Below are 72,089 nucleotides of genomic sequence, written 5' to 3'. Positions count from 1 at the left end.
CTTCGGTCTACTGGGGATGCGAGTTGGAGATTTTCAGGGTGTCCTTCCTGATAGACTTGATTCCTATCCCCATGGGGGATGTATGCATGATTGTAGGGATGGATTGGCTCAGCCGTTTTGGTGCCATGATCGACTGTGAGGGACAACGGGTGGTGGTTCGAACACCAAGTGGGGGAGAACTTGTAGTATATGGTGAGGGCACTAGGTTGGGATCAGGGTTTTGTTCGGCAGCCAGGGCTCAGCAGTATATTCAGCACGGATGTGCCAGTTATTTGGCGTATGTTGTAGATACACGGGTTAGAGAGAAGCTCTCAATTTCGGAGGTCCCGGTGGTGAGGGAGTTTGCTAATGTGTTTCCGGAGGAGTTACCCGGAGTGCCTTCGAAGAGGCAGGTTGAGTTCAGGATTGACCTAGTGCCACATGTGGCCCCTATCGCTAAGGCGTCGTACCGACTGGCACCGCCAGAGATGCAGGATTTGTCATCTCAGTTGCAGGAACTGTTGGGTAAGCAGTTTATTCGTCCGAGTAGTTCACCCTGGGGAGCACCGATCCTTTTTGTCAAGAAGAAGGACGGTTCGAAAAGGATGTGCATTGACTATAGGGAGTTGAACATGTTAACAGTGAAGAACCGTTATCCACTCTCGAGGATAGATGATCCTTTTGATCAGCTGCAGGGTGCATCTTGGTTTTCCAAGATTGATTTGAGATCAGGATATCACCAGGTCATGGTGAGGGAGGAGGACATGGAGAAGACCGCGTTTCGGACTCATTATGGTCATTACGAGTTCGTGGTGATGCCGTTTGGGCTCACCAACGCGCCAACAGTGTTCATGGATCTGATGAACTGATTCTGCAGACCGATGCTCGATCTCTCGGTCATTGTATTCATAAATGATATCTTGGTGTATTCCACGACTAGAGAGCAACATGAGGAGCATCTTAGGGAGCTGTTGGAGGTTCTGAGGCGAGAACATCTGTATGCCAAGTTCTTGAAATGCGAGTTTTGGTTACGAGAGGTCTAGTTCCTCAGACATCTCATTAACCAGGAGGGGATTTTGGTCGATCCGGCCAAGGTGGAGGCGGTAATGCAGTAGGAGACTCCGAAATCTCCCTCAGACATCAGGAGTTTCTTGGGTTTAGCAGGGTATTATCAGAGATTCATTAGTGATTTCTCCAAGATTGTTGTACCCCTCACTCATCTAACGAGGAAGGGGGTGGATTTCCGGTGGGGCCCTGAGTAGCAGAGGGCATTTGAGACCATTCGGCGATGTTTATGCGAGGCGCCGGTGTTGACACTCCCCGCAGGAGTTGAGGATTTTGTGGTATTTTGTGATGCGTCCATCATAGGCTTGGGGGCAGTCCTCATGCAAAAGGGACGAGTGATAGCCTACGCATTGCAGCATCTAAAGCCGCATGAGACGAGATACCCTACACACGATCTTGAGTTGGGAACGGTGGTTTTTGCTCTCAAGATTTGGAGGCACTATCTATACGTGGTCTGTTGTACTATATACACGGATCACAAGAGTTTGAGACATATCATGGATCAGCCGAACTTGAACATGAGGCAGCGCAGGTAGCTGGATGTGGTCAAGGACTATGATTGTGAGATCCTTTACCATCCTGGTAAAGCAAACATGGTTGCGGATGCTCTGAGCCAAAAGTCAGCTGGGTCCTCGACCCCATCCAGGTGTATGAGGATACGGTGGATTCCCCGCTGGTGGGTTTGGTCAGGGATGCTCAGATTGAGGGCATGAGACCGGAGAACTGGAATTTGGAAAGGATTAAGGGCGAAAGCCCCCAATTTGTTCAGGATAGTCGCGGGTTGTTGACCCATTACGATCGGGTTTGGGTTCCGATGTCCGGAGGGGTCTGGCAGATAGTGATGGAGGAGGCTCATAAGTCTCATTTTTCAATTCACCCGGGAGCCACCAAGATGTACCGTGATCTGAGTTTGAGTTATTGGTGGCCTGGCATTAAGCGAGATATCGATTGGTTTGTTGAGAGGTACTTGACCTATAGGATGGTCAAGGCCGAGCATCAGAGACTGCATGGTATGCTACATCCTCTCGAGATTCCCATGTGGAAATAGGAACAGATCGCGATGGATTTCATCATGAAGTTGCCAAAAACAACAAGGGGTTCGATGCTATATGGGTCATCGTGGATCGATAGACCAAGAGTGCCCATTTTCTAGCCATACGGGAGAGTTCGTCGGCAGAGAAGTTGGTCGACCTGTATGTCAGAGAGATTATCTCTCGCCATGGGGTTCCAATTTCTATCATTTCCGATCGAGATGTTAGGTTTACTTCCCGTTTTTGGCAGAAGTTCCACGAGGAACTGGGTATGAGACTGCATTTTAGCATAACGTTCCATCCACAGACTGATGGACAGAGTGAGCGGACCATTCAGACCCTCTAGGATATGTTGAGGGCGTGTCTCATTGATTTTGGTGGGAGTTAGGATTCCTACCTACCACTTGCAAAATTCGCCTACAACAACAACTATCATTCCAGTATTGGCTCCCCGCCTTTCGAGCTATTGTATGGGTGGAAGTGCAGGACCCCGGTCTGCTGGGGTGAGGTTGGGCACAGGGAGATGGGTCGGACTGAGGTAGTTCTGCAAACTACCAAGATAATACAGCAGATTAGACAGCGACTGCAGACCGCTCAGAGCCGGCAGAAAAGTTATGCCGACCGACGCCGATCTGAGCTGGAATTTCAGGTGGGTGACATGGTTCTTCTAAAGGTCTCGCCCTGGAAGGGTCTGATCCGCTTCAGGAAGAGGGGAAAATTGGGTCCGCATTACATTGTGCCATTCAGGATTGTTGCCAGGGTTGGCAGGGTGGCTTATAGGCTAGAGCTTCCCGAGGAGCTTAGCCGAATCCACAACACATTTCATGTTTTGCAATTGAGAAAATGCATTATGGACTAGGAGGCAGTGATATCGTTGGATGACATTTAGGTCAATGAGCACCTAAACTATGTGGGGAGGCCTGTGGCTATTTTGGAAAGGAAGAAGAAGATTATGTGGAACAAGGAAATACCTTTAGTAAAGGTAAAGTGGGAGCATCGAAAGGGATCCGAGTAGACATGGGATCCGAAGGCAGAGATACACAAGCATTACCCGACATTGTTTATTCCAGCGGACTTCAAGGACGAAGTCTAGTCCATGTGGGGGAGAGTTGTAATGCACCGATTCTCAGGTATTACTTAAATAAAAATTATTGGGTTAAGTTCTACTCGACGATTTGGTTGACCTACTCGTCAAGTAACAGATGGATGAGATCGCATTTTAAGTTACCTACTCGACGAGTCCATGTTGGGACTCGGCGAGTAGGAGCTGGCAGTGGAAACCCTAAATCCTAGGGTTTGCACATCTATTTAAAGGAGGCTTAGCCTCCTTTGGCATCTTTACAATCTTTGAGAGCCCCTTAAAACCCTAATTCACGTGTGTGTGCCTTGGTGTGGTGTTTGAAGCTTGGAAAGAGAATCTTGGAGGAAGAAAGGTAAGAGTGCAAAGGAAATTGAAGCAAGCAAGGAGTGGGAAGAAGGATTTACCTCAGCTAGCATCCTTTAGAGGTATCAAAGTGCCATCCTTACTTCCTTTTTTCCTTTTTGTTGAGTTTCTAGGGCTTTTTATGGATTTTCAAGTTACTATGATGAGCTATGGGCTAGATATGAAGTTGTAACTTCAGATCTGGACCCTCCTTGCATTCTAGAAGCATAAGGTCATAGTCTTGGTTGTGATTAAGGTCCCTCTTGAGCATGAAGTTCCATTAAGAACTTAAAATAGGCATTTAGAGCCTTTATAGCTATGCATGCACGTAAAGTTTGCAACTTTACGTGATAAGCATGCCCTAGAAGCTTGGATCTATGAGTTGGAACCGTTGCATAACTCAAAACAAGTCTGTATGGAAAAAGGACTGAATGGACTCGACGAGTTGCAAGGTTGACTCGGTGAATCACATGAAGATGGCCGTGAACTCGACGAGTTGATGAACAACTCGGCGAGTCCGATGAAGATCGTCATAAGACTCGATGAGTTGAAGAACAACTCGGCGAGTCTGATGAGTTTTCTCTTGGATATATATGAGTGTGTATCCATCGAGTTTCAAGGAGGGAAATCTACGGGTGGCCTTAAATTTTGATCGAGAATCAAAGGAACTCGACGAGTCACTCCGATGACTCGGCGAGTTGGAATGTACGTCAGGGAACTCGGTGGGTAGCCAAGGGTACTCGGTGAGTTAAGGTCAACATGGACTGTTGACCTTGACTGAGGACTTTGACTTTGACCAGGGGTTGACTAGTGGGTTATCGAGTACCTTATAAGGTTAAGGACTTATGAGTATGATGTACTATGATGATAGGTGGTGGAACCTGTGTCAAGTGATCCGAGAGTTGGAGTTTACCTTTCGTGTCGGCATCTGCGAGGTGAGTTATCCTCACTATATCGATAGGGTCTACGGCACCAAGGCTGACCCTTTAATTGTTATTGTTATGGTATGCTACATGTGGTTATGATCTGTTAGATCGTAATTGGGGTAGACAGTATGTTATGCTCTTATGATCCGTATGAATTGGTATGTTAGTGACCTACTAGGTCAGTACTCTAGTTACAGGAGAATTCTATGATTGATGATCAGTGTGATAGATATGCTTGATGTTTGTATATGCTTGTATATGATAGTATGCACACATGGTTATTTGCTTGTGGTTGGGTTGTGGCGGTCCTGCTTTGTGATGAAGGCCAATATACCCTATGAGCGGTCCGGGGAGACTGTAGGCCTGCGTGGCGGACCAGTCATGCCGAAGGCTCTGGATAGATTCAGACAGACTGTAGGCCCGGTAGGGCGGTCCAGTCAGGCTGATGGCCCAGTATTCATGTTGATTGATTGATTATTATTGATATGGTATTGTTAGTGTGGTATTGGTAATTTAGGAGTAACTCACTAAGCCTCGGGCTTATAGCTTTCAGTTTATTGTTTCTGGTAATTCAGGAGATCATGGAAATGCGAAGGCTTGACCGTACTGCTCCTCATCCTTATGTTATGATTTTTGGTACACTCTAATGGAAAATGATTTGAAAACATTTTGTAGACAATGCTATTTGGTTTTATTTATGATTGAAAAAGTTTAAATTAAGCGTAAAATTTATGGATATTATAGAAACACTTGAAACTAAGTGTTAGAATCACACGTGATTGAAGATGGGGATTTTGCGGCCGTAATCAGGAGTGTACGGTCATGGGTTTGCGGCCCAACAGGGTTTACAACCCATGAGTTTACGACCCAAGTGTTTGCGGTCCATGGGTTTACATCCTATGAGTTTATGGTCGTAAATACTTGGTGAAAGGTGTGATTTTCGGTGTTTCAAGGTCCTTTCTAGCCTCTTGGAAGTGCTCTAAGCCTTGTGCCCAACTCAAGGAAGAGTTTAAGGCCAATAACCGACCAAAAATGGAGTTTACGGCCATTGAAGGGTGTACGGCCGTACACACGGGTTTACGGCCGTAAACCCCTTTTGTGTTCTTGATTTGGGTTGATTTTTAGGTGAAAAATCAATGGTTTCTAGTAGATATCAAGCATAAATGGTAGCAACTTACTGTAAGAGGCTTGGAATGAGGTTTTTTTAGCCACCAAGAACTAGTGTGTGTTCTTGGTGAGAGAGAAAATCTAGAGAAAGATGAAATTTATGAGATGAAACTGTTGGATTAATGTCTAAGTCCATAACTATAATTGGTAAGACTTGACCCGACCCGGCATGGTCCATTTGGGTTGCATACCATCATGCACTTGGATAGACTATAATGAGAGAAATAAGACACTTATGGTTATTAATATATTATAAGTTCTAGTATATTAATAATAAGAATAATAAGATTCTTTAATTAGTATTGATCAAGAATTAATCTAGGATTAATTAAGTGATCAAAAGAAGACTAATTAAATATATGGGTTGATTGTGTAAATCATCCATACTTATATAGTGGGCTAATACTCCATGGATAATCAAGTTGGGCTAAAACCCATAGGATGGTCCATGGATGCTCCATGGTGTATTTGAACCCATGGATCCAAGGAAATGGAAAGCCATGACAATTAAGGATTTACCCTAATTGTAACACTATATAAAGATCTTATTCTTGACAAAATCAGCCACTAGAATCACATTAGAAAGTGAAGAAGAGGGCTAGCCGATTTCATGAAGTGTAGAACTCTCTCAAGTTATTCTAAGTGTTTTGATGATTGTGATTCCATTTGAGGCTTCCACACTATTGGGGCTAGGCACTCAAGCTTCATGAAGACTTTCTACATCAAAGAGGTATGTATTCTATCTTGTTACACTCATTGTTTTGTATGCTAGATTAGGATAATACCTTGGATGTTCTTATTTGCATGTATAATAGAGAAAACATAGATCCAAGGTATTTAGGGTTGCATGTACACTTAGGAGTGTTAGAATGCTCAAAACCCAACAGTGGTATCAGAGCCAGGTTTTTTTCTTGTTATACCTGCAATAGATGCTTAAAAAATCGAAAGTGTTGCTGTTTGATCATCAGACTCGGCGAGTCCATCAAGGGACTCGGCGAGTCCATGCCTAAAAATTGATCAATTCGATCCAACTCGCCGAGTTGGTTCATGCACTCGACGAGTTGGACCCCAAGACAGCATATTTTCGAGGTTTTTGGCTAGAAATGGACTAGGAACATTACCCTAAGTTGTTTTTGAACTTATAAACTTGTTTTTTAATGTGGTAATGTTCATGCTAATCCATTTTCAAAGATAATTGTCAATAGATTCATGTTTTGTATTAGTTTAAGGTTTAGACTAATTACATGAAGAAGTTTGATATGAATTATCTTGTTCTTATGAGTTGCTTAGATTAATAGAAAAGTTAATTGAAATAGTGGTTTTCAATCCATTTTAATCTAATAGTTGAGTATAAAATGTGTTTGTGTAACTTGTCCTCAAGTTACATGAAGAGTCACATTAAAGACTCATGAAACTCATAAAAGTTGGTAATGGTTACAAAATGAAGAGTCTTGTTTCATTGAATTTTTTTTTATGACTCCATAACTTGTCCTCAAGTTATGGAAGTTTAAGAGTCACTTCATTAATAAATAAATAAATAAATAAAGTGTAACCTTAATTAATTCCATAAGTTATAAAAATAAAGAAAAGTTAATTCTCTTATTAGTTTAAAGTCTTCCATAAGTTATGGAACTTGAAGAGTTTTTGTACTAAAGCTACTTTAAACACATAAGTTATGGAATTAATTAGTTTTGAATAGTTTCAAAACTTGCCCTCGAGTTTTGGAATTTGAAAAGTTTTCACTTATGAATACTTTAATTCCAAGTTAGCCCTTAGAATTCTAAAGAGTTTAAATTCAACACTTATACTATTTATAACATTAATGGTTATATATATATATATATATATATATATATATATATATATATATATATATATATATATATATATGTATAAGAACAAGTCGTTTTACCGTTAGTAGGCCTCATTCACGAAGCCGGTCTATAAGGTGGGTATAAGGTTGTTGCCTATAAAATGGCGACTTAATGGGTGTCCACTCTCACCCATCGCTTGCTTGACTGGTGGAGGGTCGTTAGCCGAACGGGTAGGACAATGACTTTAAATTCTCCCTTCATTAAAAGTATTAATGATAAATACTAAGTAACTAAAATCTTAATAATTCCCAATCTTAGTTACTTTAGGAAAAATGTGAATTTGGTGCTAGCCCATGGAATTCACACTTTGTACCTTACCAAGTCGTTGGTGGAGCGTGAGTGGTTAACCGGCACACTAACTTGGACTAGTAAGGACCATGAAGGGTGACTTAATGTTTGTCATAGATCAATGGAGCGTGTGTGGTTAACCGGCACATTGATTAGGTGATAATATTAAGGGTACCAAGTGAATTGGTATGGTTATTCACACCTTGTTTTGTGATCCTCGGCATCCCAGTCACAAAATTTGAGAGGGCACACTCGAGATTGAAACATGCCATTGAAAAGTTCAATGAATCTCAAAAGATCTAGGAATTTCAAATCCAATTAAAACCTAATAAATTATTTCGTTTTTCATGGTGGAAATTGGTGAATCGTCATTCGCCTACCTTCAAATATTTTATAGCTTGGATTACGGCATACCTCTTCTAAGTTATAAAATAGTTTGTTGGGTCCTAGCCTTAATATTTCATATTGGGTGTCATATTAAGGACTTTAAATCAACTATCTTGAATATCTCCCAAAACATGTCTGGTTAGACATTTATGATCTTCACAAATCTCTTGAAACTAGCTTTCCTAAATGAAGATGATGTTCCAATGGAAATCATACTTCTTTCACCTCCTCCAATTATTCTCCCTACCCCACAAGTTCTTGAAAAGTTTAAGGTCACTCGAGCCCTATTGGCAAGTAAAGGTCTTGGTGTGGTCACATCTTGGAGATGTAGTCACATATTGACAAGCCGGGAGAGTTGGGTGTCAAAGTCTTGAGAAAGTTGGTGGTTCAATCACTTTCTAAGTCACATAAGGAGTTCTTTTGGAACACCTATGAAAAAGAGTATGACAAGACCTTTAATGATTTTATCTATTTGTTAAGATCAACTTCCTAAAAACTTGATGGACATTGACAATAGTGACACAGGAAATCCAGAAAAGCATTTCTCTTCCCAATGGAAAGGGATCGGCCATAGTCAACTCGGTTGACCAAATGGTAAAGAGAAAAACTAAGTCTGTGATAGTCCCGTGTACCATTATCAAAGGGTCCATATGTTTATATTGCCAAAGAAAGGGGCATTGGTTGCGAAACTGCCATAATTTACCTAAGGATGTTAAAGTCGATAAGTTTGACTCTACTTCAGGTAAAGTCCGTTATCTAACTCTGCTAAGTTTCTATTCTGAGATTCTTGATACATGATGTGACTGGGTCACATGGTGATGTTTTAAGAATCAAAGAAAAGGTAAAGAAACTTAAAGAAAGAATATGTTGAATCTGATCGCGTAGATGGAGTTCTATCGCGTAGTTTGAAGATCGGATTCTTGAGCTACTTCTTAGGAGTTATAATATATTGCTTGTGAATAGATAACAACAAGGTTTTCATGTGGATTGTAAGGATAAGTTTTTCCGCAAAGTTTTAAAATAAAAGAAAAAAAAGGGTTTTAATTTTATTTATTTAAAAAAAATATCCTTACAATGGCATCTGTGCAAAATTGTTGCTTATATGTTTCCAGTAATAGCAATATTGGAAAGTGGATTTGATTCTTTCATTTGTGGTAGTGTCTGAATTTACCAAATGAAGAAAGTTTTCATCACCCAAGTTTCAATTGGACAGAAACTTGGAATCATACAAGTTGTATTGTATGATGAATGAGAATTTTCATCTTTGAAAATTAAGACTAATTCTTTGATCACATGTATATGTGAGTCAATTGAAGGACTAAGGAATCAGGTACACTGGGTGTGCACCGGTCAAGGTCCACCACAAAGATTGATTTGTCATGATTTACTAAAGATTAGTAAATATGATTATACTTATAAGGTTAAGTATAATTCTGTAACATTGGAAAGGTTCCAATGTATGGCAGAGCGAATAAGAAGAATCAAATTAGGCAGAAGGATAAAAGTTTCTCAAATCTGAAAAGATGGGAGAGTACTTTAGTATCAGTTTTATGATCATCTTAATGATTTAGAAACCATATCACAAATTCATACTCTAAGGACGTCTTAGTGCATTGTTATAGCTAAGAAGAGAGGTCATGAATTGTTGGATTGGTTAAGATCAAGGAGATGAGTCATACTTCGTTCCAAAACAATTCTTAGAGTCATACTGCAAGATTGTAACATTGAGTGACATAAAGTAAGGTTTAAAACACTTATCAAATGTAGTGTGAAATGTTTCTACTCTTGTACATTTGAGATTGGTAAGTTGTGATGTCTTGGATGAGACAAAGACCAACTAAGACCAATTATGTGAAGTGTTAGTCTTGATAAGAATCCGCACTATCCCTTGAATATTTGTTTTGTCAAGGAATGGTTCTTGACTAGGAAAACTTATATGTCAAGGGGACAGTGGGAGCCTTAAAGATCCTGAAAGAGTTTCAAGATTTAATCAAGAGTGAAACCTATAATTTATCACTAGCACACGACTTAAGGTTTGCAACCTATCGTGTTGACATAATTCTTATTTCTGTACCTACTTCAAATAAGTTGAATTTGCATGTGAGTTATCAGAGTTCAACTTGGAAGCATTGGCGGGCCTTGTGCTACCAAGGTGACAAGAAACTAAAATTGAACAAGTTTAATCCATGTAAGGCTGAATTTGTCACTAAGCTTATCTTGTGATTATGGTTTTGACAAATTCACATGGATAGGAACTCATACACTTTAAAATCTAAGTGTCATAAGGTTTCTCTTCGATTCATGAAAATGATGGTGAGGAAACACTTTCACTAAGTAGATTTTACGTATATATCAATTGTGTTATTTGCATTATCAAAAGTCGTTAGTGGAGCACGTGTGGTTAACCGGCACACTAACATGGACTTGTGAGAAATGGCAAATGCCTAAGCAATTGAGACTATGATTACGGCATCCCTTTTCATAGTTCTGAAAATTGTTTAGACACACATGTGAGCTATCTAAGAAATGGTGTATGAATCTAAATTTCAGAAGTCCAGCAGGTTTCTGGAAATATGTCAGAGCTAGTGGGAGCATAAGTGTTATGCTGATAATCATCATGTTAGTGGGAGCATGATTATTATTATGATTAGTATTGCAAGCTAGCAATGTTAATTATAGGAAACAAAGTTTCAATTCGTGAAGTTGCAGGGGTTGAAAAGTTGTTTTGCTATAATTAAGGGAGAGGAAATTATACTTCATTTCAATTCTAAAGCATAGATTGAGATTTTAATCATTTTTAGTCAAGAATATATATAAGAATTTTATGTCTGAATGGTTCGACTTAAGAAAATTCTATATATATTGTGTTCTCAAAATTCAATTATGACTACGGCATCCCTCTTCATAGTTAAATTTTGAAAACATGGCAAATAAAAAATATTGTAGCAAAAGACTAGTCTAGTATCATGTCTTTATGTCAAACATCATGAATCGTGTCCCATATGCTTTGGATATAGGATCGATTTCACATGCTATAATATTCATCCTTTCTAAATTTTCCAAATGCTTAAGGCATTTAGAAGGGAAAAGTCTAGAACTGGATATGACTAAAGTGATTAAGCAATTGTCGAGGACAATCTAAGGTTTGCCAAAGATTGGTTGCTCAGGGACATTTGGAAGTATAGTGTTAATTTTGGCAGGACCGTATTGACATATTCTGAAAAAAAAAGTAACTCTTGTTCAGAAGTGATAGTCAAAATGGGACTATGGAAATGTCTCCATAGGTGGAAGTTATTCAATCTATGTAAGATTAGAAAACCTTAATGCAAGAAGGATGTTCAAAGCAATGTACTTTAAATATGAGACTTCCGTTCCATAGAAGTTGAGCTTCTTTGGAATACTCTGTAATGACTAGTGACAAGGTTTCGGTGACTTTGTGAATAATCATTACAAGAGGAACATTGCATAAAAGTTTAAATTCTAACAGTTTTTTTTAGTAAATGACATGAATTTGGAATTCTTGCATTTACAATAAAGATTTGGGATTGTGAAATGAGTATCAATGGAATCATGTTCAATTGATCTACATCACAATGTAAGGATCATAGACAAACATAGTGTGCATACTTGGGGTATGGCATAACTATTGTTTAGCAAAACAAAGTGTACATGCTAGGAGCATGGGACGACTGTTGTTTTTATTCAAGTCTTAAGTTGATTATTTGAAACATTGAATAATGTGTAATCAATATGGTGATAAATAAAAAGTGGTTTTATTTATATTCAAAAGGGTTCTGAGACCATATTAGATTCGATTATTATTGTGTTTCACTTTGCATGTTTTGACTTCCAAAATAGCCAGGTTATTCTTTATGAATGACTAAGTTATTTGAACACTCCACAGTCGTTCATATGTTGGAAGTAGGTATGAATCAAGACTGTCATGAATCGGGTTTGTAGATGGCTAAATGGGTTTAGTCATGGCAATGGTTGCTACAACATTCATGAGTGCTCATAAGTTATGAGTATTGGAATAAACCCACGCTCACTTGTATCACTTCATGGAATTTATCTCGAGTGATCGTGAGACGGTAATATCATATAAATTTTCAAACCTAGAGATATGAGTTGTTACCTATGAGTTGGTTGTGCATTGATTGCATGTAAACGCATCAGTAACTTAATGTTATAAAACGTGCCTTTGTGTACAATTCAACAAGTAGTAGAACAAGTATATGAGTTGAAGTTTATCTGTTCCTTCTAGAAATAGAAGCGATATCTGGGCCCCTCGATGATTTTGTTGTGACCTATGTACTGGCCGGTCAGAATTGAATTGATGTGTTCGATTAAGTTCTTTGTCAAACAAATCGAAAATCGGGAAACAAACTGCTGGACAATAAGTACGACGTTGTTCCATGTATTTGTCCGGCTGATATCATGAGAACAGAGGATTATATGATCCCTTATCTAATGGATAAGTCATTGACAAGATCAGAGTTCATCTACAAGGTCAGAGTTCGACAGAAGCTTTTGAGAGCTACAATTGCCAGTTGGTTCCTGAAGTCATACGCAATAATAGTTTTAGACTTATCAAAGTGGGAGACTGTTGGATTAATGTCTAAGTCCATAACTATAATTGGTAAGACTTGACCCGACCCGGCATGGTCCATTTGGGTTGCATACCATCATGCACTTGGATAGACTATAATGAGAGAAATAAGACACTTATGGTTATTAATATATTATAAGTTCTAGTATATTAATAATAAGAATAATAAGATTATTTAATTAGTATTGACCAAGAATTAATCTAGGATTAATTAAGTGATCAAAAGAAGACTAATTAAATATATGGGTTGATTGTGTAAATCATCCATACTTATATAGTGGGCTAATGTTCCATGGATAATCAAGTTGGGCTAAAACCCATAGGATGGTCCATGGATGCTCCATGGTGTATTTGAACCCATGGATCCTACGAAATGGAAAGCCATGACAATTAAGGATTTACCCTAATTGTAACATTATATAAAGATCTTATTCTTGACAAAATCGGCCACTAGAATCACATTAGAAAGTGAAGAAGAGGGCTAGCCGATTTCATGAAGTGTAGAACTCTCTCAAGTTATTCTAAGTGTTTTGATGATTGTGATTCCATTTGAGGCTTCCACACTATTGGGGCTAGGCACTCAAGCTTCATGAAGACTTTCTACATCAAAGAGGTATGTATTCTATCTTGTTACACTCATTGTTTTGTATGCTAGATTAGGATAATACCTTGGATGTTCTTATTTGCATGTATAATAGAGAAAACATAGATCCAAGGTATTTAGGGTTGCATGTACACTTAGGAGTGTTAGAATGCTCAAAACCCAACAGAAGCATGGATTCATCACTAGAAAAGGGATTGAAACACAATCAAAGTGAAGAATGACTTACATTTTTGAGGATCCTTGAGCAAACTCTAACAATTGTAGAGAGAGAGTAGCGAGAGAAAGTCTTTGGAGTGTTTAAAGTTTGAAATGAAGGCCACTCATCCCTTATATAGGGGTGAGTTTTTGGCCAAGGGGTGGGGTGGGGGGTGTACGACCGTAAACTTAAGTTTGTGGTCATATACTCCTCTCGAAGGGGTGTTTGGCCCAGATTCTATGCTTTGACTTGGTAAAGTTCATTCTTGGACCCAAACCTTCATTGTCCTGAGTTCAAAATATTTAATTAGACCCAAGATAATACTGACAAGAGCAGAAATAAATTTCGAATTAATTTATTTCTAACGGTATTAACGGAAGAAATTTCGGGTTATCACATCATCCCCTGTTAGAGGGAATTTCATCCCAAAATTCTAACATAGAATACAAATCACGGATTTGGAAAGAGATGCAGATACTTCTGCTTCATCTGATCTTCGTGCTCCCAAGTGAATTCGGGTCCCCGCTTGGCATTCCAGCGAACCTTCACTAGTGGGATGTGACTTTGTTCCGTTCGTTTGATCTCTCTATACATGATTTCGATTAGTTCTTCCACGAAGCTCAGGTTCTTGTTGATTTCAATCTCATTGAGAGGGACCACAAGGGTTTCGTCGGATAATCATTTCTTAAGATTCGAAACGTGGAAGAAAGGATGAATGTTGTTAAGTTCTCGGGGTAGACGAGGTTTGTAGGCTACGGGACCGATCCTAGCAAGGATCTCGAAGGTCCTATGTATCTTGGATTTAGCTTTCCATGCTTTCCAAAGCTTATCATGCCTTTCCTGGGTGAGACCTTCAACAGAATACGGTCTCCAACCTGGAACTCCAAGGGTTTTCGTCGTTTATCGGTAGAGCTCTTTTGTCGGTCTCGTGAGGCTTTCAGTCGTTCCCGGATTTGTATGATCTTTTCTGTAGTTTCTCGAATGATCTCTGGGCCTATGAGAGTGCTATCAGGGACTTGTACCTTGGCCAACTGCGTGTCGCCTACTTTAGCCCAGCACAGGGCGGATTTGCATTTACGACCATAGAGGGCTTTGAAAGGCGCAACCTTAATATTGGTGTGGTAGCTGTTGTTGTAGGAGAACTCAACCAAGGGTAAATGGATGTCCCATGACTTACTGAAGTCGATGACACATGCTCTCAACATGTCTTCCAAAGTTTGGATGGTTCACTCACTCTTCCCGTCTGTCTAAGGATGGTAAGTTGTACTCATGTCCAGCTTAGTTCCAAGAGTTTGCTATAGTGACTGCCAGAACTTCAAAGTGAATCTGCTAACTCGATTAAAGATAATAGATATGTCGATTCATGTAAGTCTTTCCATCTTGAAAGTTTCTTTGATTGGCAGGAAGTGAGCGGATTTTGTCGATCGGTCGACTATTACCCAGATGGTATCGCACCCACTCCGAGATTTGGGTAATTTGGTGATAAAATCCATGGTAATCCTCTTCCACTTCCGCTCAGGTATCTCTAGCTGCTGGAGTAGACCTGAGGGCTTCTGATATTCGACCTTCACTTTGGCGCAAGTCAGGCACTTACCCACGAAGGTAGCGATCTCTGCTTTCATGTTTGGCCACCAATACAGTTTCTTGAGATCAAGGTACATCTTGTCCAAACTTGGGTGAACGGAGTATCTAGTTTTGTGAGCTTCATTCATGACAACCTCTCTGTAACCACCGAAATTTGGGGTCCAGATCCGGTTCATGAAATGATAGACTCTATCTCCCTTGATCTCTAAATTTTTTCCATTCCCCTCAAGGCTTCACCCGGCACGTTTTCTGGTTTTAAGGATTCCTGTTGAGCCTCTCTGATTTGTGCAGATAAGTGGGAATGGATGGTCATTGTCAGTGCCTTCACCCTACAACCTAAGCATTCCTTTCGGCTAAGGGCATCTGCCACCACATTGGCCTTTCCGGAATGGTAGCGTATTTCGCACTCATAATCGCTGAGTAGCTCTACCATCACGTTGTCTCATGTTCAACTCCTTCTAGTCGAAGATGTGCTGCAGGCTTTTATGGTCAGTGAAGATCGTGCACTTGGTTCCGTAGATATAATGTCTCCATATCTTCAATGCAAAGACCACTACTCCCAGCTCTAAGTCGTGAGTTGTGTAGTTGACTTCGTGTGCTTTCAGCTATCTCGAGGCATAAACAATGACTTTTCCTCGCTGCATGAGCACACAGCCTAGGCCCTGATTGGATGCATCACAGTAGACAACCAAGTCCTCCGTCCCTTCGGGTAGAGACACGATAGGTGCGATGCATAGGGACTGCTTCAATGTTTGGAACGCAGTGTCTTGTTTTTCACTCCAACAAAAGGGTACACCTTTCTGAGTCAGATTGGTTAAAGGCTTGGCAATTCTGGAGAAGTTTTGGATAAATCTATGATAATAGCGAGCCGCCAGTGAGACCCAAGAATTGACGGATTTCTGTGGGCTTCTTCGGTGCTGACCAGTTCTCTATCACTTTGATTTTGGAGAGGTCCACATGTATGCCTTCCTCACTTACCACGTGACCTAGGAAAGTTATTTTTCGAATCCATAATTCGTACTTGGAGAATTTCGTGTATAGCTTCTCCGTCCTTAGAGTTTCCAACACCAATCTCAAGTGTTGTCTGTGATCTCCCTCGCTCTTGGAATAGACAAGTATATCGTCGATGAAAACAATAACAAACTTGTCCTGGAAAGGATGGTACACTGATTCATCAGGTCCATGAATACTAACGGTGCGTTGGTTAGACCGAAGGGGTACTACAAACTCGTAGTGACCATATCGAGTCTGAAATGTTGTTTTAGGGACATCTCCTTCCTTGTAGCTGATGGTACCTTGACCTAAGGTATATTTTGGAGAGGTAACTGGCTCCTTGAAGTTGGTCGAAAAGGTCGTCGATTCGAGGAAGAGGATATTGGTTCTTGATTGTGAGCTTGTTTAGTTCCCGGTAGTCAATGCACATCCGAAAAGATCCATCCTTCTATTTCACAAATAGAATCGGGGATCCCCATGGTGAGGAACTCAGTTTGATGAATCCTTTGTTAAGTAGCTCATTGAGCTGGTTAGATAGCTCTTGAATTTCTGCTGGCGCTAGGTGGTAAGGGGATTTGGCTACGGGGGTAGCTCCGGGGATTAAGTGGATGCGAAACTCGACTTGGCATTCTGGAGGAATTCTCGGAAGCTCTTCGGGAAATATATCAGGAAAGTTGCAGACATCGGGGATGCTCTCGAGGTCTTTAACTTCCTGCTTCTCGTTTATGACATGGGCTAAGAATGCATGACACTCCTTTCACAAGAATTTCTGAGCTTTGATGCACGAAATGATACGGAGGTTTGAACTGAGTTTATCACCATAAATCATGAGGGTTTTGCCAAAGGGAAGGTTGAGAAATATAGCTTTTTCGTAACAACGGATATCTGCACAGTTGGGGCTCAACCAATCCATGCCGATGATGACATCAAAGCTTTTTATGGAAACTAGCATAAGGTCGATGGGAAAGGAATGATCGTCTAAGGTAAGGGTACAACCTACAAATATGTTGTTAGTGCTCTCTTTCTCACCGTTAGCCATCTCGATGGTAAACGTTTCGGTTAAGGTTTGAGGTTTATGTTTGAGAAGATGTTTGAATGCATGACTAACAATACTTCTCTCCACACCAGAATCAAAAAGAATGCATGCATAAGAGTTGTCGAGGAGGAACATACCCGTAACAACGGTAGGGTCAGCAACTGCCTCCTCTTACCCCATCGCTAGTACTCTCCCTGTGTTGCCAGTTGTGGTTGCCTTGGGGCAGTTTCTTTTATAGTGCTCGACCTCACCACAACCAAAACAAGCTTGACCAACACCTGCTCTAGATGCCTGATTGGTTGGTAGGGCTGGTGCCTTACACGCTCGAGCTGTGTGCCCCTTTTTGCCACAACTGGTGCAAAGCATTTCACGGCATGGGTCGGGATTATGATGGTAATTGCACTTGTCGCACCGAGGAAGGGAACCAACATATCTACTAGTGGGTGCTTGAGGTTCAACAGCAGCAGCAAGAGTAATAGCAGCATAAACTACCACCATATGTTGTTTCTTGGAAGGCTCCTGCGAAGACTGGCCCTTTCGTTGCTTCCAGAAATTTCTTTTCTCACCACTCCCTTTAGCTGGTTCGGGAGCGGTTGTCACTTTATCAAGATTAACTTTGTGATCTATGAGAGTCTGTGCTAGGCACTTGGCGCTGTCAAAAGTTAACGGTCTGACAGCCAAGACATTTCCTTAAGTTAAGGGCGTCAATCCCCAAATATATCTCTCAATCTTTTTGCTTTTCGGGGTGACCATCCTCGGGCAAAGAAGTGCTAGATCTTCAAATCTAGAAGTGTAGGAAGCAATGTTGGAACCTTTCATCTTCAAGTTCCATAGCTCATGCTCCAGTTTCTACACCTCGCCCCTTGGACAATACTCAGCAAGCATGAGCTATTTCAAGCCCTCCCAACCCATAGCATTCGCTATCGGTAGGGTTAGGGTTTTGACCTGACTATTCCACCAGGTCAATGCTCTGTTTGTGAAAGTGCAAGCAGTGAATTTCACCTTGTTGACTTCAGAACATGAACAAAATTCAAAAATGGTCTCGATCTTCTCGAACCATTGAGTCAAGGAAATAGCACCTCCATTCCCGTCGAAAGATGTGGGTTTTGCATTCATGAAGTCTTTATAAGAACACTCTTCTGGTGTCCCTGATTCCCTTCATTATTCTGGGAATGAATACCACCCCCCAGTCCACCTGAGCCACTAGGGTTTATCTGTAACATCACGGCAGCCACAATGGCAGTAACAACTGCCTAAAACGTAGTGGGATCAAATTGAGGAGGTGGTGGTGATTTTGGATTCATCAAGGAATTGTTGCTCTTTTTACTGGGTCTTTTCTTTGGAGGCATCTCATTCTAAAAATAATCAGGAAGGAGAGGATGGTGTGACAACCCGAAATTTTCATTCGGTCAAACCCTAAAGTCAATCACTTCAAGTTATAAGTCAAGTTCATTTTTATTTATTTTTAGCAAATTTAAAGTTCGTTTGATTATTATAATTATTATTCTTTAAACGAACGGGTGAAAGAAAGTTCTGTCTCGAGTCTTGAAATTCCAAAACCGCAAGTACCACGTAGTTAAGGAATTCACGGCCAAAATTTTATGTTTGGGCCGTAAATTCTTCCAAAAACCGTATACTCATGCCTTAAGCATGAGTTTACTCCCCAAAATACCTCATTCCTTACTTGCAAACTCCAAACACTCTCAACTACCATCCCGTCTTTCACACGATTTCCCGAAAACATAAGTACTTCTTGGCTTGATTTGTTGTTCTATCATAACAACTAGTGATTATATATCTTTTAATCCATCAATTTTTGTGTTTTGATTAGATTTCCAAAACACCAAGAACACCAATAACACACACTAGTGTTCTTGGACTTTTAGCTCCTTTTCAAGCTTCTAACTAGTAAGTGCTTCTACCCTAGTGTATTGTAAAGCTTATTACCTTGCCAAACATCAAGAAAACACCCCAAGAACACCAAGAGTAAGGTGTTCATGGCCCAAGAAGTTCTTGGACCGTGAACCCCAATCAAAAGTGCCAAAGTGTGCTTTAACTCTTCATAAGCCTTGGAACCTAACCTAGAATCATTCCTTGTTATGTTTAGGACTAGCAAACATCAAATTACCATAATCCTTAAGGGTTTACGGTAGTAAACCCAAAAGAAAATGGTCTTAGGGTCGTGAACTCTCCAAAGGGGGGAATTAGTGCCCTAATCTCTTCCAAAGGCTTAACCATCAAGTAGAAATGCTTCTAAGGGTCTTGTAAAGCCTCAAAACATCAAGTGGTCAAGGGGATATGAGCTTACGGCCATAAACTCATGCATTTACGACTGTAAACTCATTTATTGAGGACCTTAGAACCGTAAACTCCCTTAGGGAGTTTTCCTTGAACCCTACAATCACTAGCTATGCCCTACAACACTTGGTTGCAACCCTTGTGATCTTTAACACTTGAAACAAAGTGTTCCCATGTTCTAGAGTGTCTTAACTTAATTTATTAGAGATAAAGTTCCTAATTATATATATATATATATATATATATATATATATATATATATATATTGATTATATGATAACTAGGCTCGTCGTGTGTGTACAAGTCTCCACTTGTCACCTAGCATCGTATTCGATACTTCAATCGAATCCACTCACTACAGGTGAGTTCATAACCCTTAATCAATGGTTTTAAATGCTTTTATGGGAGGGGGGAATACAAGTAAAGTTACTATAGTTATTATCTTAATCACATGTGATTAATAACTATCAACAAGTGAATCTCTTACTTTCAAACTGTTTTACTTCAAATTGTCTTAAAAACTCTTTTACATATCAAATGATTTTACCAAACTTCTTTTATACTTTTATATTGTCAATTACATGCGTAGATATGTATAGTTATATAACTAATGTTTGAAGGACTTAGGAAGGCTAACCCACTTTATTTCCTTTTCCCCGTTGGGATGTGGTCTGGTAGCGTATCGGCTATTCGTTTGACGGTCGTTCAACTATTAGTTATATATCATGTGTAGATAGATAGTCATAAAGGTTGTTTCAGTCAATTCAATACCCTGGGTAGCAAGGGTATACTTCCATGTTCATACGTGCAAGTTATATTACTAGTAAACTACAATAGGCGTAGTTTAGGGTTTTACTAATACTAATACTAGAACAATGAATCATACAAAGAGTCACTTCATACATGAGTCATAACTTATAGTGATGAGAAACAAACACAATACATAATGATGAGAAACAAACATAGTATATAGTGATGAGAAACAAACATAATCCACAGTGATGAGAAACAAACATAGTACATAATGATGAGAAACAAACATAATACATAGTGATGAGAAACAAACATAATACATAGTGATGAGAAACAAACATACAGGCTAGACAGAGGGAGAACATACAATACAACTAGCATACATTACATATACATTACATTAAGTTATGTGAGCCATTAAACGGGTCATGGCACTACCTGCGATGACCGTTTTTGTATCCAGAATCTCCTTAATTGGGGAGCGTATGCGTTTGCGTATAGATCTATACTGGATTGACTATCCTACACCTTGTTGCTCGCTACATTGGGACTTGCAAGTCTACGGGTGCCAAATGTCATTTCTTACGGCGTCTTACATCATTGTTTTACTATTGATTCGGTAGCATAGTATAGGCCGATCACATGGAACTTTAAATAACAATTGGTTTAAGGTAGTTAGTACAGCAGTAGTTACTTAATGCAATACTACAGTACTATAATATTTTTCCCATTACATTCACTTCGTGAACATTTACACGATGCACGGTAATGTAAAAACTATATTTTTGGTTAATAATAGTCGGATTTGGGAAAATACACACTCTTTCAAGAGACACACACACACAGTTACTAGATACCTTGGTAGAAGGCTACTCTTAGTAGGAAACATAGGATTTTCTAGGATAGTTCAAACAAATACAAACTTTACAAAACGTATACATTACATCTTACAAACATCTTATAAATGCTTTCATACAAACTCACACACTAATATACTTATGATCTCACCAGCTTTAAAGCTGATACTCGCTTTCAAAATAACTTGTATTCTTAGATCACCAGTAGACAGGTACCGGTGCTAGGTTTTTGAGAAGATGGAGCTTGTTCAAGACTCCTATTTTATTTTGATGTACTTTTTGGTGTCTATTTAACTTGACAGAACACACTTGTATGAAATTATATTATTAATGCAATAGATGATGTTGTTGCTTGTTTACTACTTTGCATTGTTGTGATACTATACATGACGTCCTCCACCCCCGAACGATTCCGCCGTTCAGGTTTTGGGGTGTGATAGATGGTAAGTCCTTTGGAATTGAATCAAGAGATATGAAGCAAGATATATCTCAATATGATAACTAGAGTGTTCTACTAAGCGATAAACAAGGAAAAGCTACTAATGCAAGTAAACTATCGCTAAAAAGAACGAGTAGCAACACTTGGAAATGAATATCCGCAAAGAATTTGACTCTATTAAAATACTCCTATAGTATTTTGTGTTTTGTTGTACTGATATCTTGTTGTATGGTCACTTGGTAAGTTTTAGGCCTATTGCAACACCACAGTCACCCCCAAGCACATGTTGGTCATATCTCGAATGAATATAGTTGATCAGGCTATATTGACCCTATACATGATTACATAACTACCCAGGTTTAACCGTAATGTCCAACATCCAAATACTTTTGTTTTGTTCTACTCGTGATTATTGTTTCTGGTGTGTAGGTATACTTGTATACTTCTTGTAAATTACTTGTAACATCCCAAGTCAAAAACAAGAGTTCAGGGGGTAAAGTGTAAGTTTGGAAAAGAGGAACTCTGCCAGTGGGAGCTGCAACTCGTCAAGTCTAAGCGTGTGTCGGGCACATGTTAAGTGACCGGACTCGCCGAGTCGGAGGCTGGACTCGACAAGTCCGTGCTGGAATGAGAAACCCTAATTTATAGGGTTTGCACCCTATTTAAAGAATAATATGCCTTCATTTCAGCCTCTATCTTCCCTGAGTGTTCCATAGAAACCCTAAATCATGAGAGACTCCATTTTTGAGAAGATTGAAGCTTGGAAGAAGAAATTGGTGAGAGAAGTTGGGAGGAATTTGAGGATAGCATCAAGAGAGCTTGTGGATCTGCAGTCTACATCAGTTTAGAACCATCTCTAAGGTAAGAGGACCTTACCTCAATCTATTTCCTTGTTACTCCATCCATGGTGTGTGATTTGGGGTTCTTTAGCATGGTTGGCATATATTTCGGGTATAGAGACTAGATCTGAGGTTGCAACTTCCGATCTAGGTTGGTTTGGAGCTATGATATCAGAAAGTGATAGCTTTGGAGAGTGATTGAGAGTGTCCTTGCCTTAAACCTTCATTTTTATCTTGTTGGAGCTTGTTGAGCCTTGCATGAACGTAAAGTTGGAAACTTTATGTGTGAATTTGACCCTAGGAGTCCGGATCTATGTATTGGAAGCAATGGAATGGCCTGAAATCGTCTGAATGAAGATGTCACATTTGGACTCGGCGAGTTGGAAGAACAAATCGGTGAGTGTGTTGAAGATTGACTTGGACTCGACGAGTCTGTTCTTGGACTTGCAAGTCTGGTCGTGAAGTACTAACCTTTTCTGGTTGAGCTGTGAATCGGTGAGTCGAGGGATGACTCGGTGAGTTGAGCAGGAAGGGATTCAGAGCTTGTTGAACTCGACGAGTTAAGTCGTGGCTTGGGGAGTTTTGAGCATAGGAACTCAACGAGTCAACGGGTTGACTCGGCGAGTAGGGTCAACCAGGAAGGTTGACTTTGACTGAGGACTTTGATGTTGACCAAGGGTTGACCAATTGTCTTCCAGGGGTATTTTTGTAATTAATGGTATTTATTGGATTGGTTATTTGGTAATGTTTAGTGGTGGAGTTCGTGTCAGTGGTCGGAGCAGTGTAATCTTATTCTTCAGTCGGCAATTGCAGGTGAGTTATCGTCACTATATCGATAGGGTCTAAGGCACCAAGGCTAACCCTTTATCGGATGGGAATCCGGGTAGTTGTGTGTTATGTTATTGCTTTGCTATGTCTACATCCTGGTAGTTAGGATGGTATATGTTAGAGACCTGGTTAAGGTCAGCATCCTGGTATATAGGATGATGCTATGTTAGAGACCTGGTTAAGGTCAGTATCTTGGTATATAGGATGATGCTATGTTAGAGACCTGGTTAAGGTCGGTATCCTGGTATATAGGATGATGCTATGTTAGAGACCTAGTTAAGGTCAGTATCCTGGTATATAGTATGATGCTATGTTAGAGACCTGGTTAAGGTTGGTATCATGGTTAGGATGTTGCTATGTTATGTGATCTTCTAGATTGGTTGATTAGTTGTGAATTGCTATATGATTATATGTTTATGTGCACATGGTTGTTGGACCGGGGTTGGGTTGAGGCTGGTCCTGCTTTGTGCTGTAGGCCAACATACCCAGGGCGGACCGGTTACACCGAAGGCCCGGCGAGCGGTCCGGAAAAGCTGAAGGCCCCAAGAGGGCGGACCAGATGTGTCGAGGCTCGGAGAGTGGACCAGACAGACTGAAGGCTCGGTGCGGGCAGACCAGTCATACTGTAGACTCGGAGAGAGAGTGGATCGGGTGGACTGAAAGCCTGGTGCAGGCGGACCAGTCACACTGTAGACTCGATATGCATGGTTGTTTTGTTTATGATATGATATGTTATGTGTATGTTATTGTATTTGGTATTTTGGGGGTAACTCACTAAGCTTTCAGGCTTATAGTTTCAGTGTATTGTTTTAGGTACTTCAAGAGACCGTGGCAAGGCGAATGCGTGATCATACCGCTCCTCATGTTTTATGACTTTTGTGATATGGTTCTGGGAAATGCTCTGATGTTTAAACTATTTTGAAAACAAATGTATGAACTTAATGGTTTTGAATGAAATAAAATGTTTAAAATTGGCTCAAATTTTTGGTCGTTACATTACTTAAATTTAAAGTATACTTTATTTTAGAGCACTTCGGCCCCTTAGTGTTTATAGTTGTATACCATGTAAGGTTCGGTATACTTAGTTCACAATAAACAATAACTCTGATACCAATCTATCACACCCCCGAACCATCATAAAAAACGACGGAAACGTCCAGGGGCGGGTGACATCATACGTAGTATCACAAAAGTTGTATCATAGCAAGCAAAGTAAACACAACCATTACATTAAAATATGATTATTTACATCTGTTTGAAAACATAGTTTGTACATAACAATATATAACAAAAGTAAAAGACATGACTCCAAATGCTCCGTTTTCTCCAAAAGTTGGTACGAGTACCAGTATATTGTTGCCCTAAGAATACAAGGAGTTTGAAAGAGTATCAGCATAAATCTGGTGAGTTCATAAGTATTTAGTTTTGGTGAAAAATGTTTGTTTGATCCTTTGAAAAGTGTTACCCAATAAAATCCTATATTTTCTTATAGAAAGTGTGTTTGAACATCCATTAGTTACTTGTTGAATAATTTGTTTATAAGAAATAGAGTTATCACGGGAAAATCCCATATTTTCCCTTAAAAGTTGATGATTGGTTATCTGTTCTAGTCGGAGGCATACAAGTACCTACTATACTTATATCATTAGACGTAGTTTTCTTGAAAAACCCTATTAGCTCTCTGTGAGGTGTATCAGCCTTATTACATAAATAAAACTAACAAATACATGGTGAACTAAATCCTAAGGGTATTATTAATACCCTCTAGTAATCAAATTGGTTGTTACTTTGAGGTTAGTTCACTTGTTTCATTATCACAAAAGTAAATTACTGTTATCTAGGTTGTGAGTGTCATAACTGTACTTAGACTTGATATGGAACGTAACGGGGCCAGTATCTTTTTATGACTTTGTCACCCCTAGAGTTGATGGTCCAACTATAGCTAGCAGTAAGGTGCGGGATAGTTGGTCCCGTATAGATCTATACACAACAATCACGTTCTCCTTCCAAGAGATTCTGGTTATAAGTGCTAATCCTACACCCTGATTCTGTGGGGGTGTTACCAAGGACGTGTCTCCAACTTTAGACTAACAATTAACAAGTAATAATACTGAATATCCTATTTATGATCTGTATGAATCCTCTATAAAATAACACATTTTACGATATAATTCACGATTTCATTGCTTTAGTTTTGAAAACTGTTTCTAGAAGTTGATTTCTTAATCGCTTGGTAAAATTGTTTTCTATGTTAAAAACATTCTGAACATAAAATAATATACTTTTGAGCACAAGTTTCCTTGTACTTTTGCTTATATTCCCCCTGAAAATATGGAAAACTCGTAAAAAACATATGGGTATGAACTTACAGTTTAACATAGGATTCGAGTGTACAATCGGGATGAGTGTTGAGTGTCAATTGATGTTCCGTACTCAAGTGGACCTTGTTAACATATGGTAACACATACATGTATTAGATGAGGACATAACACTATTTGTTATGGAAGGAAACCACCTTAGGGACTAGGAAACACTTGAAACTAAGTGTTAGAAACACACATGATTGAAGATGGGAAGTTTGCGGGCGTAATCAGGAGTGTATGGTCATGGGTTTGCGGCCTAACAGGGTTTACAACCCAATTGTTTTAGGTCCATGGGTTTATGGCCCAAGAGTTTACAGACGTAAACACTTGGTGAAAGGTGCGATTTTTGGTGTTTCAAGGTCCTTTCTAGCCTCTTGGAAGTGTTCTAAGCCTTGTGCCTAGCTTAAGGAAGAGTTTAAGGCCAATAATTGACTAAAAATGGAGTTTACGACCATTGAAGGGTGTACGGCCATACACACGGGTTTACGGTCGTAAATCCCTTTTGTTTTCTTGATTTGGGTCGATTTTTAGGTGAAAAATCAATGGTTTCTAGTAGATATCAAGCATAAATGGTAGTGAGTTACTATAAGAGCATTATCATTTTCTTAAATGCTTTGGATCTATGTTTTCTCTTATTATAATAGCATTATCATTTTTCCAAAGCATTGTCCTAACTAGCATACAAATTGTCAAATGAACAATACAACTAGTTACATGACTTACCTCTTTGAAGGACTTGTAGTTCTTGACCTTTGAAAGCTCGGGTAACTCGGTAATCTCGAATTCGGTAAAATCTGGTCTAGCCTCCGCCTAATCACATGGAATAAGCACTCTAATCAATACAATCCTCAAGGCTAGACTAGATCCCTCTCTTAGCACTCTCAGAAGGGTAAAAGTTCATTTTACCCCTCTCAAGGCTCAAAGACCCTAACATTGACCAAACCCTAAAAGTCAACCAAAAGTCAACTCTTCGGGTTATGCTGCGCGTACCAAACCTGTACACTGGGCGTACCCGGCCACCTCACAGAAACGAGGAACACGACCCCCTACGTTGCGCGTACTGGGATTACGCCCCGCGTAACTCCCAGTTTCAGACTCCTTAGCTTTTGGGGTCTTAAACGGTTAAGACCCACGACCAACTTTCAGATCTGACCACCCCTAAGCCTCTTAATCCATAAAGTTGATGGCTTTAAGCCTTTGCATGGTTGTGAGAGTCACCAACACCCAAATCTCTCCACTTTCAACACTCTAAAGCTCATAACTCAAGCATGACTCCATAACAATGACCAAGATGGGATTGGATCTACATCACTCATAACACTGAAATGGGACAAATCCAGGTCCATGGAGCCCTTCTTGCTCATAAAGTCTCCACCTTTGGGACTTAAACCCTAGAAATGGACCATAAAACACCAAACCAAAATAAAGAGGAAAGTTCTGAGCTTTTTACCTCAAAGTGAAGCTCCTTCCTCTTGAAAACTCATATCCAAGCTTGAACTTCAAACTCTAGCCTCCACAAGCTACTCTCCTCCTTCTTCACTAACACACAAAGACACCTTTAGCTCAAAATACTCACACACAAGATTGAGGATGAAGGAAATGCTTTCTTAGGGTGTCACTCTCTGGAATGGTGGTTGAGGATAAGGCCTTAGCATTCCTTTTATAGTGCACAAGCCTTAAATTAGGGTTTGCATCAGGGCCCGCTACGCCCAACGTAACTCTGGGTGTGCTTAGCGTACCAAGGCAAGTCCGCGTCCAACTTAAGCGCATGAGTACGCGCAACGTACTCTCCAGTACACCCAACATACTCATTCGCAACACTTTCTCACTTAAGGGCTTATCTTGACAACTTGACAAAGAAGAAGGGTTAAATATCTATACCTGCATTTCGGGATGTTACAATTCTCTCCCACTAGAACCAGACTTCAACCTCGAAGTCTCATGCTGAAAACAACTTCGGATGCTGCTCCCGCATCTCCGACTCTGGCTCCCAAGTCAGCTCGGACCCCCTCCGATGCTGCCACTGGACCTGAACCACGGGCACCTCCTTGTTTCTATGAACCTTGATCTTCCGATGCAAGATTGTGATCGGTTTTTCAACATAATTCAGACCCACATCCACGTGAATATCCTCTAGCGGTAGTACCGCCGACTCGTCGGGTATACACTTCCTCAGTTGAGACACGTGGAAGGTATCATGTATCTGACTTAATTCTGCGGGTAGCTCCAACTGATATGCTACCCTACCCACCCTCGCGGTTACCCTGAATGAACCAATATACTGGGGCCTTAGCTTGACCCTCTTCTTGAATCGAATCACTCCTTTCCAAGGAGACACCTTTAGGAGTATGAAGTCCCTGACCTGAAACTCGATCTCGGATTATCGCCTATTCGCGTAACTCTTCTAGCGATTCTGAGCTGTCAACAACCTCTGCCTGACCAACTGTATCTGCTCTGTTGTCTGAAACACTAACTCAGTGTTGCCTATCACTCGCTGCCCTACCTCTCCACAACAGATCGGAGTCTGACACCTCCTCCCATACAACAACTCGAAGGGAGGCATACCAATGCTCGAATGGTGACTGTTGTTATAGGAAAACTCAGCCAACGGCAAATACGTGTCCCAACTCCCTCCGAAGTCCAACACACATGCTCGAAGCATGTTCTCAAGCATCTGAATAGCACGCACATTCTGTCCATCCGTCTGAGGGTGGTAAGCAGTACTGAAATGTAGGCTCGTGCCCAGCTCCTCATGGAACTTCTTCCGGAACCTGGAAGTGAAACGTACATCCCGGTCTGATACAATTGAGATTGGCACTCCATGTCGCGATACCACCTCCCACATATACAACTCTGCCAACCTCTCAGCAGGAGAGCTCTCACTGATAGCAAGAAAGTGAGTGCTCTTCGTCAGTCGGTCGATGATCACCCAAATTGTGTCGACAACCCTCGCGGTCCTCGGCAACTTGGTGATGAAATCCATAGAAATCTGTTCCCACTTCCATTGGGGAACCTCAAGTGGTTGCAACATGCCATGTGGTCGCTGGTGCTCGGCCTTAACCCTACGACAGGTTAAGCACCTCTCAACAAACCATGCTACATCCCTCTTCATACAAGGCCACTAATAATCCTACTTTAGATCCAAATACATCTTAGTGGCCCCGTGATGGATCGAAAATCTTGATCTATGTGCCTCCTCCATCAAAGTGGTGCGCGCCCCGCCTACATACGGTACCCAAATCCGACCGTGAAGGGTTCGAAGCCCGCGACTATCGGTAATGAACTCCGGCACCTGCCCAATCACCCGCTCTCTCTTACGGTTCTCTGGTCTCACCGCCTCTGCCTGGGCCTCCCGAATGGTGTCCAACACCGGAGTCATCACTGTCAACCGCATACAAATGTCTCGAATCAGGGCACTCTCCGCCCTACGGCTTAGGGCATCAGTTACATCATTAGCCTTGCCCAGGTGGTACAGGATCTCACAATCGTAATCCTTTACCACGTCCAACCATCTCCTCTGGCGCATATTCAAATTGGGCTGGTCCATCAAATACTTCAAACTCTTGTGGTCCGTGTAGATGGTACACCGAACCCCATACAAATAGTGACGCTAGATCTTGAGGGCGAACACCACTGCCCTTAACTCCAGATCGTGGATGGGATACCTTGTCTCATGAGGCTTCATTTGCCTCGATGCATACGATATCACATGTCCCCTCTGCATAAGTACTGCACCCAACCCCGATATCGATGCGTCACAATACACCATAAAATCCTCCATCCCTTCCGGGAGGGCTAGCACCGGGGCTTCGCACAATCTCCGACGAAGTGTCTCAAACAAGGTCTGCTGCTCCAGACCCCATGAAAAAGCAACACCCTTCCGGGTCAATCTGGTGAGAGGCACGACGATCTTGGAGAAATCCCTGATAAATCTTCGATAATATCCGGCCAAACCTAGAAAACTTCTGATCTCGGTGGGTGACCTCGGTACCTCCCATCTCATAATCGCCTCAATCTTGGTCGGATCGACCAATATCCCATCCTGGTTAACAAGGTGTCCCAAGAACCGGACCTCTTATAACCAAAAATCACACTTGGAGAATTTGGCGAAAAGCCTCTCCGACCTCAATACCCCGATAATCTCTCTCAGATGCTCCTCACGCTACTCTCTAGATCTCGAATACACCAAAATATCATTAATGAACACTATCACCGACCGATCCAGCATCGGCCTGCACACCCGGTTCATGAGATCCATGAATGTTGTTGGTGCATTGGTGAGCCCAAAAGGCATCACCACAAACTCATAATGCCCATAACGAGTTCTGAACGCTGTCTTCTGGATATCTACATCCCACACTCTCATCTAATGATATCCCGACCTCAAGTCTATCTTGGAGAACCAAGACGCCCCCTGCAACTGATTGAACAGATCGTCGATCCTCGGTAAAGGATAACAGTTCTTGACCGTCAACTTGTTCAACTCCCGGTAATCAATGCACATCCGGTGTGAACCATCCTGTTTCTTAAAAAAAGGATCGGCGCTCCCCATGGTGAGCTACTCGGTCTAATAAACCCCTTCCGTAGCAACTCCTGAAGTTGCGAGGATAACTCCTGCATCTCTGGCGGCGCAAGGTGAGAAGGCGCCTTGGCGATAGGCGCTGCCCCCGGAACCAAATCAATACGAAACTCTACCTACCTCTCAGGAGGCACACCCGAAAATTCCTCGGGGAAAACATCCGGGAACTCGCGCACTATCGGAACCTCATCAATCAAACTTGGCCTTCCAGCGGCCACTCATGTGTCCATCACATAGGCTACAAACCCGCTGCAGCCCTGCTGCAAACTCTACCTCGTGTTGTCAGCCGAACAAAACGCTGACCCACATCGGGAACCCTTGTCGTACACCGTAATTAATCCCCCACTAGGGTCTCATATCATCACCAACTGATGCTCGCAGTCTATAACAACCCCAAATCGGCTCAACCAATCCATGCCCACTAAGACACACACGTCCCCCATCACAATCGGGACCAGATCAATCAGGAACTCCACACCGAAGATTTTGAGTATACATCCTCGAATCACATCCATAGCATACACTGCTCGCTCGTCATCTATATAAACTCACAGAGGTCGACTCAGCGCCTCTCGTCGGATACTGATATGCTAACTAAATGCCAAGGAAACAAATTACCGACTCACACTTGAGTCAAATAACACCAAAGCAGGTACATAATTCACAAGAAAAGTACCTACGCATATCATAATATAACCACAACACCTCAAACTTAACATAAATAAATGAAAGAATACATACCATCCATGACATCGGGTGCTACACGGATCTCCTCCGCTGTCAACTGGAAAGCTCTCCCGAGAGCCTTCGGTGCCACGGCCTTCACCGGCCAAACCTCAGTAGCTCGCACGACGGTAGGGGCAGATCCCTGCTGTGCTTCCTGTGCTGTCCCCCGCAGCTGAGGACACTCGGCCTTTCGATGGCCCGCCTGGTTGCAATGAAAGCAAACCATGAATCCCTTGGCGAAATCCTTGGCTATATTCCCCTCCATACCACATTTATAGCAAGCACCTGATCGACAAACCCCGTCATGCCCCTTGCCGCACTTTCCGCAAGTGCGACCCTTCTGGCCTCCAGGTCTCGAATCGGAAGGCTTTGCCCGCTTGGCTACCGGCTAAGACTGTGTCGGCCACCGATCCATCCCCTGAGACTCGGCCTCCTCCCTAGCCTGAGCCTCCAACTCAATCTCCCTCTTCTGGGCATTTGCCTGAAGCTCAGCAAATGTCCGGTAAGTCGAGTTTGATACGAACTCCCGAATATCCCTCCTCAAAATAATCAAATACCGATTCATGCGTGCCTGCTCGGTAGACACTTGCTCAGGGCAGAACATCGCCCTCTCATGAAACATCCTGGTAATCATAGTAACCGAATCAGTACCCTGCTTGAGGGTCAAGAACTCCTGAGCCAACCGCTCCCTCTCCACTGGGGGAACATACTCGTCTCTGAACATGGTGGTGAACCTCTCCCAAGTCACCTCAGAAATCTTTGCAAGAGTGAAGCTCGCCGTCACGAACTTCCACCAGTCCTTCGCTCCTAAGCGAAGCTGGTTCAGCGCGAACCGTACCCTCAGATGCTCCGGACATGAACACATGTAGAAGCATCCCTCAATACTAGAAATTCATCTCATCGCAACGATCGAATCCTGCATCCCATTAAACTCTTGTGGCTTTGTGTTGCTAAACTCCCGAAACAACAACGAGTCACCTCCCTGAGGCCTGGCAGCAACCACAGCTGCAGTAGCTGCAACAGCCGCAACCTCAGTCATCGTTGCGTACCGCTCATCGAAAGTCTCAATCAATGTGGTCTTTATAGACCCAAACATCTCCAGAATCTCGACTCGGATGGCAGTAGCTAGCTCCTCATGAATTAACCTGCAGATCTCCTCCTCGCTAACACCACTGATATTAGGTGTGTGGCATGTCCCAACCATGTTGTCTCTCTGAAATACAACATAAAAAAAAATCAGAGACACGCTCGAGCATACTCGCACTCGATAACCCATCCCTACTTGTTCCCTAGTAGCCCAAGGATTCTCACTTGGATTGCGCACTGATATGGTGTTTTCGGTAGTACAAGCCCTTATACTACCATCCACACCGCATCAGTATTCACCCCAAGTCCTCTTCCTTGGATCTCAGTTCACGAGTACTCTACATCTCGCTAGCATGGGCTACCCTTCGGTAAACCTCTCCTAAGCTCCTCACTGCTACCTACTCACTCTTAAGCATCTAATAGCAGTAGAAGTCTTCCTAGGCTAAGGCACCACAAATCAGGCCACTATATTCCTAATATGAATACCTAGCCTACTCTAGCATGCATATCATATCATAACATATCTCATAACACATAATGTAAGGGAATTTTGGGAAATCACAGTTCGGGCGTTGACTGATCGTACACACTTCTCCGTTCTGCCTTTTTCCAAAATCCTTTACTCTCTTAGAAAAATTGTTTATTTATGAAAAAATCTCTCAAATACTCAATTTGAGTTCAAATGCATCTGAAGTTGCACCCAAATCCCTCAAACCAAGGCTCTGATACCAACTTGTAACGATGTAAATTTCAAAACGATTTTTCATTTTTAAATCATATTTTCAATTACCAAAAACAAAATCCAACAACTGTATCGAATGTCATCATAATAAACAAATCCCAGAATCTCAAAAGATTTCAAATACATAAATCTTCTCAGTATATACGGATCATGCCAGCGCCTTCCCACGGTCCTCGCTAGTACCTGAAACACACAACACAACAACTGTAAGCATAAATGCTTAATGAGTTCCCCAAAATACCACATACAACACATACGCCTTTCCAGGCCATAACTATGTGGAACCCTCCGGTCCGAGTGTCTCAGGGGACTTGCGTTCCAAATCCTGGTAGACCTTCCGGTCTCATCCGTATCGACCTTCCGGTCCGTAACCTCCTGACCTTCCGGTCCATGTCCTTTTGACCTTCCGGTCCATATCATTTTGTCCTTTCGGTCCTTATCATACATAGCAAACATAACACATACATATCACATATCAACATATAGCACATACATCTCATAGCATATAAGACCTTTCGGTCACACATAGGTACCCTTCCAGGTACAGTATAGTGAGAAGACTCACCTCGGGTAACTCGGTAATCTCGAACTTGGTAAAATATGGTCTAGCCTCTACCTAATCACATGGAATAAGCACTCTAATCAATACAACCCTCAAGGCTAGAATAGATCCCTCTCTTAGCACTCTCAGAAGGGTAAAATACCATTTTACCCCTCTCAAGGCTCAAAGACCCTAACATTGACCAAAACCTAAAAGTCAACCAAAAGTCAACTCTCTAGGTTATGTTGCGCGTACCAAACCTGTATGCTGAGCGTACCCAGCCACCTCACAGAAACGAGGAACGCAACCCCCTACGTTGTGCGTATTGGGATTACGCCTCGCGTAGCTCCCAGTTTCAAACTCCTTAGCTTTTTGGGGTCTTAAACGGTTAAGACCCACGACCAACTTTCAGATCTGACCACCCCTAAGCCTCTTAATTCATAAAGTTGGTGGCTTTAAGCCTTTGCATGGCTGTGAGAGTCACCAACACCCAAATCTCTCCACTTTCAACACTCTAAAGCTCATAACTCAAGCATGACTCCATAACAACGACCAAGATGGGATTTTTATGGATCTACATCACTCATAACACTGAAACGAGACAGATCTAGGTCCATGGAGCCCTTCTTGCTCATAAAGTCTCCACCTTTGGGACTTAAACCCTAGAAATGGACCATAAAACACCAAACCAAAATAAAGAGGAAAGTTCTGAGCTTTTTACCTCAAAGTGAAGCTCCTTCCTCTTGAAAACTCATATCCAAGCTTGAACTTCAAACTCTAGCCTCCACAAGCTACTCTCCTCCTTCTTCACTAACACACAAAGACACCTTTAGCTCAAAATACTCACACACAAGATTGAGGATGAAGGAAATGCTTTCTTAGGGTGTCACTCTCTGGAATGGTGGTTGAGGATAAGGCCTTAGCATTCCTTTTATAGTGCACAAGCCTTAAATTAGGGTTTGCATCAGGGCCCGCTACGCCCAACGTAACTCTGGGTACGCCCAGCGTACTTAGGCGAGTCCACATCCAACTTAAGCGCATGAGTACGTGCAACGTACTTTCCTGTACACCCAACGTACTCATTCGCAACAGTTTCTCACTCAAGGGCTAATCTTGACAACTTGAAAAAGGAGAAGGGTTAAATAGTTGTACCTACATTTCGGGATGTTACAACTTGAGGCAGACTCCACCGCCAATACGGACCGTATTCACCATCTTGAATCTGCTCGTGCGAGAATCCTGAACCACAATAAGGCCCTACAGTGGGAATTGGTTGCAACTCAAGCTGAGGTCATTGAGCTCCGAGCACGTCTGACAGTATACGAGAGAAACCTACTTAGTGTGTTGCATCAGCTAGCTGAGTTAAGGATTTGTCCAAGGGGTGCCCATCGTTAGTAGAAGATGCTCTACTCGCCCTTTTCTTTTGGTTTAAAGGACTAGCCTCCGTAGATGCTTTAAGTAGCACTCTTTTATGTAAATATTCATGTCTAGCAAGTACTAATTCCTTAGAATTTCACACTATCAAGTTTTCCCTCTATTGGTATGATGTAGACCTACTCATGGGTCAAATTTTCTAGACTCGATGTAGTTTCAATACCAACTATTATGATAGATATTATTCCCAATTAAAGATCTCATCTATCAAACTATAATCTAACTCAAATACTATTTATCTTCATAAACTCTATGGAAGTCTTACCATCGTTTCATCCATTATAGCTAAAAGATGCCACCTCGCAAACGTCCAAGAAGAAATCCTCCAATAACTCCACCGCCACTACCACCTCCACCGCAGTCTGATGCTGTAATGTTTCAAGCTACCGTGACTGCGGCCATAACCGTAGCCATGACACAGATGAATTCTGGTGGTACTAATGGAGCGGGAATAGGTACCCACTCGAACCAAGGTGACAGCCATGCACGTCCAAGAGAGTGCACCTACAGGGACTTCACCAACTCCAAACCTAGGACCTTCAATGGGACTGGAGGAGTCCTTGCCTTGATGTAACGGATCAAAAAGACCAAGTCGATATTTGAGATATGATCTTACCCGGAGGTTAGCAAGGTAAAATTTGCTGCTTTCACCTTCTCTGATAGAGCCCTGACGTGGTGGAATGGCCATGTCAAATCACTCACCCTAGTAGGGGCTAACAAAATGGGCTAGGATATGCTGAAGGACCTTATATCAGTGGAGTACTGCCCAAGGGGGGAAGTCTAGAAGCTCGAGCAAGAGCTATGAAGCCTTAAGATGAAAGGTTTCAACATAGTGGACTATACAGCAAGATTTAGTGACTTGGTGGCCCTATGTCTAAGTATGGTCCCCACGTAGAAAAAGAAGATCGAAAGATATATTTGGGGGCTGATACCTCCGTTTCAGGGAAATGTCTTGGCTTTGAAACCCTCTACATTCGACAGTGCCAAGCGGTTGGCCTAGAGACTCATTGACCACGGAGTCCCATCACAAATAACCACAACTACTTCTACTATCTCAGAACCTGCCAAAACAAGTATCAACAATAGGAAGTTCAGGGATAAGAAGAAAAGCCAAGCAACACAACCATCTGCCAAGAAACAACAATTTGTGGTTGTTCATGTTGCAACAACCCCTGCAACCCCTACGACAACAAAACAATATGCAGGGAGCGTGCCCAAGTGCAATAAGTGCTATTTCCGTCACAACGGCCCCTGCTGTAAGATGCACTATGTTAACTGTGACAGGAAGGGTCACATGGCCCGAATGCTTTGGATCTAGGTTTTTCTCAAGTTATACATTTAAATAATCATCTAAAACATAAACCCTAGTTCTAGCATACAATTTTCGAGATTTACAAGATAGAATAAAGTTAGATGAATACATTTAACTTGTAGCTTGAAGATCTTGACTTTCAAGAGTGTAGTGCCCCAATTGTTGCACCTATAGTGAGTCACAAACACCAAGAACTACTGGAAGAATATAAGAGAGAGGTTGTGAGGCTCAAAATCGGCTATGGTATTCTTTAGGTTTCTAGTAACCTATTTTGGGGATCTAGGGGGTCCTTAAATAGGTGAGCTGCTAGGGTTTCAGGTAAAACCCTAATTAACTGCTTAATCCTTATGCAGCCCAATAGATCCTTCCAAAAGGGCCTTTAGGACGAACTCTAAGTGGGATACACTTAGAATTTCGTCCATACCTTTCTTAGGATCCATAAGCCCATCTTGGAATTATCGCATAATTACAATATCAATCCCCGTAATTCAATTAGTCTCTTTTGACATCAAATAATTCCAAATTAATTTCTTATCAATACTAATTAAGTAATATGATTTCTCAATTAATATATTATTCTTATAATATATTAATAAATCACAATTAACCTCTTTCTCTATTATTCATCGTATCAAATTATTATGGTGAAGGCAACCTAAAAGGACCATGCTACTATCAGGTCAAGTACATACCAATTATACTTATGAGCTTAAACACCTAATCCAACACATACTTCATCTTTGATCGTAGGGGATAGAGATTTAAAACATGGATGAAGCAAAAAAACCATCACCACCACTGTTGTACGCTTCCCTGCTCATATAATCAAACCATCATCTCTTTACGAAACCCTAGTGCTGGAGAAGAAGGATCATCGCTGCAAACCCTAGCTCATCCCTTTATCAGATTCTACATCATCGTAGAAGAAGGGTTTTCTGACGGTGCCAGATCCATTCGATCTCTGTTTGATCTTTGTCTCAGTCTGTGTCTCTTCTTTTTTCTTCTTATTCTTTTATCTCGAATGGTGAGCAGCGACGTCGCACCGACGAAGGAATAAGGTTGGCAAAGGGTTTCTGGTAGTCCGACGGATGGGCAATAGTGGAAGGAAGTTGCGATGGGTTTTAAATCTTCAGTTAGGTGGAACAATTTCTATGTTTTAGTGTACAAAAACCACTGTGTTTTCGTGTGTGTGTGTGTGTGTGCGTTTCATTTTTGGGAATTCAATTGGTATGTGGGTGTTCATCCCCATAAGTCGATTTGTATATGAGTGTTCCAACAAAATTCAAAAATCAATTATGCACTCCAGATAAAAGGATAACATAAGAAAGAAAGTCGGTGAGTTGGTGGTCACCAGTTTTAATCGTAGTCACTTCTTCTGATAATGTATATATGTATTCGTGCTGTGTTCTTGAGTTTTGACAAATAAACCCAAAAATCAAGGTGGTGGAGAGAGAAGGTGAGTATTTTCTTTTTCCTTTTTTTTTTTTTTTTTTTTTAATTTTCTATAATAAAAAAACAGAAAAAGAAAATATCAAGGGCAAAATCATCATTATAAAAAAGTTAAAACCAAATTGAACCAAACTCGTAGTAAAATGAAAATTTGGATCTCAGGTGCTAGTCCAAACCTTTTTGAACCAAAGGGATAATTTTTAGATAACCATAGGAACCATTCGTGCAATTTTGTCTTTTGATTTTATGACTTGTAAGAAATGAGAAACTAAGATACAAAGATTTAGAGAGAGAATGAGAAATTACGATTTTAATGAATCAAAATTTATTTGATATCAGTCGACCGTGATGTATGTTAAATTAATAATGGTTAGCGAGAGGCCAAACAAGAACATTGTTGTTGTGTGAAAGGCAAAAGAACATAGCCCTCTCAAAATTTGTTTCCTTCTTTACGAATTCGAAATTTCAAGTTCCAAACATATCAACAAACATCTCTTTCGAAAAAAACATATCAACAAACCTACAATATTAAAACACGGTTAATTAGAAAATGGGCCCTAGAAAGATCGAAATTTGTGGGTTATCGCTCAACTCGTCCTGCTATTGAGTCGTGATGCATGTTAAATTAATAACGGTCAGAGAAGTCATAAGAACATTGACGTTTAAATAACTCAAAAAACTTGCATATAAATAAACGGGTCATTTTTGAGTCATATCCGAGTTGAAATTCTCAACCCTAACATTACCTATTTAATTTTCGTCTCGTGTCGTATCAATCTGTTTATTTAAACGGGTTGAAATATTTTACCTAAACCCGTTTATTTCATGTCGGGTTTGTGTCGAATCAATTTTTGCCACCTCTAGGGTTGTCATCCAACTTGCCTTGCTATTGAGGCGGACCTTCTGATTGGACCAAATTCGATAATTGCATAAAACCTCATTCTTGAATAAATTACCAAGTATTTTGTAATTTTTTATATAAAGAAAATTAATGAATTTTATAAATAAATCAGAATTTTAAGAATTTATTGGAAATTTTAAAAAAATAAAATATTAAAGTTATCTCGAAAGTAAAATACCTGATGATCAATAAATCTCTTAAAAAAGATCAAATAATTTAAGGAAAAAAAAAAAAAAAAAAACTTTATAGATTATAAGAAAAGTTTAGTTTCATACCAAAAAATCACAAAATATAATTAAAGAAAAATTCACAATCCCAATAAATTCAAGAACCCCAAGAAAAGTAGCACGTGAAAACACAACGGATCGGCACAAACCCACACGTTAATGTCCCTGTGAACTCCCAAAACCCCCAACCCAAAATTTAAGAACCCCAAGAAAAGTAGAAAACGCCCATCGATCTTCAAGCTTCCTGCTCCAGTCTGCAGATCTGATAATTAAGTTCCCCTTATCTTCAAGCTCAAGTTTTTTTTTACCGGAAATGGCGGACTGGGGACCAGTGTTGGTGGCGGTGGTGCTGTTTGTGCTTCTAACGCCGGGACTTTTGTTCCAGTTGCCAGGTCACAACAAGGTGGTGGAGTTCGGAAACATGCACACCAGTGGCGCCTCCATTATTGCTCACGCCGTTATCTACTTCGCCGTCCTCACCATCTTCCTAATCGCCATCGGCGTTCACGTCTACGCAGGCTAGGTATGCCGTTGCTTCTCAATTGTCGTTCAATCACTCCACTGGTTTTCACTTTCTTCATTATAAATTACATTTAACCCCTGTGTTTTCTGTTTATTGGATTTTTACACCCCTCGTTTATGTAGATTTGCTCTTTCATGAATTATATGTATCGTTTAAAAATCATTGGTACAAAATTTTATTTATACCAAATTACCAATAATAGTATACAAATAATTGTAATTTCGGATACTTGGTTGTATGTTATAACTCCTTTGTTGGGATATATACCTAAACAAGTCCCTGGAATAAAAATTATAAAAATAGTTCCTCAAACTTGCAATATAGTTCCTATTTTAATAGAAAACTATGGTCTATACTTAAAAAACAAATTACAAAATTTGTGATATTTACTCTAACAGTCCCTGGCAAAAAATTTATGTACAAATATGGTCCTTCTATCTTACAAAATGTCTTTATTTCAAAGAAAATTACAGAAATGCTCCTTACATAGAAAACAAATTACAAAACGGTGCTTTTTAATTTCAGATTATTTTTACAGGAATGGTTCCTATGTTTCAAAGAATTACATAAATGGTCCCTTCCTGATAACAAATTTATAGAAATGGTTCCTATGTTTCATAAAAGTCTAGGTATAGTCCCTGAATATCAGAAAATTTACATAAATTGTCCCTATGTTTCACCAAGTTATAGAAATGTTCCATGCTTTTCACAAAACTACAAAATAATCCATACCAAAAGCAAAATTACAGAAATTACCCCTACATAGTATTACATAACTAAAGAAATAATCATTGTCTAATAATAAATTTACAGAAATATTCCAAAGAACATTTAAAAGAATTTAAAGTTTAATAATGTACCCTTATGATCATGGTTTATACTTGAACAAATGGTTTTCAATCAATTAATAATCGTGACTTTTATGCATTTTTAGCCAAGCAAGTAACATTATGTTATGATAAACTACTATTCGTGATGATCTAAAGTTAATTTTTGGAAAATGTTTTGATTATGTAAGTCCACAAATATGACCTAACAGATTAACTGGAATACGGCATTCATATGTACCATAAATTTATGGAAGAAAAAGGTTTAGATACTAGGTGAGGATCACAAAAAAAAAAAGGAAGATGGAATTATCCTATGAAATAACAAGTTAGGTTTAGAAGAAAAGTAGCATATTAATACTCTTGGTGACAAAAAAAAAAAACAATAAAAATTATGTGGAGCACAGACCAACCCACTAGTTGTTATCCAAACATCAATTTGTGCAACGGAAAATGACATGATATAATTGTGAGATGCATTAGCCATTCAAAATAATAATTTTTGTTTGGTTGCAGGTTGTGTAGCGGGACATTTGGATATTATATAATTTCAATTCATTAAAGATCAAATATTTTATGAAAAAAACTTTAACTATTTGGCGTCCTATTATGAATGAATGGTATTTATTTTCTTCGGTTTAGTTCATACTGACAACTTGGTTGATGACAACTCCTAATACCGCTATGCCAATGACTATTTTATAATATTTTCATTATTTTGAACCTGACTTTTGTGGTGTCCGAGTTATATATAATAGTGCAGTCCACAGCTCTTGCTTATATTAGATCATAATATTAATCTCTATTGCTGCTTGCAAAATTGACAATAACAGGTAATAGTGGTCGTGATATAACTTTTTTGACTGTATTAGTGGTTTTTTGGAACAAAAAAAATATGGCAGTTAAATCTCTATACATACTTGTAAAACTGACAATAACAGACAATAGTGGTTGCGATATAATTTTTTTTACAGTATTAGTGGTTTTTTTAGAACAAAAAAATATGACAGTTAAATCTGTATTGGTACTTGCAAAACTGACAATAACAGGTAATAGTGGTCGCGATATACCTTTTTGACAGGATTAGTGGTTTCTTTAAAACAAAAAAATATGACAGTTAAATCTTTATTGGTACTTGCAAAACTAACAATAACATGTAATAGTGATCACGATATAACTTTTTGATAGTATTAGTGGTTTTTTTAGAATAAAAAAAATATGCAGTTAAACCGAATATTGGCCAAAGTATAATGGTTTTTATGTTATTAATCGCGAATGCTATTTGCGATTAATAACATAAAAGTCATTATACTTTGACCAATATTCGGTTTAACTGCATATTTTTTTTGTTCTAAAAAAACATTAATACCATCAAAAAGTTATATCGCGACCACTATTTTATGTTATTGTCAGTTTTGCAAGTACAAATATAGATTTAACTGTCATATTTTTTTGTTCTAAAAAACCACTAATACTGTAAAAAAGTTATATCGCGACACTATTACCTGTTATTGTCAGTTTTGTAAGTACCAACAGAGATTTAATTGCCATATTTTTTTGTTTTAAGAAAACCACTAATACTGTCAAAAAGTTATATTGCGACAACTATTACCTATTATTGTTAATTTTGCAAGTACCAATAGAGATTTAACTGTCATATTTTTTTATTCTAAAAAACACTAATACTATCAAAAAGTTATATCACGACCATTATTACATGTTATTGTCAGTTTTACAAGTACCAATAGAGATTAATATTATAATCTAATATAAACATGGAGGTGTGGACTGCACTATTATATATAACCCGAACACCACAAAAGTCAGGGGTCAAAATAATGAAAATATTATAAAATGCTCATTGGCATAGCGGTGGTATTAGAAGTTGTCATCAACCAAGTTGACAGTATGAACTAAACTGAAGAAAATAAAGAGGTGTTTGGGATTACTTTTAAGTGCTCAATTAATACTCGTGACTTTTATGCATTTTTTAGTGAAGAAAGTAACATTATGTTACGAAAAGGGGATAATGACTTAGAGGGTAATAACGTTTCCTGTTTGTCTATTTTAGGTTCCTAACGTATTTTTTGTGCGTATTACACCATTAAGGTTATTATAACCGTTTACAAATAGTCCTTTTAACAGGAAGAAACCAGTAAAAAGATTATTTATAAACGGTTATAACAACCTTAATGGTGTAATATACACAAAAAATCCGTTGGAGACCTAATATGAACAAACGGGAAATGTTATTACCCTCCTAAGTCATTATCCCATAAAACTATAAATCCCTATAATAAATTTTTACTTTTTAAATAAGAAACTTATAAGTTTTGGGGTTGGTAGTTTGGATGTTTTTAAGCTCGACCTTCTTTATAAATGAAAGTGGTGGTTTCTTAATGACAATAGAGCTCTTCGGGTTAAAATTGTCAAATTTTGTCATGGGGAAGGTGGTGGTTTTTCGGACGATTCGAGAATAGGAATTGGAGGGGGTGTTTGGCAAAAGATTGTAGGATCCATTAATCACCTCCATAAGAATTATTGTATTCCTTCTAATTACATGTATAGAGTGGTAGGGGATGAGACTCAAACGAGGTTCTAGAAGGATGTTTGGTGCTTGGATACTCCTCTTAAGGAGCGGTTCGGGAGGCTCTTTACTTTGCCCTTTAATCAAGATGCTCGAGTAGCACCAAACATCCTTCTAGAACCTCGTTTGAGTCTCATCCCCCACCACTCTATAGATGTAATTAGAAGGAATACAACCATTCTCATGGAGGTGATTAATGGATCCTACAATCTTTTGCCAAACACCCCCTCCAATTCCTATTCTCGAATTGTCCGAAAAACCACCACCTTCCCATGACAAAATTTGAGAATTTTAACCCGAAGAGCTCCATTGTCATTAAGAAACCGTCACTTCCATTTATAAAGAAGACTGAGGTTAAAAACATCCAAACTACCAACCCCAAGGCCTATAAGTTTCTTATTTAAAAAGTAAAAATTTATTATAGGGGTTTATAGTTTCATGGGATAATGACTTAGGAGGGTAATAACATTTCCCGTTTGTCCATATTAGGCCCCCAACGTATTTTTTTGTGTATATTACATCATTAAGGTTGTTATAACCGTTTATAAATAATCCTTTTATCGGCTTCTTCCTGTTAAAAGGACTATTTGTAAACGGTTATAATAACCTTAATGGTGTAATATGCACAAAAAATACGTTAGGGACCTAAAATGTACAAACAGGAAACGTTATTACCCTCATAAGTCATTATCCCTACGAAAAACTACTATTCGTGATGATCTAAAGTTAATTTTTGGAAAATGTTTTGATTAATTGGAATATGGAATTCATATGTACCATAAATATATGGAAGAAAGAGGTTTACATACTAGGTGAGGATCACAAAAAACAAAAAAAGGAAGATGAAATTATCCTACGAAATAACAAATTAGGTAAAGAAGAAAAATAGCATATTAATACTCTTGGTAGGCTTGCACAAAAAAGCCGGTTTACGATCCGAACCGGTGGCCGAACCGAAAACCGGTTCACCCTTGAACCGGTCCACTGTTGAACCGATCCGATGCCGAATCGAACCGTCGGTTTGTAGTAATTAAGACTTCTAGCCATTCGAATCGGTTTTGAACTGATTTTGAACCGGTTATGAACTGATTATGAACCGGTTTTACAAATTAACCATGCATATATTAGACATGATATCCTAAGAAACAAAGCAAACATTGTAAAAAAAACAATTCCATCTGAATTTTTTTGAAATTGTTAAACGAACCAGTTTTGAACCGATGTAGGAACTGGTTTATGGTGAATCGGTTTGTACTGAACCGAACCGGTTTGTATAGGTTCGAATTATTTTGGTTGTGAACAGGTTTGAAACTGAATCGGTTTAGGGGTGAACCGGTTTTGACTTCGTTGACTAGAACCGAACCGGTTTTTTGAACCGGTCCGGTTAAAAAAATAACCGGTTTGTGCATGTTTAACTCTTGGTGACAAAAAAAACAATAAAAATTACGTGGAGCCCGGGCCAGGCCACTAGTTGTTATCCAAACATCAACTATTGCAACGGAAAATGACATGATATATTTGTGAATTGCATTAGCCATTCAAAAAAACAAAAAAAAATATTGTTTATTTTTAGGTTGCTTAACGGGAGATTTGGATATTATAAATTCAATTCATTAAAGATCTAATATTTTATGAAGAAAACTTTAAGTATTTGGCGTGCTATTATGAATGAATGGTATTTATTTTCTTCGGTTTAGGTCATACTGTCAATTTGGTTGATGACAAGTTAGACAACTCCTACTGCTATGCCGATGTCCATTTTATGGCAATTAAATCTCTGGCTTTTGTCGCGTCCGGGTTATATATAATAGTGCAGTCCACACCTCCTTGCTTATATTAGATCATAATATTAATCTCTATTGGTACTTGCAAAACCGACAATAATAAGTAATAGTGGTCGACTGGTCGCGTTATAACTTTTTGACGGTATTAGTTGTTTTTTTAGAAGCAAAAAAAAATATGACAGTTAAATTGAATATTGGCGGAACTATACATTTTATTGCAAAATATGATATTGTCGGTTGGAAATAATCTAACTATCGTGAATCACTATCACACAATAAGTACAAAACACGTATCCAAAGATCTGATAAATCCAAAATATTGATATATTTTCTAAACGTATAATATGACCAGCTCTAACTATGATTCTTATTGTGATTAAAATTCCTTAATATAATTCAACCAACCCTTAAATTAATACTTTATAGTAGTTTTTCGGAGGTTCCAATGCTTGGTTCCTAGTATTAATCGCCATGTCTTGTTTTATCTAACAAACAACACTATCTTATTTTTCAAAACATCACAACTCCAATTTTAGAACCAACAACACACACCCACTTATGTAAAACATGGGAGCTCAAAGAAAAAACCTTAAACCTACCCTAATGCCACAACCCAAACAATCAACAACCCTACAATTTCTCTTCGATCTTGATTCAAAATGTTGCACGAGTCAAAACGATGATAAAATCATTCAATCTTTAGATTCTAGAAACGATGAACTTTCAACAATAATCATTTATTGCACTCGGTCTCGTTTGGATGCTCAAGAATTGGCTTTGAAACGACTCAAACTTACACAACTTTTATCGATCATCAAAACATCAATAACTCCGGTTTCTGATGAAACACTAGAGATTTTGTTGAAGATGGTGGCTTCTAATCTCTTCCGCCCTCTCCCACCACCATATGTGGGAACATGTTCAGGGGAAGAGGATGATGTCATCGCCGCCCCTTCTGCCGCTTGGGCACACTTGCAAATCGTTTATGATATTCTCCTCCGGTTGATAACTAAGAAAGACGTGAAAGCCCTTCGAGGAGAACACAGTGACGAATCCAGAATATTAAATCCCGGTATTGAGTAACATAACTTTTTTCCTAGAATATGCAACACAATATTATTATTTAAAAAAAAAAAAAGGTTATGGAAAATAGAAACAAACATTTTTCATATTTTTCACTGGACAACGTATACATAATACATTGCCTTTTTTTTTTTTAAACTAAAAAGTAAACACAACTTTTGGTATACTTACACATTTAAAAGAATATGTATAATTAATTAATTATAAAATACTTATATTTGTTGTAGTACTTGAATATAGGTGTGTCGCCGGAGGAACATTTCATTGGTCGGAGCTTTGTTCTGAACCTCCTTGCTCTCTTCAACTCCGACGAACCTCGAGAGCGTGACGCCGTGAAGAACATTGTCCACCGGATTTACTCCAAATTCACATTCTACAGATCCTTCATGCGTCAAGCAATGATCGACATTTTGTTGCAATTTATTTATGAATCAGATCACCGGCAAAGTGGGATCGGAGAGATTCTTGAGATTTGGGGAAGTATAATCAATGGATTTATGGTGCCATTGAAGGACGAACACAAGGTTTTTTTATCTAGGGTTTTGATTCCGTTGCATAAGCCTAAGAGTATGACGGGTTACCATCGGCAATTGGCGTATTGTGTGTCGCAGTTTGTGCAGAAAGAGGCGGAGCTTGGTGGCGTTGTGATCGGAAAGATTTTGAGGTATTGGCCGGTGACGAATTGTCAAAAGGAAGTGTTGTTGATCGGAGAAATTGAGGAGATCGTAGAGAATATGGATCGGCGTCAGTACTTGAAGGTGGCTCTTCCATTGTGGTCACAAATCGCAAAGTGCATCAACAGTGACAATTCACAGGTAACAAAACAATTCCTTCGAACGATTTTGATTGTGTTGTTTTTAATGGGGAATTTCAGGTAGCTGAACGGGGTCTATATGTTTGGAACAACGAGAAGTTGATGAAGGTGGTGTCAGAAGATATAGAGATGGTTTTCCCATATATAGTTGAAGCGTTAGAAAAGAACCTTACATGCCATTGGAGCAAAAACGTACAAGAATTGACAGAAAATGTGAAGATCTTGCTTCAAGAACTCGATCCAATTCTCTACAAGAGATGCGTTGAGATGATCAAGATACGTGAACTCACAGTTAGGTTAGAAGAAAACACCAGGAGGAGGAAATGGGAAAGGATTGAAATGGCAGCATTAGCAACAACCAAAAATTAGTCACATGTTGCAAGTTAAGTTGTATGTGTCCACTAGTTATTCAGGGTTTACTATATAGCTTTTAACTTTTTCTTGTTTATACTTTTTATAAAAAAATTACTTGATAAATTTATTATTTTTTTAATAAGAGTTATTTATTTATTTATTTTTTATAAAACTTGTAAAAAACTTTAGAGAGCTTTTAGATTTCTTCTTTACTTTTTTTTTTAAAAAAAAACTTTTAAAGGTATGTTAGAGAGCTTTTAGATTTTAAGTTTTTAGTTTGGAAAGTCTAAATTAAAAAAAAAAAAATTGTTTGTCAATACTTTCGAACAACTTTTATTTTAATCAAAAAAATTTATAATCCGAAAACAATTTCTAAGTAGTTTTTTTTAGAGTTCTTTGACTTTAGCTTATATGTTATATGTAATTTTATGTATTTTAATAGTTAAAAAAAAAAACTATTTTTGTTGAATATTTTTACACAAATAAAAAACTATAATTTTTGGCTTGTGACTTTCAAATATCGGCTATCAAATTTGAAATACTCCACGCTTGACATAATAGAATTTCGTGTAGACTTCAAAAAATGCTTTCCACGGATAAAATAAGCTATTCATAAAGATCGGTTGTTACACGGCTCAAATGACAGTAGACCTAGCAAACGTATTGTATCGCAACAAAATGTTAAAGAGGTTGAAAAACGGTTAACCATAACTCTAACTCGTTTAATTATAGTTTTGTATCGTGTCGGGTCAACCATTTTATTTTTGTGTAGACTTCGTGATGAGTTAGCGTGTATGGTTTGAATCTTGTAAATATGTTGTGTTATGTCGGGTTAAAACTCTAAAAATATAAGAGTACGAGTTTAGAAAGTAGAAAAGAAAAAGTAAAAAAGTAGAAATAGTATGGGTTAGGAAGAAGAGGGCCTGAGATCATAAGGAAGTGAGAGTGGTCGAGTGAGACTGTGAAATATGTGAGAGAAAAAAATTAAAATTTTGACATAGGAGACTAAGTCAATTACACATTATAGAATGACTCAATCTAACATTTTCCTTTTATATATGGTTTTGAATTTAGTGTCTTCAATTTATCTAAAGAATTTAAAAGCTTGCTCTTATAAATAACAGTTAAAATTCTCAATTATAATCTTACTCTTAGTTTTTATATCTTGTCGTATCAACTCTTCTAATTTATATATGATTTTGGATTTGGGTTGATCAAATCATCTATATACTAAAAACCAAAGTCGGTAAACGTTTTTTGATTTATCTAAAGAATTTAAAAGATTGTTTATAAATAAAAAAGTTATTTTCGAGTGAAATTCTCAATTGTAACCTTAGTCTTAATTTTCATACCGAGGCTAGTCAACTTGTCTAGTTTATATATGGTTTTGGATTTGGGTTTATGATATCTCCAAAATCGCGGTCAGAAAAGATCGATTTTATTTATGTTTTTAAAATAATTTCAGAGTATATCCTTTTGATTTAAAACAGTTGCGGAATTTGTTTCCAAAACAAAATTAGATAAAATAAAGTTTATCAAAACATTTCATCAAGAGATGCATTTTCATTATATAACAATATTCCGGATGTCATATTCTGATAAACAGACCAAAAGCATAAACAACAAAAGATAGACCATACAACAGTTACATATAACAACTGTTATAATATCAAAAGATCTTGATAAGTCATCCAACTTATGCTCTCGCGCCATTACCTATAATACATCAAAACTGAGTGGGTCAGACTTGGGAGCCTGGTGAGCATATAGGGTTTTCAACCCACAATAAATAATTATATTTAATTTCACCAACCAACAATAACCTGATTACCCATTCCTGTTATCCTCACTTTACATCCCTAAACAACATCTATTACCAGAGACCTAATCTAGGATTTTCATCGGGGCAGACATTACTGCAAATGAGTTTCCTCAACAATAGATGTCCTAAAGGCAACCATGAGGGGGATAGAGTACACCGACGAATACATCGTTCACAACACCTACAGGTTATGAACCTGCTTGAGTTCCACAGGACTGTCTAGAAAGAGTCTGTGGTCGTCATCCACACTCCACTAGATGACTAGATTAACAACAACAACATCGAGGCCTCTCATCTGTTTATCACACATCAACTATCTACGTATGTTCTACCCAACATATTAGTAGATAAAAATATATATTTTTATACATAGTTTAAAACCTGTATAGCAATCTCATTCATTACATATTCCAAACAATAAATGAGATACATACACATAACACGTATTTCATACAGAACAAATCATATCTTCGAGATAGAAGAAAGTGAATATACATTCACACATATAACAACAAAATATACACATAACACGTATTTTATATAAAATACTTCATAATTATGCGTTAGAAGAAAGTAACTACACACTCACTTGATCAGAAGATGATCAGACAACACTACGACTTGTAGAAGTAGTATTCTTCGGTAGATCTGGAAGATCTTCAAAAAAATTGGATTCTCGTGGGTAGAGCTTCAGCTCGGGAATTACACTTCTTAGGATCTTCCGGGCTTCGAGACTTGCTTCGGGTCTCAGGGTTGATACTGGGGCTTCGAGATATTTCTTGCACGAAAAACGAGGTAAAACGAGAAAGAGAAGAGAAAATGAGCAAAAAGGTTGGTTGCCCTCACACGCTTTATATAGGGGCTGGAACCTCACATTACGCTGGGCGTAACCTGGATAAGTCCGGTGACCCCCCCCCCCCCCCCCCTGGATAATATTCGAATTTATATTAAATTTAATATTTTAATTATTTAATAAACTTCAAAAATTCATATCTTCTTCATACGAACTCCATTTTCGACGTTCTTTATATCCACGCGTAGGTGAGACTACGCTCTACAACTTTTGTTTAGACCCCGTCGACTAATTTTGACTTTATTTTTATTATTTATTTTTAGTAGGCCGGGACAGAAAAACTCTGTTATAAATTCATAACTTATTCATCTGATGTCCGTTTTCGTATGTCTTTTTTATCGTTACACTACTAATAACGATATCTTCGATTCTCGTTTAGATTTCTTCGGCTAGAAATTACTCGATCTCGTAATCGAACTTCAGGCTGCATACTGCTAAGCCAAAACTTAGAAAAATCATAACTTCCTCATACGAAGTCAGATTTAGACGTTCTTTTTATGTACGCTCTCGGTTTAACGTATTCTATGACTTTCATTTACATTACTAAGGCTAAATATCGCTCTATCGTAAATTCACGATTTACGTCGCGCTGTGTTGTACCTGTTCTGTCGCGAAACTTCGACAAGTCATAACTTCTTCGTTATAATTCAGATTTCGGCATTCTTTATATATTCAGAAAGCTCGTTACGACCACTAAGTCATCATTTATCGATATCGTGCTTATCTATTATTTAATTTTAACTCATATTTTTATCCTTAATTCATTTAAGCCACACAGTTAAGCAATTAAGCATAAAACACATAATACTCAAATAATACATTCTTATTATTTCAAAATGGGTTACAAAGGTTAACCTAGACTATTACATTGTTATTAATGATAAACCCAGAAACACGGACGTTACAGGATTCATCAAATTATCTATATATGTCATTTTTCATCCGTATACTTCGTAAAATATCACTTTTACCTCAACTTTAAACTTTCAAAAAAATCACTTGTCCCATTCATTGCTAAACTTTCGTGTTTATCCCATGTACCATATAATATAGTTTTCCTATCTCCCGACATGTTCTACCCATCTACTTTGTAAAATGACACTTTCCACCCCTTGAACTTTTAAAATGTCGCTTTTATCCCCCCTCAACTTTAAACATTTTAAAATGTCACTTTCACCACTTCATTTTATAAACTTTCGTATTTATCATCATAGTATATATAATCTAATTTCCATATAGTTGCTATCCCTCAACTTTGTAAAATGTCACTTTAACCACCTCGACTTTGAACTTTGTAAAAGTCGTTAACTTAAAAAAGCTAATTTATTATGTGCTTATTTTTATGTTTGTATTGGTGTAAATTCGAGATGGTCAACATTTTGATGTAAATTTAGAACTTTTTTTTTAATTTAGATTGTTGCATTTTTATGTACGTTTCATTATAAATTCAATTTTCTTTACGTTTTGATGTAAATTTTAAGTACGTGTTCATGCTTACTTTTATGTATGTTTCGTACTTATGAGTTGGGTCACATATAAGATGTTTTCATTCAATGCTATAAATTAAGTAAAAAGTAGGTCATTCATTGAGTCACCGTATTTTGTTTTATATTAAACATGAATAAATAGCAAAGTCGATGCATTTTGTTTGGTATGACTTTTGTAACATTCCAAAAATCATTATAAAAATTTCATTTTTGTAAACCATTTCCACAAATAATAATATAGATAACCACTGTTTTCAAAAATAAATTCATAAAATCGGAGTACCAAGAATCTCTTAAAACATATATCAGCAGTAGGATATAATATGATATGCGTTCACCTTCCTATAATCACCAATGGTATCTAAATTTTTTTATAAACAACTAGGTAAACATGAATCTTAGTGAATTCCCCCAAATTACCCACACATAACACAAATAGAACGCATGAACACAAGGCCTTCAGCGAAGGCTGGACTGCCACCTGAGCCTTTAGCAGAAGCTGGACCACTCCCGAGCCTACAACATAAGATGGACCGCTCCCTTGGGCCTACAGTATCAAATGGACTGCCCATGTATCTTGGCCTTCAACACAAAACTGGATTGCCTCTACCCGACCACAATATCTCGACATATACAAACAATAAATAATAACAAACAAGTACAAGTAATCATGCAGATCTACCAATTTAACATATCACTAGAACATAGTAACATCTTATACATAAGGATACATTACACAACTTAGAGGGATGAAATTGGTGCCTTCGACCTATAAGTACAATGAGGAAACTCAACCCAATCCTGAAGACATGATAAACCACCCACTTAAGCCGATGATATCAAGCCTCCTCTTGCTAAAAACATCCACAATAAAACCCTAATTAACAATCAAGGAAATGACTGGTCCATGAAAGGTCTGGGCTAATAATTAAACCTCATTTGTGCAAAATACCATTTTGCCCTTTTAATACTAAGTCTAAAAGTCAAACCGACCAAAAGTCAACAATCAACCCTCACTTGACTTACACCTTGTGTAACTAATATGTGCCATGCGTAGAGCTACACCATACGTAACTAGATTACGCCTTGAGTAATGTCCCTGATCCTCAAAACTTCTATTAAGCTCTTAATATAGCAAGCTAAACCCCCAACTCCCAGATCTAGTCTAGTGAACATCTTAATGGATAAAGTCGCTGACTTTATCCATTTTCATGGTTACAAAGAGAACAAAACTAATACCTAGGTCCATAAAGTTATCTATTTCTCAAGAACTCATGCATAGATAGATGCAGTGGCGGAGACAGTAGGGGGTGCTACACCACCTATTCCTCTTAATATATGTATTGCAACTACTTGATATGAAGCCTAAAGGAAATCACTAAAGCCCACAACCCCTTTCAATTATGTTAACTTTTTCTTTCTTTTTTTTTTCTTTTTTTTGGCTACTTATTAGTAGTTATATAATACCATTATATTACTTTAAATTTTGAATCACATAAACTTTATTTGGAAACTAATTAATTTTTGCAAACAAATCAATAAAAAAACAAAGCTAAATATTAATATATATCTTAATAACTTAATTATGTAAAAATTAGAACCCTAAATAATTACTGGCGTACCTAGCCATTGCTCACCATCGAACTATTCAGTAAAGTTGTTCTTTCTCCCGGTCTCATTCATTCTCCATATCCTACTCCACCAAAACTATTTGCTACTTTCGCTCTGTTTGCATATAAGAGAAAAAGAAGTAATATGGTTTTATTCTTTTGCGACATAGAGGAAGAGATCAATATCTCTTTTTCTAAATTGTTTCAACTTTTTTTTTGCTATAGTAATAATATCAGATTTGTTGGCTTATGGTTATGGAGAAAAGAACCACAAGCCTGCTTGTGATCTTCATTGGAAAACAAAGGTATTAGTTAGTACAAATTTCACTTTTACTTTTTGATTTTATTTGTTTTTAGTTGTATTGATTTAGCTTTACCTGATAAAACTCTAACATCTTTAATTATAATGTAAGCCCCCTTATTATAAAATTATGGCTCTACCCCTAGATAGATGGGAGTGTCCAAGCTCTCATTTTTATGACTCTATATCCTCAAAAACATCAGAAGGAGGCATTTAAATGGTCTGGAGTAACCCATACTCATAAGGACCAAGATTATGGGAAAAAAAGCATAAAACCCATAAACTAATTAGATTTAACAAAAGGAACATCAAGATGCAAGCTTTATACCTTCTAGAGATAGGTGATGAAGTGTAAAGTCTAGATCTACCAAGCTTGGAGCTCACACTTTCTTCTCTAATGGACTTCGTCCTCAAGAATGCACCCAAAAATGACACTAATGCTTCCAAAAAATCACAATTATTGGATAGGGTTTCAATGGAAAGATTTAAGGTGATGGAGGCTAGTAATGGGAATGGTTCCAAGAAGTTAGAGCCATTAAATAGGGCCCAAAACCATAGGATTAGGATTTTGGTCAGCAACAGCTACGCCCTGCGTAGCTCATTAGAAATGCGATCAACATTCAGCTAGTTATGGCTTGTGTAGCTTCACTATTCCCTGTATAAGACAAAACCCCAAACTACCAATTCAACTTCAAACAACCATAACTTCTACATTTCAAATTTATTTTCGGCGTTCTTTATATGTAGGGAAAGCTATTGACGAGCTCCACTGAAACATCCCAAAAATACAGTCCAAAAATTTCATTTTTAATTTAAGTAAAACACTATTCCAATCATCAACCATACCTCCCAAATAAAACAAGTGTATCAAATATCATAAAATCAAAGTGAAATATCAAGTGCGGAATCCATGTGATGTATGCAGTGCAGTCATCCCGAGCTCTTCCCCTTGGGACCAGAATTACCTGAAACATAAACTGAAAACTGTAAGCACAAAGCTTAGTGAGTTCCCCAAACTACCCTATACCATAAATAATAAATATCATATTGGGCCCCTGCCTTACATTGGGCCTCGCTGGCATAGGGCCTTGCCCAACATCGAGCCCTACCTGCTTTACATATATGTTATTCTCAGGCGTCACCTATCATTGGGCCTTGCCCACTACAAACATACAATATATTTCACATAATCATTCTAACACATATAATGATCATAAGGACTAGCATATGTTCGAGTAATTAAGCCTCGCCCGATATACATAGCATCAAATAACACAAGCAAGGGTCACACAAACTCCTTGCATCCTAGCATAATCAATAAGGGCCGACATTGGTGCCTTGGACCCACTAAATGCAATGAGGATACTCACCTTGAATGTTAAATCTCACTGAAAGAAATCCCTTGCTGCTGCCCTGACGACTCCACGATCTCAACAATCCAAACAACACCCAATTAACAATTGGGTCCCAAATCATAACCATAACCCACACTTTGGGTAAAATAACCATTTTACCCCTGACCTAGTTTGATCCAAGACCAAGGTCCAAATCCACAATCTAAAAGGCCTAAAACCAAGTAATTATCCAATTCCCATATATGGAAAATTAGGCCCAAACCCATCATATGGGCCTTGCCCTAAAGCCCAATAATTTTCCTTAGTCCAAAAGCTTGATTTCAGATGGACCAATAAGGCCCAAAGCAACAAGGTCCAAATAAGTGGCCCAACCGAGGCCCAAAAGATACGAAGCCCAATCAGACCCAGTACAAGGGGCGTACTTAGCTGTACGCTAGACGTACTTGCTGCATGTGTAGCACCTGGTTCCTGGTATGTAAATCTTGATTGAGTATTTTTCCTTTTTAAGCCTTGGACTCGGCGAGTCATAGGTCCGACTCGCCGAGTAGGGACGGGACCCGGGACACGTTTAAGTTGGCGACTCGGCGAGTCCATATCCTGGACTCGGCGAGTCACCGCTGTTGGATGAAACCCTAAGTTTCAGGGGTTTGCACCCTATTTAATCCCCCTTTCCGCCCCCAAGCCAGCCCCCATTCACCCTAAGAGCCATATACCTCGTTCTAAGCTTTGTTTTGTGGATTTGAAGCCATTTGGTGTGTCCTCTTGGAGATTGGAGTGAGTAGGGAAGGAGATCAAGAAGAAGAAGAGGAGGTCAAGCACTTGGGAGCAATTTCAGAGTGATATCTAAGGTATGGCTCGTTTTTCCCCTTGTCTCCATGCTTATGGCCCCATTAAAGTCCATCATGGCCCATTTCCAAGATTGTATGTGCATAATATTTCAAAATCAGTTGATTGGTCCCTAGATCCAAGCATAGTTGAGCTCCAGGAGCTCAGATCCACTACCTTTATGAGCCCATATTGCATATAAACCTTAGATCTACTCTTTTGGTGCATTTTGAACCCTAAAAACCCCATAGATGGATATCTACACGTAAAGTTGGAAACTTTACGTGTTATTCATGCTCTAGGAGCCCAGATCTACGAATGACATGGATTGGATTCGAGCAAAATCGCATTTTTAGATCTTGCATGGAGCGGACTCGGCGAGTTGCTCATCTGACTCGGCGAGTCCAGTCGCAAGTCTCCGGGTGTGTCCCCTTTTTGTTATGTCGAGTCGCGTGGTGAGTCCAGGATGGACTCGGTGAGTTGGAAGCCAAAACTCACCCATAGTGGAACTCGGCGAGTCGATGCCTAGACTCGGCGAGTTCAAGGCAATCTCCTTAGATCAAGATCAGACTCGACGAGTTGTTCATACAACTCGGCGAGTCACAGTATAACTTGTTCATCGGATGAAGATGAACTCGGCGAGTTGTTCATACAACTCGGAGAGTGGGATGAAGGACTTGATCATCAGTTTAGAAGGAGAACTCGTCGAATAGAAGCCTAACTCGACGAGTAGAAACAGAATTCAGGTCAGTCGTTTGGACATGGACTCGGCGAGTTGGCGAGCCAACTCGACGAGTCGAGTCAACTGGAAGTTGACTCTGACGTTGACTTAGGGCATGATTAGGGGTAAAATGGTCATTTTACCCAAAGGTCAGTTAGTAGTTTTTGACTAAGTGTTTGGTGGGAATATAGCCGGAGGATTTCCGGAACAACAGCAGCAGCAGTCGGACTATTCCCACGAAGATCAGCAACTACTCCAAGGTGAGTTACCTTCCAGTAGCTGTGGGTCTAAGGCTACAATGCCGGCCCACCAGTAGGAGATGTATGTTTAGATGATTGTCTCTATGATATTTATCTAGGGTTGCTACTACCTGTGTTATGTTTATGTGTTTGTATGATATGATGCTATGTGCTTATGATAGTAAGGGAGATACTCCCCAGGTTACCGGTCGATAGGGCCGAAGGGGCAGTCATGCCCACCCATGCTAGATAGACTATGTGATATATGTGCTATGTGGTAGTAGTAGGGGTGAAATAGTCGTCGGTACCCGGTCGAGAGGACCGAAGGGGGGCCAGAACCCATATATGCTAGGCAGTATCCGGTCGAGAGGACCGAAGGGGAGGCCAGCACCCAGATATGCTAGGCAGTATCCGGTCGAGGGGACCGAAGGGGTAGGTCGGGCACCCAGATATGCCTGACAATTTATGTATGTTATGTGATTGTATGGTTTGTGGTACAATGGGGGAACTCACTAAGCTTTGTGCTTACATTTTACAGTTTTGGTTTCAGGTACCTCTTCATCGAAGGGGAAGGAGCTGGCTCGGTAGCGGCACATCATGCACACACATTGGGTTCCACATTTATTAGATTTCCTTGGGATTTATACTCTGATGTTTCAATTGGTTGTATGACTTGACTTTTGAACATGGTTTATGTTGTGATGTAGTTTGGTGAAACAATGTTTTTATCTATTAACATTTTCTAAAGTAATGTTTTAAAAACGAAATTTTTGGACGTGAAAATTGGGTCGTTACAAGTTGGTATCAGAGCCTGGTTTGAGGGATTCGGACACACCTTCGGGGGTGTTTGAACTCAAATCGAGGGATTAAAAGATTTTGGAAAGAGAAAATGTTTTCTAAAAGGGTTAAGTAAAGGGTTTTAAGAAGGAATAATGTGTGTGATGTGCGCAACCGGCCAAGCTCAAGTAAGTATTCCCTAATGTACCCATAAAAGTGTATTTATGTTTATCAGTTTCAGTAGAACAGCATGCTAGAATAGGACTAAGGATCTAGGGGTGATGCCTTATGTGCCTACTTTATGTGCTTCATAATATGAAAGAGCTGCATGCTAGAGCTGAGTAGACAACAGTAGGTAGCCTGTTTAGGTTATTCCTAATAGTACGAGTTTAGCATTGTATGCTATTTCAGTTCTCTCTTCGAGGATAGAGTTGCTTGAGATTGTTTTTCTTACGTCCAAATGCTATTTGCTTTGTGCTATGTGGGCCTTGAAGTGATGGGAGTTAACTGTTAGGTGAATACGTTTATGTCACATGTGATCAGGGTTGAATAATCTCAGAGTGTTGGATTTGACTCTATTGCGTAGCTCTTGTTTGATTCTTAATCGTTGTAGAGACGAGTCCCTTACTCGAAGGATTATCCGAGCCTCAGCGCATGTGATTGTATTTAGGTAATAGTTAATTGGCATCACCAAGAGGCCTTCAGCAGCTGAGGGCTGGGTTGGGTGGAGTTAGAGGTTTCCTAAGGTAAGCCTAGGATAATGAGTAGCAATGATCAGTAGTAGGGGAAGGGACCTGGTCGAGTCGAGGCGGTCTTTGGGGAAGGTACGGATAGATGTGGAAGGTAGTATGGGCCCGTACTACTAAAAGCAGAGGATCCGTACCCGAACCGAGGGAGGCTAAGATAAGACTAGGGAACTAGTAGTGGGTGGGCTCTCTCCAGGGGTATCAGTATCGCTAACAGTTGTTGTTTCTTTGTATTTCAGAATGGTGGTACTACACCCGAGACCAGCAATTGGCAGTTCAGGAGAGGGATCAGGTTCCGAGCCAGTAGATGAGAGGCTACGCGAGTTCATCGCGTCAGAGATCACCAAGGGTATCCTTGAGTCAACCCCCATTATCTTCGGGTCGATCAAGGAAGGGATCATTGAGTTGATGGAGGATCGCCTCGCGGCGTTCAGGAGCGACGTGGCATCTGGCCAGTCAGGATCTCTCACGCTGTCCTTTAAGGACTTCAGGGGCAGCGGTGCACCGGATTTCCACGGGGTGAAGGACCCCATTGTTGCCAGGTGGTGGATTGTAGACATCGAGTCTGCGCAGTTGACTAGCTTCTGCCCTAAGGGGTCGAAGGTGAGGTATGCAGCAGGGTGTTTACGAGACCGAGCTCGAGATTGATGGGAGTCAGTGGGTGATTCTTTAGGAGCCTCAACTATTGAGGCTATGACCTGGTCGGACTTTGTGACCAAGTTTAGGGAAAATTTTGCACCGACTGTCGAGCTTCAGCAGCTGGCCAGGGAGTTTTTTGTATATGAGGCAGACGACTGAGACTGTGGCGGAAATCACCGTCAAATTCCGGGAGAGGGCTTTGTTGGTGCCCCAGTATGCAGGTGACGAGTATATGAGGAGGACCCGTTATCATGATATGCTTTGGGCTGACATCGGAGAGCATGTTAGTTTCTCAGCTTGCCCCACCTTGGACTCCATGATTTCCAGGGCAAGGGAGAGGGAGATATATTTGGAGCACGTCCGGAAACGGAAAGCAGAGGAGGGGAAGCCAGGAGGGGCTTCAGGGAAGAAGCCCAAGGGATCAGATGTGGGGCTAAAAGGCCAACAGGGACGGGGTCGCTGCAGGAAATGCGGCAAGGCGCACGAGGGGGCGTGCAGGTTGGGATCATCAGGCTGCTACAAGTGCGGCAAGTTTGGGCACTTTAGCAGGGATTGCACTACTCCGGCAGCAGTTATTCAGACATCGGAGTTGCTGTGTTTCCACTGCAACCAGAGGGGCCACAAGAAGGCCAATTTCCCCCAGTTGACAGGTTCAGCGCCGGTTAAGGCGCCAGCTCCAACGACCCTGCGGATCACTGATGGCCGACAGGGCAAGGCAGAGGCTCCAGTGGTGAGGAGCCGAGCATTCCAGCTGACCACCGATGAGGCACGCGCAACACCCGATGTGGTGACGGGTATGATTCTTTTCTCTCTCGTTTATTTATATGATGTTATGATATTGATATGTGCCCGGTATATGTATATGTGTTAGGATCGTTCCATGTGAACGGTATCCCAGTCCAGGTGTTGTTCGACTCGGGTGCATCCCGATCGTTTGTGTTCCTTGCGCTTAGCAAGAAGTTTCCTGAGTCTTCGGGCATGCTGGATTGTCCTTTGGAAGTAGAGATTGCTGATTATCGATCGGTGCGAGCATCAATGGTATTTCGGGACTATGTATTGTGTTTGTTCGAGGAGCGCTACTTGGTGGATTTGGTTCCCATTCCGTTGCGTGGGAACAAGGTGATCATAGGCATGGACTTGTTGAGCCCTAATGGGGCGGTGATAGATTGCACGCAGCAGCTAGTGCGAGTCAGGACTCCAAGTGGGGGAGAGTTAGTGATTTATGGCGAGAGGCCACAATGCGGACCCGCTGTATGTTCAGCAGCGAGGGCTAGATGTTACCTTCAGCAGGGATGCATAGGATATGTTGCGTACATGATGGATACCCGGGAGGCGGGTAATGCGACCGTGAGCGAGGTTCCGGTGGTGCGAGATTTCGCAGATGTTATCCTAGAGGAGCTTCCTGGGATACCTACTGAGCGACAGGTGGAGTTCAGGATTGACCTCGTTCCTGGTGCGGCCCCGATAGCCAAGGCACCATATCGACTGGCTCCTCCCGAGATGCAGGAGTTGTCTACGTAGCTGCAGGAGCTGCTAGACAAGGGATTCATTAGACCGAGCAGTTCACCATGGGGAGCCCCGATTCTGTTTGTGAAGAAGAAGGATGGGTCGCACCGGATGTGTATAGACTATCGGGAGTTGAATAAGGTAACGGTGAAGAACTGTTACCCACTCCCGAGGATTGATGATCTCTTTGATCAGCTTCAGGGAGCATCTTGGTTCTCCAAGATTGATTTGCATTCGGGTTATCATCAGATGAGGGTCAGGGAGGAGGATACGCAGAAGACCGCGTTTCGGACGCGCTATGGCCACTATGAGTTTGTGGTGATGCCGTTTGGGCTCACCAATGCTCCTGCCGTGTTCATGGACCTCATGAATCGCGTATGCAGACCGATGTTGGATCGATCTGTGATAGTCTTTATCGATGACATCTTGGTTTATTCCAAGACGCAGGAGGAGCATGAGGAGCATCTGAGAGAGGTCTTGGAGACCCTGAGGAGGGAGAGCTTGTATGCCAAGTTCTCCAAGTGTGAGTTTTGGTTGCGCGAGGTGCAATTTCTCGAACACCTTGTCAACCAGAACGGGATTCTGGTCGATCCGGCCAAGGTCGAGGCCGTGATAAGATGGGAGGTTCCGAAGTCTCCATCTTAGATTCGGAGTTTCCTAGGATTGGCGGGCTATTATCGGAGGTTCATTCAGGATTTCTCCAAGATAGTTGTACCCTTGACACGGTTGACTAGGAAAGCCGTGGTCTTTCGATGTGTGGCTGAGCACCAGGCAACATTCGAGACTCTGAGACAGAGATTGTGCGAGGCGCCCATCTTAGCCTGCCAGAGGGCGTAGAGGATTTTGTGGTTTATTGTGACGCGTCTATTTCAGGGTTGGGTGCGGTATTGATGCAGAGGGGGCATGTCATTGTCTACGCTTCGAGGCAGCTCAAGGCTCATGAGGCGAACTACCCGACGCATGATTTGGAGTTGGGGGCAGTGGTTTTCGCCCTCAAGATTTGATGGCATTACCTCTACGGGGTTTAGTGTACCATTTACACGGACCACAAGAGTCTGAGGTACCGCATGGATCAGCCGAATCTGAACATGAGGAGCGTCTGTGGTTGGACATGGTGAAGGATTATGATTGTGAGATCCTTTACCACCCGGGAAAGGACAACGTGGTGGCCGATGCGCTTAGCCGCAAGGCAGCGCTGATCAGGGATATTTTCATAAGGATGACTGTGGTGACTCCTCTGTTGGAGCAGATTCGGGAGGCTCAACAGGAGGCTATCAAGGAGGAACATCGGAAGAGCGAACGTGTGGTGGGTCAGGTTTCCTCCTTCGATTATGATAGTCGAGGAATATTGACACTACACCGCAGGGTGTGGGTGCCGTATCACGGAGGCGTGCGCCAGATCTTGATGGAGGAGGCGCACAAGTCCCGATTCTGTATTCATCCCAGGGCGACGAAGATGTATAGGGATCTTCGTCTAGATTATTGGTGGCCCTGCATGAAGCGGGATGTGGCATGGTACGTCGAGCGGTGCTTGACCTGCAGAAAGGTCAAGGCCGAACATCAGAGACCGCATGGGAAGATGCAGCCGTTGGACATCCCATTGTGGAAATGGGAAGACATCACGATGGATTTTATCACAAAGCTTCCCAGGACTGCGCACGGAGTAGATTCGATTTGGGTCATCATGGATCGATTGACCAAGAGCACCCATTTTATTCCGATCCTAGAGAGCATCTCGGCCGAGAAGTTGGACGATATCTACATCAGGGAGATAGTAGCGCGGCACGGGGTGCCAGTGTCAGTGATATCAGACCGAGACGTGCGATTCACTTCCAGATTTTGGAAGAAGTTTCATGACGAGTTGGGCACTCGTTTGCATTTTAGCACCGCCTTTCACCCGCAGACGGATGGTCAGAGCGAGCGGACCATCCAAACTTTGGAGGATATGTTGCGGGCTTGCGTGTTAGATTTCGGTGGTAGCTGGGATACCTACCTTCCCTTGGCTAAATTCTCATACAACAATAGCTACTACGCGAGTATTGACCGTCCCCCATTCGAGATGTTGTACGGACGGAGGTGCAGGACCCCGATATGCTGGGGTGAAGTTGGCCATAGGATCATGGGGAGCACCGAGGTGGTGCTCGGGACGACCGAGAGGATCCAGTAGGTTTGGAGCAGGCTTCAGACTGCTCAGAGTTGGCAGAAAAGTTACGCCGACAAGCGTCGATCCGACTTGGAGTTCCAAGTCGGGGATATGGTTCTCCTGAAGGTGTTGCCTTGGAAAGGCGCCATTCGATTCAGGAAGCAGGGCAAATTGGGCCCGAGGTTTATCGGACCGTTCAGGGTTGTAGCCCAAGTGAGCAAGGTGGCGTATAGACTGGATCTGCCGGACGAGCTCAGCCAGATCCACAGTACTTTCCATGTCTCTCAGCTGCGGAAGTGCTTAGTGGATGATTCAGCAGTAGTACCGTTGGAGGATATTCAGGTTGAAGACAGCCTGAATTACATTGAGCGCTCAGTTGCAATCCTCGACAGGAAGTCGAAGGATTTGAGAAACAAAAGGGTGGAGTTAGTGAAGGTGCAATGGCAGCACCTCAAGGGTTCAGAGTGGACTTGGGAGCCGGTGGATGAAATGATGGAGCATTACCCCAAGCTGTTCCAGGATCGAGCAGCAGACTTCGAGGACGAAGTCTAAAATAAGTGGGGGAGATTCGTAGCACCTAATTCCTGGTATGTAAATCTTGATTGAGTATTTTTCCTTTTTAAGCCTTGGACCCGGCGAGTCATAGGTCCGACTAGCCGAGTAGGGACGGGACCCGGGACACGTTTAAGTTGGCGACTCGACGAGTCCATATCCTGGACTCGGCGAGTCACCGCTGTTGGATGAAACCCTAAGTTTCAAAGGTTTGCACCCTATTTAATCCCCTTTCCGCCCCCAAGCCAGCCCCCATTCACCCTAGGAGCCATATACCTCGTTCTAAGCTTTGTTTTGTGGATTTGAAGCCATTTGGTGTGTCCTCTTGGAGATTGGAGTGAGTAGGGAAGGAGATCAAGAAGAAGAAGAGGAGGTCAAGCACTTGGGAGCAATTTCAGAGTGATATCTAAGGTATGTATCGTTTTTCCCCTTGTCTCCATGCTTATGGCCCCATTAAAGTCCATCATGGCCCATTTCCAAGCTTGTATGTGCATAATATTTCGAAATCAGTTGATTGGTCCCTAGATCCAAGCATAGTTGAGATCCAGGAGCTCAGATCCACTACCTTTATGAGCCCATATTGCATATAAACCTTAGATCTACTCTTTTGGTGCATTTTGAACCCTAAAAACCCCATAGATGGATATCTACAAGTAAAGTTGGAAACTTTACGTGTTATTCATGCTCTAGGAGCCCAGATCTACGAATGACATGGATTGGATTCGAGCAAAATCGCATTTTTAGCTCTTGTATGGAGCGGACTCGGCGAGTCGCTCATCTGACTCGGCGACTCCAGTTGCGAGTCTCCGGGTGTGTCCCCTTTTTGTTATGTCGAGTCGCGTGGTGAGTCCAGGAGGGACTCGTTGAGTTGGAAGCCAAAACTCACCCATAGTGGAACTCGGCGAGTCGTTGCCCAGACTCGGCGAGTTCAAGGCAATCTCCTTAGATCAAGATCAGACTCGGCGAGTTGTTCATACAACTCGGCGAGTAACAGTATAACTTGTTCATCGGATGAAGATGAACTCGGCGAGTTGTTCATACAACTCGGAGAGTGGGATGAAGGACTTGATCATCAGTTTAGAAGGAGAACTCATCGAATAGACGCCTAACTCGACGAGTAGAAACAGAATTCAGGTCAGTTGTTTGGACATGGACCCGGCGAGTTGGCGAGCCAACTTCCAGTTGACCCGAAGATCAGCAGCTACTTCGAGGTGAGTTACCTTCCAGTAGCGGTGGGTCTAAGGCCACAATGCCAGCCCACCAGTAGAAGATGTATGATTAGATGATTGTCTCTGAGATATTCATCTAGGTTTGCTACTACCTGTGTTATGTTTATGTGTTTGTATGATATGATGGTATGTGCTTGTGATAGTAAGGGAGATAGTCCCCAGGTTACCGGTTGATAGGGCCGAAGGGGCAGTCATGACCAGCCATGCTAGATAGACTATGTGATATATGTGCTATGTGGTAGTATTAGGGGGAGTGAAATAGTCCCCGGTACCCAGTCGAGAGGACCGAAGGGGGGCCAGCACCCAGATATGCTAGGCAGTATCTGGTCGAGAGGACCGAAGGGGAGGCCAGCACCCAGATATGCTAGGCAGTATCTGGTCGAGAGGACCGAAGGGGTAGGTCGGGCACCCAGATATGCCTGAAAATTTATGTATGTTATGTGATTGTATGGTTTGTGGTACAATGAGGGAACTCACTAAGCTTTGTGCTTACAGTTTACAGTTTTGGTTTCAGGTACCTCTTCATCGAAGGGGAAGGAGCTGGCTCGGTAGCGGCACATCATGCACACACATTGGGTTCCGTATTTATTAGATTTCCTTGGGATTTATACTCTGATGTTTCAATTGGTTGTATGACTTGACTTTTGAACATGGTTTATGTTGTGATGTAGTTTGGTCAAACAATGTTTTTATCTATTAACATTTTCTAAGGTAATGTTTTAAAAACGAAATTTTTGGACGTGAAAATTAGGTCATTACAGCATGGCTCGTACACTATGTGTACTGACTTGTACGCCTAAGATACTCCTCCATTATGCCAACTTTTTCCATTAAGCTCTTAACGCTTAAGTCTAAATGTCCAAAACACAAATCTGAGTCCCAATGAGTATCTAGAACAATAAAGTCACTGACTTGGTGGCTTTGTATGCCCCAAAAGATCCCAACTTCGATTTATAAACTTCTACTTTCATTAAAATGGCCCATACTCAATTCATGGATGGATCAAAGCTTCAAAGGTGGCAACTTTATGAATCTAGGACTAAAAGAACACCATGAGTGGCAACTATAAGCGTTTGAAGTGATATTAAACCACAAGATCTCATCTATGGGACCAAAAATGGTCAAAAAGCTTAAACAAGAAGACCTAAGCTTCTAAAGAACAAGATCAAAATATTATACCTTACACAAGATAGAAATGGAGTAGATAATTCGGATCTACAAGCTCCTCCTTGAACCACCACCTTGCTCCAACCTCCTTCTTCATGAAAATGGGACAAAACACACCAAAATGGGCACTATTAGTTCAAAATGCAAAAGATAGGCTAAGGGTTTCGAATATGAAGCTTAAGGGTCTGAGGAGGCTGAGAAATTAGGGTTTCAAAAGCCATAAGGATGCTTATATAGTGCCCACCCTTGAAAATTTTGGTTTCATTAAACCTTGTGCATGCCCCGTGTATGCATCCGGAATCCCGATCAAGCCTTCGCATGAGTACGTTATGTGTACCATTTGGTACGCCCAACGTACTCGCTTTATAGCTTGTACGCTAAGCGTACCTTATGGTATGCCCCGTGTACAACTCAAGGCCTAAAAATGCACAATTAAATTTAATAAGGGCAAAAGGGAAACTTACTAGTATTCAAGTGTTACAATTCTCCCTCACTTGAAACAAAATTCGTCCTTAAAGTCCACCACCCTGAACAACTCTAGATAATGTTCTCTCATCTCATCCGCCAACGTCTTGCAACTGGATCTGCTCAATAACTGCTGAATTGTAACACCCGTGTTTCTAGGCTAAGCATTAATGATGATGTAATATTCTAGGCCAACCTTTTTAACTTATTTTGAAATAATAAAGATGTATTATTTTAGTATTATGTGCTTATACTTAATTATTATGATTTAATAAATTAATGATAAAAATAAGCATAAAAAATAAATGTTAGATAATCCCGATATCTATGAAGGAAGTTGTAGTGGTGGAAAAAAAAGTGCTTTTTAGCCTTAGCGACAGAACCGGCACGACGCTGTATGACATAAAAAGTGAATTTACGATAAAGTGCTTTTTAGCCTTAGCGATCTAAATGAAAGATGTAGTATACGTTTAACCGAGAGCGTTCATAAAAAGAATGTCCAAATTTGACTTCGTATGAGGAAGTTATAAATTTTCTAAGATTTGTCATAGTAGTATGCAGCCTGAAACTTGAATTTTAGATTGAGCAATTTTTAGCTGAAACAACCTAAGCGAGAACTGAAGATCTTGTTGATAATAGTTCAACGGTAAAAAGACAGATGAAAACGGACGTCGGATGAAGAAGTTATGAAATTTTAATAGACTTTTTCTGTCCCGGCCTATTAAAAATATAACTTTAAAAATAAAGTCAAAATTAGCCGACGGAGTCTAAACGAAAGTTGTAGAGCATAATTTCACTTACGCGTGGATATAAAAACGTAAAAACGGAGCCCGTATGAGAAAGATATGAATTTTTGAAGTTCACGCACAAATTTTGAGGCTGGAAGAATGCCCAACGTACCAAGTGGTACACTTAGCGTATAAATATGTATGACCAACATACTTTTGTTCACGGTCCATAATTGGATATGTAGCCTACTCCATTGCATGGTGGACACGTGTTCGTAGCCTTGACACGCCTGAGACAATCTTCTACTACGCCCCGCGTACCATGATATTGTTGGGTTTTGAGCAATCTAACACTTCCTAAGTGTGCATGCAACCCTAATAAACCTTGGATCTATGTTTGTCTAAATACATGCAAAATAATAATTTTCCAAGGTTCATAACGTATCTAACATGGCATTGGGTACTTTTAAACATAAAAGAGTTAGAAGAGATTACAAACCTTTTTGATGAGTTTGATTCTTAAGGAGTTTGAGGGCCAAGCACCAATAGTGTGAATGCCTCAAATGGAATCACAAATCACCACAAACTCTTGGAAAACTTTGAGAGAGTGTATACACACTACAATTTTCAGCCACACACAAACACACACACTAGTGGCTATTTCATGCAACATAAGCATGCTTATATAGTGTACATGATTAGGGTGAAACCCTAATAACCCATGACCTTTCCTTTTCCAAGGATCCATGGGTTAAAAGATCCATGGATCATCCATGGACTTCCATACAAGCCTAGTCCATTAACAAATGGGTATTAGCCCACACCATATAAAATCAATAGCCCACAATCTAATTAGTCTTCCTTTTAATCTCTAAATTAATTCATAATTAATTTAAGACTAAGACTAATTAAATAACATGACTTAATATATTATAACTTATAATATATTAATAATAATATGTGTATAACTCTCATAAAATTATCCATAAATAGTTTGGATGAAATGCAACCCAAATGGACCATGCCGGGTCGGGTCAAGTATATACCAAATAAGTTATGGACTTAGACACCTTATCCAACTAATATACGCCCACGTACCATAGAGTTACGCCCAACGTAACTCGAGTGTTCAGTCCCTATAAATAGCATTCGAAGCCATCCAAAATTTGTTTACCATTTTCATTCTCTCTCCTATATACTTTTCTTTTTGTTACACTAAGTACCCCTAAACCCAAATTACTATCCTTGCATTATAAGCAAGCCCGAAGATCCCAAGAAAAAGATTTTCTGAGTCGAAACTCTGTCCAGGTGAAGCCCGGTTTTTGAGAAAACATCCCGGTTTTATCAAAAACAATCATTTTAAGAGACGAACTGCTACCCAATTATCGTCAAATCATGTGAGTGTGTGGTCACTTTCATCTTACACATAGTTATGAAGTCTTTTCTATAAAATACGTGCTATGTGTATAAATATTATTTGTTTATTTGAGATGGATGTTGAATGAAGTTTTTACATATGTTTAGAATGATTTAAAATGTATATGTATTTTATCTACAAAAATGTTGGGTAGAACATGGATATATAAAATAGTTTATGTGTGTTAAAATGATGAGAGGCCTCGTTGTTGTTGTTGTTGTTGTTGTTCCAATCATCTAGCGGAGTATAGATGACGACCACGAACTATTCTAGACAGTAATGTGGAGCATTAGCAAGCTCGCAACCTGTAGGTGTTTTTGAACTTAGTGTTCACCAGGCGTACTCCATCCCCCCATGGTTGCTTTATTTGACATGTATTGCTGATGAATCCCCTAAGCAGTGTTGTCACCCCGATGATGATCCTTAGACTAGGCCCCTTATGATAGGTGTTTAGGGACGTAAAGTGAGGATACTAGAAATGGGTAATCAGGGATATTGTTGGTTGATGAAATTAATAAATTTATTATTGGTTGATGCAATTAATAAATTTATTTATTGTTGGTTGAAAACACTATATGCTCACTAGGCTCCCAAGCCTGACCCACTCAACTTTTTATATTACAGTTAGTGGACCCAGAGCATATTTGGATGATGAAGATGGATTTTTGGATTATAGGCCATTAGATGTAAATATCTGTTGTAAGGTCTATAATATACTGTTTATGCTTTTGGTCTGTATTGATGTGGACATCCCGAGTTTTGTAATGAAATGAAAAATACATTTATTTAAGAAATGCTATGATAAATTATTATCGTATTTTGTTTTGGGACAAATTCTGCATATTTTTATCGGAGAGATTACTCTGATTTTATTTTAAAAGCATAAAAAAAATCGGTCTTTTCTGGCCGAGAAATTGGGGGATGTCACACGAATGTCACTATTCAGCATCTCATGATATCGGGCCTTCTTCATCTCTTCATCCACCACATACTGCAGAATAAGAAAAGTGCGCTCTCCCTGAACATCGCAGTGATCTCAGCTACCATCTCCGTAGTCGGGTGGAGATCTGGAACTCTTATGCCAACTACTACACCTCAATCACTGGTGCAAACTCAGCTCGAAACCGAGTCAAGAAAGCATCCCATGACATCACATCAACCGTATCATCACCAAATGCATGCTCTACCTCCTTCCACTGTAACATACCGACTCTCAGGTATTATATTTATATATTTATTTCTAGGACTTAATGAGTGACTCGAGGAGTTGTGTGCCCGACTCGTTGAGTACAGTTGGATTGATCACGTGGGTTTAATAACCAACTCGATGAGTCAGAGAGCCGACTCGTTGAGTTTACGATGTGTGAGGAAACCCGAAATCCTTGGGTTTGTGTCCTATTTAAAGGGCCTTAAGCCCTCATTTCTGCCTCCCTCATCACCCTTGAGTACTGTGAAGAACCCTAATCGAGTTCTAGCTTGTGGTGTGAGAAGGAGAGGCCATCTAGAGCATTTTGGTGCACTTTGAGAGAAGAAGAGGAAAGCATCAAGTCTTAAAGCAAGGAGGAAGGTTAGGATCTAGAGGTTCTCAGTGGATAGCTTCTGTTTGAGGTAAAAAGATGCTATCTTGATCATTTTTCTTGTGAGAGATTAGTTTGGGGAGTTCCAGGGTTTTTCCCTATCCTTCTTGTGTTATTGAGTCCCTTGAGTAGATCTTGAGGTTGAAACCTTTGATCTGGATTGTAGGAGGTCCTGGGAGCCCCAAGACCCAAGCTTTAGGGAGTTATAGGCAAGCCTATGAGTACCAAACCCTTGTTGGAGCTTGTATTGGCATTATGGAGCAAATATGCCATTCATGAACGTTAAGATCAAAGCTTTACGTGACATTCGAGCCTTAGGAGACTAGATTTAGAGTTTGGAGTGGTGGATCTGCCTTAAAACATTTGAATGAGAATACAGGTTGAATGAACTCGCCGAATCAATGAGCTGACTCGACGAGTTAGCAAGGGTTTTCCCCGATGAGTGTGGATAAGGGTAACTCAGTGAGTTGATGAGAAAACTCGATGAGTTATGTTGGGCTTTCGTGATGTTCTAAGGAACAATAGGGACTCGTCGAGTCACATAAGCACACTCAGCGAGTTAGGTTAACATGGACAGTTGGCTCGAGTGTTGACTTTAGGTTTTGGTGAAGGTAGGGATTATGGGGACCATGGAGGGGTAAAATGGTATTTTACCCATCCTAAGATTTAAAGAGGGATTAGAATGAGTTTATATAAAGTGGTGATCTTTAAAGGTTAATTAGAGATGCTTATTGAATGTAGGAGGAGATTAGGCTGTTCGAGGGGTATCCAGTTTCCTTGTTTTCTTACGAGGTGAGTCATCTCACTATACTTACCTGAGTGGTAATACTGAGTGACGAGAGGGACTTATTTGAGCTATCAACTGGAGGTTCCTATGTGCTTATATTGAGTTATGTGATATTATGCATCTTGTCTTTGTGATATATGCTATGTTATTATGTGTTTTACTAAGATCAGACTGGAGGGTCCAAATCAAGTTGTAAGGCTGGAGGGTCCTCACTGAGATATAGAACTGGAGGGTCCAACCTGAGCTGTAAGACCGGAGGATCCTCACTGAGACACATGACCGGAGGGTCTACACAGATCCATGAGGTTGGAGGGTTTTCACCGAGATGCGTGAGACCGGAGGGTCCATGCCGAGTTATAGCGATGAGAGCCTTATTATTTGTGTATGTGGTATTTTGGGGAACTCACTTAGCTTTGTGCTTACTGTGTTGTGTTATATGTGTTTTAGGTACTTCTCAGGATTGCGGGAAGGCTCTGACTTGATTGTACACACTGATTTCGAGACTCTGTGGATGATTCTGGGATAGAGAAATTTTTATGTGGATCTGTGTTGACACTTGAAACAATTATGTTTTTGAGAAATATATTATGAATTTTTATGTGTTTTAAAAATGAAAAATTTTGTTTAAAATTACGGTGTCCCAAGTTAGCATCCGAGCCTTGGTTTGAGAGATTTAGATATATCTTCGGGTGTGTCTGGACTCAAACTGAGGATTTGAGAAAAAAATTCAAAATAAATAAAATTTTCTAAAAATAAGAAAGAGTTTTAAGAGAAAACGAGTTGGAGCAGTGTGTACAATCAACCAAATCCCGAACGGTGATTTCGAAAAATTCGCTTACTTATTTGTGTTAGGAGATATTTATGAGACATTAGTGATGCATGCTAGAGGATAGGCTATGTACTTCATATTTAGGGATATAGTTGCCTGATTTGTGATGCATTAGCCTTGGAGTCGTTGCTATCTGTTATATGCCTTGAGTATGTTCTGAGTAAGAGTATCTAATAGGAATCACTTAGAGAGAGAGAGAGAGAGAGAGAGTTCTGAGTTGAGAGATAATCTAAGAAAGATACCTAGATGAGCTTATAAAGGATCTACAGAGAGAGTAGTTAGATACCCATGAGGGGTAGGGTTGCCTGAGTTCAGTGATACCTTTTGAGTTGTGGATAGATCGAGTGGAGTTGTATGCTAGAGTGTTATTATGTGTTGGTGGAGGCTATTCGATGCCCGAATGCTACTTGCTTCGTGCTTTGTGGGACTCTTGATGATGGGAGACAACTAATAAGTGAATATGACGATATTCAGGAGGTAGATGGTTGGTATCATGAGGAGTTCTTAAGCTGCTGATGGCAGAGAAGTGTGAGAACCTAGGAAGAGCCTAGGGAGTGACTTTAGTTAGATGAGTGCGCGGACAGAGGAGAGTATTCGCTGGAGAGCGAACATGTGTACTGAGATTGGTGATTGAGAAGGTTGAGCAGCTACTTAGGAAATCTGGGATGATCCGTGTGGAAAGTATGGGTAGATGTGGCAGGTAGTATGGACCCGTACTACTGAATGTAGAGGACCCATAATCAAAATAAGGAGGATTCCAGAGGTTCTAAATAGCAGGTTGTGGAGAGATAACATGGCTTGGGTGCAATGATTTATAGTGGAGCATGTCCATATTTACCAGTTACCTGATGATTGGCGTTTAGACTAAGAATGAATATGGTAGATTGTGGGGCCAGAGGGCCATACCGGTTGAGCTTCAATAGAGTGTACCTTTAGAGGAAAATTGTGTTTTGATTCTGAGGAGTTGACTGATGAGTTGCCAGTTGGAGTTTTAGGACTTGAGGAAGAGTGGAGATGACATAATGTGGAGGATTGTGGTCTGGATTGAGTGATCGGTCGATGGTTGAGATGTCACTTTCTGTGATGATAATTCCACTATTTCCGCTTCTCGCGTGGAGCGGAAAGGATAACAAGCTTCCAGTTTCAGAGCAGAGCGGTAAACCCTATGGGGTAGTGTATAGTTGAGATATTTCTAGCAGAGTATGTGTGGAATGTCTACTGCAAGATATTTCTTATACTGTGAGAGAGAGTCATCAGAGGAGACTGAGATGGATGAGGACAAGGATATGCCTTAGTGGAATATAGTACGGCAAATTTTAGAAGCACTTCCAGGTAATCAAGAGGAGTATATCAGGGCGGTGGCCCTTATGGTTTACGTGGTGAATCAACTATGAGAGTGAGGTCTATTGCTCCTATGATAATTCTTACGATGGAATGTTGGTTGAGGAATCGGAGACGAGGTGTGTGATAGTGCATTATTTCCAGATTGAGAGTTATGACTAATTTAGGATAGTTGGGATATCATGCGGTGTGTCGGTATGAGAATTTTAGGTGACTAGAGGCAGTCAGAGTGGGAGGATTTTAGGGCTTCCATCTGAGATACAGGGTACTTGGAGTTATTGGTCATTATATGGAAGATCATCGAGTGTTGCGTGGTATGTTCCATGAGTCAGGAATTGTTCATCTGGTGAGCCAGTCTGTAGTATGGTTTGTTTGGTATGTCAAGGGATGATGGTTCAAATCCTAAGTGAAGGAGAACTAGGTATTCTATGGGGATGATCCTCAATCTATTGTGGTACAAAGGAT

At 40.3% G+C, this 72,089-nt stretch overlaps 2 protein-coding genes across 2 annotated transcripts; both read left to right on the top strand.

The window, feature by feature from the left end:
* Window positions 1–38,622: 38,622 nt before the first annotated feature.
* Window positions 38,623–40,527, top strand: LOC144998640 (uncharacterized). The gene is made up of 2 exons (XM_078958374.1): window positions 38,623–39,059; window positions 40,403–40,527. Exon 1 carries the CDS (start codon window positions 38,850–38,852, stop codon window positions 39,057–39,059), a length of 210 nt encoding a protein of 69 aa, XP_078814500.1. The 5' UTR covers window positions 38,623–38,849; the 3' UTR covers window positions 40,403–40,527.
* A 3,661-nt stretch (window positions 40,528–44,188) lies between these two features.
* Window positions 44,189–46,622, top strand: LOC145045292 (serine/threonine protein phosphatase 2A 57 kDa regulatory subunit B' alpha isoform-like). The gene is made up of 3 exons (XM_078993628.1): window positions 44,189–45,329; window positions 45,581–46,155; window positions 46,215–46,622. Exons 1-3 carry the CDS (start codon window positions 44,825–44,827, stop codon window positions 46,521–46,523), a joined length of 1,389 nt encoding a protein of 462 aa, XP_078849754.1. The 5' UTR covers window positions 44,189–44,824; the 3' UTR covers window positions 46,524–46,622.
* Window positions 46,623–72,089: the final 25,467 nt, after the last annotated feature.

The sequence above is a fragment of the Lactuca saligna genome, chromosome 5, assembly GCF_052625555.1.
Source record: "Lactuca saligna cultivar CGN05327 chromosome 5, ASM5262555v1, whole genome shotgun sequence".
In the NCBI taxonomy this organism is placed as follows: domain Eukaryota; kingdom Viridiplantae; phylum Streptophyta; class Magnoliopsida; order Asterales; family Asteraceae; genus Lactuca; species Lactuca saligna.
The sequence above is the reverse complement of the archived record's forward strand: the minus strand, read 5'-3'. Positions and strand labels throughout refer to the sequence as shown.

Bases quoted from the DNA above. Each gene is read 5' to 3' on its own strand.
- LOC144998640 (XM_078958374.1), top strand. From the start codon at position 38,850: ATGGCGGACTGGGGACCAGTGTTGGTGGCGGTGGTGCTGTTTGTGCTT.
- LOC145045292 (XM_078993628.1), top strand. From the start codon at position 44,825: ATGGGAGCTCAAAGAAAAAACCTTAAACCTACCCTAATGCCACAACCC. The intron at 45,330-45,580 runs GTATTGAGTAAC...ACTTGAATATAG, and splicing joins ATCCAGAATATTAAATCCCG to GTGTGTCGCCGGAGGAACAT. The intron at 46,156-46,214 runs GTAACAAAACAA...GGGGAATTTCAG, and splicing joins TCAACAGTGACAATTCACAG to GTAGCTGAACGGGGTCTATA.